The 70,416-nt window shown below is 42.1% G+C and overlaps 4 protein-coding genes, 1 long non-coding RNA gene and 4 other non-coding genes across 10 annotated transcripts; 2 read left to right on the forward strand and 7 right to left on the reverse strand.

Moving 5' to 3' along the window:
* Positions 1-13,244: 13,244 nt before the first annotated feature.
* LOC118556345 (eukaryotic initiation factor 4A-II) lies at positions 13,245-18,764 on the reverse strand. Of its 2 annotated transcripts, XM_036133304.1 has the most exons (11): positions 18,678-18,764; positions 17,288-17,345; positions 17,050-17,182; positions 16,660-16,799; positions 16,123-16,291; positions 15,921-16,030; positions 15,200-15,343; positions 14,695-14,832; positions 14,520-14,609; positions 14,180-14,259; positions 13,245-13,880 (listed from the first exon to the last, which is right to left on the reverse strand). In XM_036133304.1, the coding sequence occupies exons 1-11, from the start codon at positions 18,704-18,706 to the stop codon at positions 13,736-13,738; spliced, it is 1,236 nt and encodes a 411-aa protein (XP_035989197.1). In that variant the 5' UTR covers positions 18,707-18,764; the 3' UTR covers positions 13,245-13,735. The 2 variants fall into 2 exon arrangements, with proteins under 2 accessions (XP_035989197.1, XP_035989198.1); XM_036133305.1 differs by lacking the exon at positions 18,678-18,764 and having other exon boundaries at positions 16,660-16,728.
* On the reverse strand, positions 14,955-15,138 carry LOC118561304. The gene has a single exon (XR_004929934.1). It is a non-coding gene; the product is annotated as a small nucleolar RNA SNORA81 (small nucleolar RNA).
* On the reverse strand, positions 15,413-15,592 carry LOC118561305. Its single transcript, XR_004929935.1, has one exon. It is a non-coding gene; the product is annotated as a small nucleolar RNA SNORA81 (small nucleolar RNA).
* LOC118561306 lies at positions 16,369-16,441 on the reverse strand. The gene has a single exon (XR_004929936.1). It is a non-coding gene; the product is annotated as a small nucleolar RNA SNORD2 (small nucleolar RNA).
* On the reverse strand, positions 16,934-17,009 carry LOC118561308. Its single transcript, XR_004929937.1, has one exon. It is a non-coding gene; the product is annotated as a small nucleolar RNA SNORD2 (small nucleolar RNA).
* A 3,566-nt stretch (positions 18,765-22,330) lies between the features above and the next one.
* On the reverse strand, positions 22,331-23,313 carry setd9 (SET domain containing 9). The gene has a single exon (XM_012860944.3). It carries the CDS (start codon positions 23,217-23,219, stop codon positions 22,386-22,388), a length of 834 nt encoding a protein of 277 aa, XP_012716398.2. The 5' UTR covers positions 23,220-23,313; the 3' UTR covers positions 22,331-22,385.
* Positions 23,314-23,740: 427 nt separating this feature from the next.
* Positions 23,741-30,941, forward strand: dcun1d1 (DCN1, defective in cullin neddylation 1, domain containing 1 (S. cerevisiae)). The gene is made up of 7 exons (XM_012861077.3): positions 23,741-23,843; positions 25,612-25,825; positions 27,820-27,988; positions 28,118-28,248; positions 28,323-28,405; positions 30,205-30,301; positions 30,390-30,941. The coding sequence occupies exons 1-7, from the start codon at positions 23,841-23,843 to the stop codon at positions 30,464-30,466; spliced, it is 774 nt and encodes a 257-aa protein (XP_012716531.1). The 5' UTR covers positions 23,741-23,840; the 3' UTR covers positions 30,467-30,941.
* Positions 30,942-32,262: 1,321 nt separating this feature from the next.
* Positions 32,263-48,324, forward strand: ccdc39 (coiled-coil domain containing 39). The gene is made up of 20 exons (XM_012861084.3): positions 32,263-32,547; positions 34,166-34,285; positions 36,025-36,171; positions 36,252-36,410; positions 36,485-36,577; positions 37,542-37,670; positions 37,784-37,975; positions 38,059-38,162; positions 38,481-38,613; positions 39,440-39,634; positions 39,764-39,928; positions 40,015-40,152; positions 41,165-41,373; positions 42,303-42,420; positions 42,532-42,691; positions 42,821-42,927; positions 44,454-44,594; positions 46,631-46,810; positions 46,915-47,003; positions 48,026-48,324. The coding sequence occupies exons 1-20, from the start codon at positions 32,293-32,295 to the stop codon at positions 48,204-48,206; spliced, it is 3,015 nt and encodes a 1,004-aa protein (XP_012716538.2). The 5' UTR covers positions 32,263-32,292; the 3' UTR covers positions 48,207-48,324.
* Positions 48,325-66,668: 18,344 nt separating this feature from the next.
* On the reverse strand, positions 66,669-67,971 carry LOC118561303. The gene is made up of 2 exons (XR_004929933.1): positions 67,294-67,971; positions 66,669-66,787 (listed from the first exon to the last, which is right to left on the reverse strand). It is a non-coding gene; the product is annotated as an uncharacterized LOC118561303 (long non-coding RNA).
* Between the last annotated feature and the right edge of the window lie 2,445 nt (positions 67,972-70,416).

Consider the following 70,416-nt stretch of genomic DNA (forward strand, 5'->3'; position numbering starts at 1 on the left):
TCTGTTTGATTTAAATAGTACAAAAAATAGTTCCATTTTTATTTTATTTTTAATTTATAAATAAATGTGCCGACGGCTGCCCCTTTTTTGGTTTGAGCACATGCCCCCAAAAATGTTTGTGCTTGTGCCTGTCTATGCATGACATTTTCAGATTTAGATCTGGGAACCAAAAGGACATTATTCTCCTGGAAAAAAGCCCTTTGTGAGAAGTGGTGTTAGGAACGGCAGCGCTGGGAAAAGAAAGACCCAGTGATCACAGCACAGGTGAGGGGCCACTGACAGCATTAGCCAGAAAGACAATAACACAAAGGCCAGATTTATATATAGGTATTAAACCTTTAATTAGCTGATCAACAGCTTCTTCGGATTTGAATGGAGTTTGAAATTATGTGCCTTCTGGGTTTTTTCTCTTGCTCCTGTTTCTTCTTTCTTGCAAGTTTAAGGTCTACTTCCAACCTGGTTATAATCCAACAGCAGAAAAATGTAAAAACTTGTGATTCTTTCAATTTTTTCAGGAGTGTAGTAACATTTAATTAACAGCTACATAAAAAATGTCACTAGCGGTGTGAAGTAGCTTTTCCTCTTTCTTTGGGGGGGGGAAGGCATCACTAACAGCTAATTTTCCTTCCTATATGTGTAAAGCGGTAGATTAACAGTTAATGGAACATACTTTTACCTAAAGGAAAACAACAAAACATTAAATGAAGGGATTTCAACACTAGGGAATGAAAAGATGACAGAAAAGAAATCAGGTGAACAAAATCATCAGTTATTTGTGTTTTTCATTTTCCAGCTGTCCCTTTCTGCATTGGGTGTAACTAGTGACCGCCAGTTTCTGCTGAAAGCTGTGCTATGTAGCCGATCCGAGTCCGACACACTGAAGTCCGTCTTTCCACGTCTGGATAGGGGAGCTTCAGAAAACATTGTCCAACATGGTTCAGTTTTTTTAACGCATTGTTTAATTACAGAACCTAAATGGGAAGCATGAAGTCAGTCAAGGTTGATTGGATGATGGATGGAGCTACAGAAAAGGAAAACTGTTTTTGATTTAGTTTTGGGTAACCATCACCTTCCAGCAGAACAACAGCCCTAAACATACAGCCGGGTCAGTGGATGCTGAGGCAGATTGTACGCAATGGTTGCTAACTTTCTGCTGAGTCAGTGCCTACAAACTTCGTTTTTCAGGGGGTGGGCTCGGTCAATTAGCTCCAGTAAAAACAACTCCATCCTTCCGCATCCCAGGAAGCGACTGCTCCAGTGTACGAAGATGGTCCATAAACACATGGATGAGTGAGTTTGGAGTGGGTTCTGTCCCCAATTCTACAAATGTAGGAATTGTAATATAGGATGGTCTTTAGCGACTGGAGTACATCAGGTGCAGAAGGAGATATACAGAAGCAGGAAATGGGGTGGTCCACAGTTTTCAGTTATTATGCCGATTTACAAAAAGTGCATGTCCCAAAAGTGCAAGTGCAATGGAGGATGGTGGAGCCGTGTGTCTTCTCCAGCAGCAGAACAGCAACTGATGAACCAGCTGTCTTAAATACTGTCTCACTAACTGGCTAAAACCATTAAAACTCTACCAGGGGTGTAAATATTAAGATGAGTACATAAAACTATCTAAAACCCTCCATAAACCATAACCACAACCATAAACAATATAAAACACCAAGCTACCACTAAACAGCTCACCTTGGCTCCCTTATACATTTCCCTGCCTTGGTCCAGCCCAGAACCGTCTTAAGACGGTAATTTCTGAACGGGCCTGTTTTATGTGATGGACCTGGACACAAGGACAAGGAAATACAAAGACAAAACATCATTCACTGAAACACTTTAGGATGCAATAAAACACACACACTAAGGGCTAAATGAAAATATTGACTTTGTTGGCACTCTAATTTCTGTCACCCTTCTTCTCCAGGGCCCAACCACTCTACTAAAGAGCTGCAGTGCACTGGATCTAAAATCAGGAAAAAGAAAGACATACTCAAACACTTATAAAATCAACCGGGTAGCAGATTTTTTGTTAATGTGCAAATATGCTTCTTACTAGTGCTGTGGGCTATCTAAAGAGCTAAATATGTAAATTAAAGTGCTCAAGTGAAAAGTTAAAGGTGTGTTTACTAAGAACGTAACAAACAACTGTTTGTTACAGAAATGAATTAGCAGCAACTTTGAGTCAGGCCTTCTGTCCAACACCAGTGGTCTGACCTCACAAATGCACTTCTTGAAGAGTGGACATAAATCCTTAAAAACACTCCTAAACCTTGTAGAAAGACTCCTAGAATAGCTGCAACTGTTATACCAGCAAAGATTGGACCAACATCATATTCAACCTTTTGGATTTACAATTCAGCTCAATTGAAAATACTTTATTAATCCCAAAGAGAAATGACTGCTGGTATTAACTCTGGTCAGGAAGGATCTCCTGAAGCTGTTGGTAAATCTGTTTACATTTTTACTGTATTTTCACTGAAAATGTCCTTTAACCACAGCTGGGAAAGTTTTAATGTAAAAGCGGATTTTATTTTTTAAAGTGTGGCAAGTTCTGCTTTCTTTCTGTCTGTCAGAACCTCTTTCAAAAGTTCCCATCACATAATCATAGTTATTCCAAACACTTGTGGCGTAACAGCATGAACACCCTGCTCTGTTTACAGCTCCGGTACGTACTAGCAGTAAGTCACCGCCATCACCTTGTGAACATTTACAGTGAACACCACACCTCAGTTTAGCACGATTCTTATTGATCCCCAGCTGGGTGTTGGCTTTCTTAGAAAAAAAAATCATTCTTCTTCAAAAACTGTCATTTTGCTCCAAGTTCAAATCCCTGCTGTCTACTCAGCACCTGTCGCTCACATGTTTATTTTTGGTTCCTCATCATGTAACACGATACCGCCTGGATTAACTGTACGGCGAGCAGCTCCTCTGGTTTCTGAGCAGTGCTTCCCGTTAGGACACAGCTATCGGCCTCCATCTGCTCTGCTGGGTTTCATGGCGCCCCAGACATTTGGTTTGAAGGTGAGGTGGCTTATAAACCAAGATGAACATCAATTAATGAAATGTCTTTTTAAAGGCGTAGAAATTAGTGGCTGATGGATCCCCCGACATGCTGCAACCCTGCAACGGATTAACCTACAGGTTTAAAAAAAAAAAAAACAATGGAAGTTTGAACCAGTCGAAACGTCTTCAGATCCAGAATAAACTCATCAAGTCAAAGGTTTTTAAATGTAAAGAAGCAGGGGATAAAATTAAAGCAATAGATGATGGGTAGAGGTCCTGGATGTCCCCTAACATGGTTCATTAGAAGTTAATGTGAAAACAGGGGTAAAATGGTTTCTTTCAGAAAACAAGGCTTTGTTGAGCCCAAAGCCAGTTATCTAACGTCAAAGCACACAAAATGGAGCAAGAATCACAATCATACAAAAGTAAAGACACATTTTCCGTGGTCAAAAGTGAGGCAGAATTCTCCAAAAGGCCCTCAGTCAGCTTTTTAAGTGTTATGTAACTGTTTCAAGATTTTCTCTGAGTTCCTTTTGTCTGTTCTGACTGTAAAGAAAAACTATCAGGATCAATAACAAGAAATGTTTTGCCCTCGTCCTTGTCATGCTAAAAAGCACACATTATATAAAATCCCCAAGAAATTCCAATCTGTGCTCCCGGCTGTTGCTCTTCTAAATGTCTGTGAAAAGTTTCATCGTCCACCCATCAGGCCCACGATGGGTGGACGTAAATCTCTGACCATCACTGTATGGTAAAACTGTCTGTGGAGAAACAGACAGTTTTTTATTTTTTACATTCCAGAAACCTCGGTTACAAAACAAAAGCAAAGGCAGCATAAGTGCGTCAGCAGGAGGAAACAGATGTGCGTACAGACAGGAAATATAAAGGGGCTGCTTTGTAACTGTAGAACATTTTTGAGAGGAAGGAAATAAGAAGTTCATTTGATAACTCATCATGGTTAGATGATGTGAGGTGTTTAACTTTTTGCTTTGCTTGTATAATTTTTCCAGGTTTTGTATAAGTCAGGCTTTCTGTTTAAAAGGCCCACTGAGTCTGGGATATTTAAATTAATGAAGTTTAAATTAATAAAGATGGATCTCTCAGTGTTTGGTTTTAGTCTTTCCCCCTTTTTTTTAAACTTCCCTTTCACAAACTGTCTATTTTCCCTGACCAGCTGGTTCGTTTATCCTAAATCACTGATGAACTGTCCTCAAATTGTCAAAGGCAGACTGCATGACTTGCTGCATGCGCAGTTTGGGGCAAAGCGCAGCCCTACACCTTTCACGGCCTGCTCTGATCGGTTCATTTTTTGCAAATGTTGCAGATGCATCGACTGGGCTGCCCTTAGTGGGAGTGTGACGTTTTAAACTTTGATGTCAGTGATGAGAGAGCTGTCCCATTTTTTTTTTTTTTTTGCAGACGACACTCCAGCCCCGAGCAGCGGCACCGATGACGGCCTGACAATAAATCATACCAAAACATTTCCTTTTTAGCGCAATTAAGATTTCTATTTGCTAAATGCCAACATTTTGAAAGAGATCATTTCTTACAACATCCAGGATTTTTCACCATGTGATAACCTTTAGGGAACAAGAAGGTCTTGCGTTGTATAGTTGTTCTGAATTAACAGAACAGGTTGCAGATTTCACACCAGAACCCGTTCAGCTCCCAGTCATCTGAACCTGGACACGGTATGACAGCTGGACGTTCCCAAGCTGTTTATATTTGTCACACAGCTGAGCCCAAAGCTATTCATACCTCCGGCAGATGTAGATTCAAAATAGTTTTCATTCAGCCAAGAAGTGTGCTTGGCATTTGAAATGAGACATGCTTCTCTTGAAAGGTAATAACACGTTAAATGAGTAACAACTTTGAAAAAGAAAACGAGTGCTTTTATTTGCGTTCTATAAGAAACTGGCAGGTGGAAAGTTCTTGATACTCTTCTCAGTAATCATTAGAAAAATCTTTACTGATGTAAAAGCAATCAAACCCTTCTGATAATAGCTAAGCAGCTTGAAATGTTTCCTCTAGGATTTAATGATTCCTCTTTGGTGATGAGTCTTTGAGGTTGGAGGGCCTCCGTGCCATCACCCTAAATTTAGAGGATCACTTGAAAACTTGATTTCAATTCAATTCAATTCAATTCATTTTTATTTATGTAGTGCCAATTCATGAAACATGTCATCTCAAGGCACTTTACAAAGTCAAATTCAATCATATTATACAGATTGGTCAAAAATGTCCTATATAAGGAAACCAGTTGATTGCATCAAAGTCCCGACAAGCAGCATTCACTCCTGGGGAACCGTAGAGCCACAGGGAGAGTCGTCTGTATTGTCGATGGCTTTGCAGCAATCCCTCATAGTGAGCAAGCATGAAGCGACAGTGGAGAGGAAAACTCCCCATTAACGGGAAGGAAAACCTCCAGCAGAACCGGGCTCAGTGTGAACGGTCATCTGCCTCGACCGACTGGGGTTACAGAAGACAGAGCAGAGACACAACAAGAGAAACAAAAAAGCACAGAAGTACACATTGATCCAGTAATCTGTTCTACATTAGATGGTAGTAGCGGGTGATCTGTCTTCCCTGGATGATGTCATCTGATGTGATTTCTTCTGATTTTCCCATATGTCACAGCAGCGAGGAGTGTTTGCGGTGTTGTCTTAAAATCTGTCCACAGCCGTGCCTGCATGTTACTCACATTGTGACTTCATCAAACCAGAAGCTTAGAAAGTGGGGATATCCCCAGTGTTTAAAAACACAGTAAACTTAATGTACATGTGCTTCTCAATTTAAAAAAAAAATGACATAAAAAATTCTCTATCATGTCACATTATTTTGACATTTGGCAAATATAAATAATTTTGGTAATCCTAACTGACCTAAAACAGTTTTTAAAACAGTTTTGCCTGAAGTAATGTCAGATGGAAAGAAAAGCTGATTAATTGTATATGGGGTAAATTAATATCTGGTTTCAACTGTATTTCTGACTTGCGGTCTGACAAGCTAAACTTTCCTCATCCTCCTGGATTTTTGTCTCATTCTGTTTTTATGGGGGCATCCTCTAAAGAAAACAGAACAACCTATGCTTTCCAGTTGTGAAGATTAACTACATTTTTCTCACCCCCATTAGGTTCCCGGTAATCAGTCATGAAATTCAGCTATCTTCTCAATCAGACAAAGACCACAGATGGATCCTTGTACTTGTAAACTCATACATTTATAGCTCTAGTAAAAAAAAAAAAAATTGCTGAGGATATTTCCCTCTACAGGGGGAGGATTTTTTCTTCCTCTGTCTTTTTCGCCTCAGCTGGCAATCTGTCTCCATCTAACCATTTTTCGCGCATCTTCTTCTCTCACACCAACTACCTTCTTGTCCTATTTCACTTTATCCATAAGAGAGGGATACCCTGTTTCAGTCAGTCACAGAGAATCCAAATACATTGCATTCAGTTATTGTACAGTGGGGGAAAAAACAGAAAATGACGGAATGGAAAAAAAAATAACAAGAGATAAGAAAGAACCAGAGTGTGTACAGAGAGGAGAGGAGATGAAAGACTGAAACACTGAGAAGCAACCAAAAGTTTCCAGACCACTAAAGTGTTCATGTTTGCTTTCACTGGGTAGAGAACGTGTCTTGATGCATTTACCCCAAAACGCATGTGCTTCAGTGGGAGTGGCTTTGCTCAAAACACTGTTATAACACTTATAACAAAAGGCTTTTGCTCTATGTGGTCTTTTTTTTTTTTACACTTTTGAGCCACTGGTCCTTTAAACATCTCTGGAATATCTCAGGAAAAATGTGTGTGGTGTGGCTCCATGATGAGACATCAGATGCTGTAAAGGCTAAACATTAACAGGCTAAAAGAGCTGTTAAATCTCATCTCACCATATCCATCGTTTCGCTTTAATGCAGTTGTGTCATAAAGGGCCTGCACTTTAATGGGAGGCTACTCATGAAACACCCACAACCACATTATTGTGTTGTTGTTGGGAGTTCATTCATAGTTGTCGTTCAGCTGTTTGCTTGCTCTGTTTAGCTCTCTGAAAACTGCAGGATCGATCCAAATACTCTGAAATAACTTGTTTGAGAGCAGGTGGAAAGAACGTGGCAGTAAGACGAAACCAATAGGTGCATCTCAGTTAATGTAAGCCATCAAAAGTGAATTTATGTAAGCAATTTAACAAAAAAGTGAAACATTTTTTTTAGTATTATAGTTGTTACACATGTTTACTATTGAAAAGATGAGTAGGCCACAAAAGAGAATGGCTAAAGATGGCGGCTGTTCTAGGAATGCTGTATTCGAAGCGGATTTATGGGAAGTTGAAGCCATCAAACACGTGAGATGTGGGCTAGATTGAGGTTTTAAATTACTGGAAAAAGAGAACATATGCAAATTTATTGACATCCACCTGAATTTATGTGTGTATATGTGGGAATATGAACCTTCTTGTAAGCAAATAACGTCTAAAAGAGTTTTTTTTTTTAACTTCTCCCAGGAAGTTTGGATGGTGCTGAAACCTTCAGGGTAAAACAGAGGATCTCGTGTGCTGATGGCCCACTTTTCCCTGTCATAGTTATAAGACCCATTCAAGCGACAACTCCCTGTAGTTTTACCTTCTGTTTTCTTGGGGTTGCAGCATCCGAGTCAATGGCTTCAAGTGGATAAGATAGAATACTCCGACAGAGTACTCAGAGCATCTAAATCTTTTAAATTTGTAACAATATATTGTGAAATGCTTTCCAGGCTCCTTTAAAACATTGAAATAGCCCTTTAATTTTGTATTTAGTCAGGAACAGAAGCGTGAAATGACTCACAGAACCCCTCATGCATTTGTAAACTGATTTGTGCTAAAAATGGGAGTTTGTCCTCGCTGGTCATTCATGCACACAATTTAAAGACAATTACACAATTAATGTGTAACTTGTTGTATAAAAAATAGTTTTCATAACTTCTTGACATCTGTCTTTCATATTATATATATATATATATATATATATATATATATATATATATATATATATATATATAGTGCTATTTACTATTATAATAATTATTTTAATGATGAAAATTATTATTATTATTATTATTATTATTATTATTATTATTATTATTATTATTATATACTGCTACTAGTATCATCTAAAATCTTAAATTAAATCTTATTTATTTACATTGTGTTTTAAGGGTTTGTGTACCATGTTGTGTTATTTATGTTTATTTTCTCTCCCTGAGTATTATATTCTATTAGATGTTCATTGATTCATTCACTGATTCAGTGATAAAAAAAAAGGCATCTATAAATATGAATCATGTTTTTCACAACCAGGTTTACAGTTTACTCATCAAGTCTGACATTTGCACACATGCTGTACATCGAGTGGATTTTCTGCCAACACACCACAGGGGGGCGCCTATTCCCACGTATTGACCACAAACTAAATGATTAAAGATAACTGGTACAGGACACAGATGACAGATAACCTTTTTGTTGTTTTGGACTTGTGAGACGCCCCCTCATGCTGTGGCGCTATTGACAAAAAGCCACTTCCCGCTTCCAGAAGCCACTACAGTAGGGGTGACCGACTTGGTGCCCGCAGTCACCAGGCAGGCAGCCCCCAAGGACCACATGGGCGCCCTCAAGCCGGTTCTAAAACTAGCACAACCCTCCAGTGAGCTGCATCTAAAAGGTTATTTTAGTCTGTTGCTCTACTTTTGTAATCACATGTGCATTTATAAATAGATTGAAAAATGACACCTAAAAAAAAAAGCATTGCAAATCTGTTTATTGCTGAGCGCTGGCTCTTCTAGTTCAAAGGTCAGTGCTGGTAGCCCTTCGTGTGACACAGTGCTGATGAAGTAGGTCTCGGTTTCAAAAAGCTTGGTGACCCCTGCACTACAGGGTATACTGTTGTGTTTTACAGGTAGGGGTTTAATTTGTGAAATGCTTGTGTCACCAACCACCAGGCAACCTGACCGGATCACTTGAACCTTAGTGAATAATAGTGAGCCACAGGCTCAGCAGAGTCTTCTGGCTCAGATACTATGTCAGCTGCAGCTTTCTTTAAAAGAAATTACAACAAATGAGCCGGTTTGGAATAATCCCATTATAACCTTCATACAAAACTAGAGTTGTAGAACGTGTCATTGCATTTAGATGAACAAAGCCAGTTATTTGCAACACTAACATCTGATTAGAGTTTTATAAGATTTTCTGTGGGTATTTTCCATCGATCTTTCATTTCAACTATCTATTTTTTTATCAGTCCATACAGTCTGGGTTTTAAATTTTGACTAATGTAGAAAAGTGCAACAGCTGTATAATTAACTTTAACTTTGATACATAGAGAAGTCAGGAAAGTCGGTAATGTTGATGTGAAAGTTGTGGAAGAACCGCGTACCATTGTACCAAACAAAAACCTTGGTAAAGCCGCCACAAGGACATTTTCCCTCTTTGGTCCCGTTCAGGACTGTTGGTGCCGTCAGACTAAATCCTCACTGCCATCTCACCACCATGTGGAATTTCATACCCATTAACCAGGCTGGAGCAGCTCCTCACTCTGGATTATCAGACCATATCTCTGTGGTCCCGATCCCTGCCTACAAACCCCTGATCTCCAGAACCAGACCCGTTGTCAGAACCATTCAGGTTTGGACTGAAGATGTCTGCTAAGTTTTAAAGGAGTGTTTTGAAAACAAAGGAATATACATAATCGGATGCTTTCCTACCCACAAAGACCATCAGAACATTTCCTCACCAGAAACCATGGGTGGACAGCACAGTGTGGTCCCTGCTGAAGGCCTGGGATGCAGCGTACAGATCAGGGGACAGACGGGCCTCCAGCAGGGCTGGAAGTGAGATGGGAAATGGCATCCAGAAGGCAAAGCACAGATACAAGCAGCACATTGAGGACCACTTCAACAGTAACAACTCATGTGACATGTGGAGAGGCATCAGGACCATCACAGATTACAAGCACAGCGACCAGCAGCCCAGCCATAACCCAGCTCTCCCTGACACCTTAAACAGCTTCTTCGCTCGCTTCCACTCTCCAAGCTGCAGAAGGTCAGAATCACCTAATCTGGATGGCATTAAACTGGCCTCTGGTAGTAAAATAAAAAACCTTGGTGTTATTTTTGACCGGGACGTGTCATTTAAATTCCATGTTAAACAGGTTTTCAGGGTTTCCTTTTCTCTCTCCTCTGGAATAAAAGTTAATTGCATTGAAATTGTTTGCTAAATTTGAAATGTTCAAGTTAAAAAAAATGCAATTTACCTGAATGTTCAAAGACTCCCTGAGGGACTAAAAATGTGTAATAAGTGTAATAATTTATCAGATGAAGAACCTGTGGAACCAGCAGCATGTAAACATTTAACGGACTGTGACCTGGGCTGGTGGTTTATTTGATCCTCAGCAGGAGGTGATGGCCCTCAGCTTTGGGGAAGAAGTTTTTTAATTTCTGTTCCTGAATTATTTACCTAATGGGAGACAAACGGTGCACTGCCAGGGTCGGTGGCATCTGTGGCAATACGTTTGGCCATCTTCTGGACTCGTGCTGCACAAACCATGTATTCCCCTGTGCTGGTCTTACCCCCCGTGTTAAATCCTTCCTCCCTTGTGCCGTGCAGCTTTCATACCGTATTGTTACGTTGAGACAAGATGCTTTAAATTATGGCTGTATAAAGGTTTATGAGCAGCTGAGTAGAAAGTCCAGTTTGATTCAGTTTCCTAGGAAAGACGAGCCGTTGTTGGACTTTCTTCACCAGGTGGGAGGTGTTCACAGTCCACGAGAGGACATGTGAATGGCCTGTTGGTGAGGAAGTCACTGATCAGGGAGCAGAGAGGTGCTGTTAATCCCAGGTTAATCTCAGGGAGCACGGTGCTGAATGCTGAGCTAAGTCCATGAATAGCTTTATAACATAGGTGATGGAATGCTGCAGATCAGTCAGCACTGAGAGAAGTGCCAGCGAGACGGTATCATCCCTAGAGTGATTCTCCCTGTAGGCGAACTGCTGGCTGTCCAGGCCAGCAGGGATGGCGTCTTTGATGCGTTTCATAAGGATGATCTCAAAGCACTTCATGATGACATGGATCAGAGCAACAGGGTGGTAATCTTTGAGGCAGGTGATGGGTGTTTTCTTAGGAACGGGCACAATGATGGAGGAGTTCAGACCGGCAGGGACCATGGAGAGCTGCAGGGAGAGGTTAAAGATGTTCAGAAAAACCCTGTGAGTTGGTCAGCACAGGATTTTAGCATCCAACCTGTCACCATGTCTGGACCTGCAGCCTTTTTGGTGTTGACCTTCCTTAAGGTGGACGTCACTTGGTGCAGCAACAGGAGGAGGGGCTGATGGTGTTCCTCTGGCTAAGGAAGATGTTCAATTTCATTTGTATAGCGCTAATTCACAATACACATCACCTTAAGGCACTTTTTAAAGTCAAATTCAGTCACATCATCCAGACAGATTGGAAAAAAAGTTTCCTATCTAACCCAGTAGATTGCATCAAGTCTCTCCAAAGCAGCATTCATTCCTCCTAAAAGAGCTTAGAGCCACAGGGGCAGTTGTCTGTATTGTCGATGGCTTTGCAGCAATCCCTCATAGTGAGCAAGCATGAAGAGACAGAGGAAAACTCCCCTTTAACAGGGAGGAGAAGCTCCAGCAGAACCAGGCTCAGTATGAACGCTCATCTGCCTCGACCGACTGGGGGTTACAGAAGACAGAGCAGAGACACAACAAGCATAGAAGGACAACCTAATCCAGGAATCCTATATAGTACAAGCAGATGATCCGTCTCCCTGGATGATGTCACAGTTAACAGAACGCCAGACCAGGTGAACCTACGGTGAAGAGAAAAAAGAGAGAACAAAATGTTGAAAGCTTAAACAACAAACTGCAAATTGGAGAACAGCAAGAGGCTCTGATGTCCTCCAGCAACCAAAGCCTATAGCAGCATAACTACAGAGATAGCTCAGGGTAACATGAGCCAACCTGATAGCTAAAGGATCTGCCTCCCATTCTCCTTTTAGAGACTCTATAGGAACCACCAGCAGACCTGCAGTCTGAGAGCGAAGTGCTCTGTTAGGAACATACGGGGTAATCAGAGCTCTGATATATGATGGAGCTTGATTATTAAGGGCTTTATATGCAAGAAGGAGAATTTTAAATTCTTTTCTCGGTTTAACAGGAAGCCAATAAAGGGAAACTAAAATAGAAATCGGCCCAATATATATATATATATATATATATATTTTTTTTTTTTTACTTCTGAAGGAATGTTTGATACATTCACACAATTGCAGTCAGTATTGTATATCGTTCTTTAAATTAGCTACCAGTCTTTTTTGATTTGGAACGTTTACACTTTATCAGATGCTTAGGGCTACCTGCACACTTTTAGTTTCTCGGCAAATGCGATTTGGCACATTCAACTTGAACACTTTACTTTTATCTGAATATGCCTTAACAATTGCACAATATATTTACTCTGTCTGTTCAGCTTAACTTTAAATGTAGCTTTTCTCCAGTGCTTTCACATTTTTGTGGGTCTTTTCAATGAATTATTCAATGTTTGCCTGGACTTCTTTGTGTTGTGTGTTCTGAGCCGTCTCAAGACATTTAGTTGAGGCTTTTTACCAAAAAAAAAAAAATTTCATTAAAAAGATTAAAAGCTAAGAGCTCAAGAACAGAGACATCTTATTGTAGTAGAACTTTACAAGAAACTGCTCAAATACAGAATGTTCATTAACTAGCAGTGTTGGCCATTTATGGCAAAGCAGACAGCCAGGATACTGCCTTTCAGATCCTGCATGTAGTTAATTTCACTTGCCTGTAGAGAGAGCTGTGTACACATTTATCAACACTGCACCCAATCAGACAAGTTTCTATATTGAATTTAAAGGCCAATACTTCATCGTTTATTATATTATGAGGCAGTCTCTTGCTGCTCTGGAACTGCAGGTTCCTAATCACTACGCCATTCGCATGAACAAAACGTCTCATGTTTAGACGGTGCTAGAATCACCCATGCATGTTGAGAATCAATACGGTTATTTTTTCTGGGGGAAAAAAAACTGACAATGACAGCACCAAATATTTACTTACAGCAATTTGTTTATTAAGACATTCATACAATTGAGGAGAGGAGGGAGTCTGAAAAGGAGTGAAAATGGTAATATACTCTGTTAAGGGTAAAACCACATCAGCAAATATGGCCAACCACGGAGGAACTAATAGCATTGTGGGATTAAAAAATATATATATGGTACATTTAAATTAAAACATTCACAAAAGAAACAAAAGCAAGTGAATCTACAGTATAACATGACAAGTGCCTCTATTAAGCAGGCTCACAAGACATCGCACATATGTTAGCATAACATAATTTGCAGACTTTATACAGCACTTATACCTTTTAGTCCACAAGTAGGTTACTAAATGGTGGAGAACATCGAATACACGCACCTTATTTAAACATGAAAAGAAATACCTGATAAGGACCCTCATGTTTACACACCCCATGGCTTTGTAGCTCCAACCAGCCGACCGACGAGGTTAGAATCTACCGCTGTGCAGGAGGGACGAACATAGAAGTCACCTCGCTTTTAACGCATACCAAAAATCTGATCCAAGGTTTAGCATTGAGAAGTTTTTTCCCCCTCGAATAATATAAGCACAATGCAAGTGAACGACCGCTATCACTGCGTAAAAAAGAAACAAATCTCCGGGCCTAAATCAGGTCAGCCACATTCATAGGCATCTCCTCCACGGTTGTATTGTAAAATGTCTCGATGTCCCGAAGGATCCTCTTGTCCTCCTCAGTGACAAAGTTGATAGCAACTCCTTTTCTGCCAAAGCGACCACCGCGACCGATCCTGCAGGAGGACAAGGAGCCGTTAGTCCACGGCTCATGATCTAGATCAGAGCTGTTCAGCCCCGGTCCTCAGGACCTGCCGTCCTGCAGGTTAGAGATGTCTCTGCTCCACCAGACCTGAATCATGACCTCCTCAGCAGCCACCAGGGGCAGCAGAGGCCTGTTGATCAGCCAGTCATTTAAAGCAGGCATGTGGAGGCAGGGACACCTAAAACATGCAGGACAGGGGGTCCTGAGGACCAGGGTTAAAGACCCCTGGTCTGGACGTTTTGATGGAGCGCTTCATTTGCTTCAACTCACCTATGAATGTAATTCTCACGATTCGTAGGAAGGTCGTAGTTGATGACCAGAGAAACCTGCTGTACATCAATCCCACGAGCCTGGAGGGACAGAAAAGCATCTCAGACATGCTCCAAACCTAACAGAACAACTGTGACATGAGTGAATCAGCACATGGATTAATAATGTCGCCCGTGTTTAGATAGAAGATTCCTACATTAGAAGAACCCACTGTGGAGAACGAGCCTTTATCTCCCAAATGCTTTGCCTGCTTGGCCATTTTTAGACTGCTGCAGCATTTGAAACAATTTGGGTTACATTGCAGATTAATAATTACAAGATTTCCATTCTTGATACCAACCAGAAGATCAGTTGTGATCAACACTCTGCTGGAGCCAGATCGAAACTCTCGCATAATCACGTCCCGCTCTTTCTGGTCCATGTCCCCATGCTGTGAATTTAAAGACCACGTCAGCTGAGAGTCAGACCTTAAGGAACATAAAGACTTGCTTTAGAAACACCAGAGCCGATCATACCAGAGCAGATACTGTGAAGTCTCTAGCGTGCATCTTCTCAGTCAACCAGTCGACTTTTCTCCTGGTGTTGAGGAAGATCACAGCCTGGGTGATTGTCAGAGTTTCATACAGGTCACACAGAGTGTCCAGCTTCCATTCCTGGAGACAGACCAGAACTATGAATTACCCTGACAAGTCACAGCCCAAGCCTGCAGTAATATGGAGAGAGAAAAAAAACAAATCAAATAACATCTGGCTGAAACCAGAAGCAGCAACACAAGATGTGTAACACAGGGTCTTGAGACAAAGGACAGCGGACATTAAGAAAGAGGTCCCTCCTAGGCTCATTGTCGACCCTGTGCTTTTGATCTTCTTCCCTGGTGTACCCATGCTTACACGGCCACATGAGCCAAACCTGGCAGGCTTGGCTCCTGCAGTTTTAGCAGGGTGCTTTGGAGGGAAGAGATTTATTCATGTGGATGAAGGACGCATGTTGCCATGTTCAGCGTGAAACAAGCAGACCAACCTCTCTCTCCACATTAATGTAGAACTGCTTGATACCCTCCAGGGTAAGCTCCTCCTTCTTCACCAAGATGCGAACAGGGTCTCGCATGAATTTCTTCGTCACCTCCAATACGTCGGCAGGCATGGTGGCTGAGAGCAAGACCACCTGAGAAGGGGGAGAAGCGTTAGAAAAGGCCGACCAGCGGAGCATTTACAGCAGCTAACATGCTGATTCAGGTGTGGCACTTCACCTTGAGACAACAGCCAATGAACATTAAGAAAGAGGTTCGACTGCATCTCATTTCCGGTGCAGTGCACGATCATCTCCTTCTGCGTAATACTCTGCTGGCATTGTTGCATGAAACAGAACATCTGGATCACACAACTATAGCAGATTTCTGGAGATGCAGAAGGCTGAATATCCAGGAATGCTGCACACATTCCAATATTTCCCCAAACTGGGTTTTCATTTTCAATCCTTTTTTAGCCAATTACTGAAGCATAAAAATTAATTTATGGCTAATATTTTTCACTGATCGTGGTAAGTATGACATTCCCAAAAGAAAAGATGGAAGGAAGCAAGACAAGGAAAGTTAAAAACAGAAAACTGGATATGAAATGAATCACAAAACAGAGATCATGGAGAATCAAAGATGGATAAATGAAGGAGCGTGGACAGAGAGACAGATCATGGAAAAACAAAGACGACTATGAGACTGCAGGACAAAGTCTGGAACACATACCTGAATGTTTGTGCTCAGCTTCTGGAAGATCTCATAGATCTGATCCTTAAACCCCCGACTCAACATCTCATCGGCTTCATCAAGAACAAACATCTTGATCCATTTTGGAGCTAAATGATACAGATAATGAAAATAAAGTTTTCATGGGCTCAATTAGAACCTAGAATAAAAAAAGCTTTTTCTACCAACTAATATCGCATACACAGATGTCTCCTGTTCAGCATGTCGTACACGCGGCCCGGCGTGCCCACCACTATGTGAGGAGCCTCGGCCTGGAGCTTCTGAATCTCACTGCGGAGGTTGGTACCCCCGATGCAAGCATGGCAGGTTGCCCCCATGTAGTCACCAAGAGCCAGAATGACCTTCTGGATCTATGGAGAGAAGAGAGGGGCACAGGTTCAGGGCGGCTGAGTGAAGACATGCAAACTAACGAGTACAGGAATCTGTTGAGTGATCAGCAAAGTACAAGGAACTCTCCATTTCAAGTCAGTCCCGAAAGATGGTATACCATCATATCACTCAGTGTTGCAGACAAACAGAATTCAATCAGCCAAATAATGCTTCAGGCCGATGCAGCCATGGACAGAGACTGCACCAGCCACAAAAACTTTTAAAATATTATTCAGAAATGTGCGACAAATCTTTAAAAAGAAGGTACCTTCGCATCTGAACAGTGTCCTCAGTATGCTGCCTAGGTCTGAGACACTGCTGAGGTCACATGACCTCAGGAACAGCGTACCTGCTGAGCCAGCTCTCTGGTAGGAGCCAAAACCAGAGCCTGAGTCTCCTTCTGCTCAATGTCCAGCTGCTGCAAGATAGAGATGGCAAACGTGGCTGTCTTGCCAGTTCCTGACTGGGCTTGGGCAATGACATCGTAGCCTAACAGTGAGGAAACACATTTCATATTCCTTCACATAAAGCTCTAACAGAACACACAAGGCATGGCTTAATATTGCTGGGTAATCTGTGTGCCTCTTGGCAGCCATTCCATTTAAAACAAGCGGAGGACTATTGAGTGATCAGTAAAAAAATAAAAGTATCCCCATATGCTGGGTAAGTCCCGAAAGATGGTAAAGCATCATTTCACTCAGTCCCCAAAACAATCCCCTTCTCGTCTCGATGCCTGTACCTTTGATGCACGGGATGATGGCCCTCTGCTGAATGGCAGACGGCTTTTCAAAACCATAAGCGTATATTCCCCTGAGAAGAGACTCCTTCAGGTTCATATCATCAAAATTGTCTGTGATCTCATTCCAGTTGCTCTGTGTCGGCAAGAGAGAACAAAACCAATTGAGAGCGATGATGACCCAAATCACTGCATGCCCCATATTTGCAGCCGATTGGACCAAACTGAGTGTTGGACTTACCTCGATGACACCATCAGGCTCCATTCCTTCTGGCCCCCCATGGTCTCTATCTCTTGAGCTGTTGGGACAGGGGATCAGATAAATGCCTTGCCATCACATAACTTGGGTAGACATCCTATCACGCATTTGCTAACGTTGTTTTCCTCCACATTAACCGCCCTTTTTACCCCTTGCCTCTCCGTTTTGGCTCAGTGAGTTCAATGATAGCATGTGTCGAGTTCAAGGGGGCTAGTATGCGTCAGTTTCTAGAACGTATTTGGATTTTTATATAAAACCAGTACACTTTAAAATGCTGCACCTGCAAATATCACATAAATAAATATATTTATGTACTTTTATTAGAAATACACTAGACTTTTCCTGGGCCATACAGATCTCCAGTTTTTAGAGGCCTGATCTACACGGTCTGACCAATCCTGTAGTTTTCCCCCAAACCAATAATGTTAAAATGTGCCAGGCCTCAATAATTTAGTAGTTTTCAACCAAACGGAAAATCGTCTTCCATCTATATACCGTGATCTACATTTTGTGCAACAAGCAAAAACGTCCGTATCCACTACACACATTTAAACGGAATATTTCAAGAAATACGATAACGGTTTACGCCAGAGTCACGCAGCTTTCACTACAACCTGGGAGAACTGCTGATGCATCGCCGTCCCGTTTCATCCACTACCTGGATCCTACGCCCTGGGACAGAGGAAGGGGCCGCCATCGGACTCGGCTACATCACACGTGTAGTGAGCGTGCCCGCAGCGCCCCGGGTCACGCCCCGCGTGTCTCCTTACAACAGCCCGGAGCCGCGGCGGGCGCACGTGTCAAATTCCACGAGCCGGCCCCTCAACCGCCGGCCCCTGCGAAGCACCGTCGATTATATAACCCTGGTGGCGGGTTCGCTACGGTTCGCGTTAACTGCGGTTAAAGTGTAACAACCCCGGTTCGGGTGTGTTCTGCTTACTGTAACATGGAGTGCCTGCCTCACTGATGGTCAATATGTCGGAGAAGTGGGCCTGTACTGGCACTGGTGGCTTCCGCCCTAAACTAGGCCCAGAAGCACCCTGGCCCAACGGTTCCCCTGGCAAGAGCCGACCAATTTTAATTAAAATAAAACTTATTTTAAGCCCAGATGAGTGTCGACGAAGTTTAACGTTAATAGAACTCATAACGACTAGTCTTAAATAATGCACCATAACGGTAATTTACAGCCATGGCGCTTTGGTGCGGCTAACTGCTACGCTAGCAAGCAAAATCACTCCGACAGCAGTTAGGCCTAACTAACTCGATATAAACTAATTCGCGGTCATAAAACTCACTAGACAGTCCAGGTCGTCTAGGTACAATCAAATATTAGGTATTGACTTGGAAAATGAACCAAATTTGAGCTTATTACCTGTTGTAATCAGCAGAATCGCTAGACATGATCCGTTCACAACTTCAGCATGCGACTGAAAAGATCGCTGATGGCGACGCCAACTGCTTTTATGCGGCTGGACTATGTTGCCTGACGTTTGTTATTCTCAGTTTTATTTTAAAAGCACTACCATTTAACATAAATATTTCATTTACCACGGTTAATGGTATATAATAGCAATATATGAAAATTAATGCTTTATTAAGCGATACTTTATTATAAAATGATCGGACTACATTTCCCAGCGGAGGGATAATGCAGTAATAGGTAGTGCATCGACTGCTACAGCGTCTCTGACAGGTCAAAACTCGGCCTGACAAGGTTGCGCAAGAACTTTAAGGCTCGTTCTCGGTAACTGGTAAAAGAGTTAAGTAAAGCCATGAAAATGCTTTTGCATCAGAATAGCCATGTTGTCGTGATATATTTGTTGGACTTTGAAAAGACAGACTGTGCGGCAGTAACGCAACTTCTTCATAGCTAAGTTCTGTAATGTCCAGTGTTGTACATATTGTTTCGTTGTAAAGAGTCATGCGTATGTCGTATGACCGAAAATTGTCAGAAAACCTGATTGTCCAGAGAAACCAGTCCCTATTCACTGTAGCGCTCTTATAAGCCATGCAATCCTTCTTCCATTCTTAAATTCACAAATTCTTTTTTTTTTTTTTTTACCTTCTTGCTCTGTCTGAACGTCCCAGTGATCCTCACTGGCCATTAAATGTGTTGTTCCATAGGATAATGTCTGCACGTTTTAAATCTTAATTTCAGTATTTCAACACAGTAGAATGAACAACATTTTAGCAAAGGCTACTTTCAATAAAAGCTTAGTGGTTGTGTTCTTATAGTCTGTCTAAAACACTGGTGTTTAAAACACTGGTGTTTTGACAAAAAGATGCTTTATGCAGATTTTATCATAAACAAATAAACTCCTCAATACGATTCTCTTTCATATGCGCTTGCAGTCAGAAGTTAAAATCTCTCATCATTAGTGTGATTGTCATATTATTATTTTTTAACAATGTTTTACTTTTGGAACGATTACACAACGCACCACTGTAGAGATTCTTAAAAAGAAGAATTTGGTTCTTGCCAATTTGACCTTGTAGATTTACTCTCTTAAAATATGGCATAATCCCCACTAATTCTTGGACTGAAGTTGTAAGACAAACCACAATGGTTTGTGCAGCTTCCAAAAAACAATTTTGATGTGTGTTTGGTATTGTTGTCTTGTTGACACTGGACACCCAGCTGTGTTCAACTTACCTACTTTGATTTCCACTTCTAGCTGAATGGTTCCTGGATTGCTTCCAAACATCATTACCAATTTCCTTTCATATGAGGTTGACAGTTTGGGTCTTACTCCAGTCAAAGTTTGAGCTGTCTAGCCACAATGACAAGAAAATAGTTTGGAGGAGTCAAGGCGATGCTTTTAAATCTAATAGTTCTTAACCATCGGCCAGTATGGTGTAGGTAGAATCAAGCTGTGGGGGTGTGCATTGCCTTTGGTACAGGTGCATCACACAAATTAGATGGAAAAAATGAAGATGGGCACCTTCATCCAACCCAATCTTGGACTAGATTAGATTAGATTAGATTAGATAGAACTTTATTGATCTCACAATGGAGAAATTCACTTGTGACATCGGCTATTATAAGCAACAGAAGGTCCACAAAGGAGGAAAAGGTGCATGAAGTGTAGTGCATCCAGATATATACAGTGGATGGGAAAAATAAAGAAGAAAAGATTTAAGGTGACTTATATACATTAAAGATTTAAGGTATTTTATGAACATTCAAGTGGTGGCATAGAAATCAGTCCTATAACATATTTTTATCAGAGGTTTCTGGTTTGTTAAATAAATAAATAAAATAAGTCTGTCACTAAAGGAGCTGCTCAGCTCCTCTACAGTCTGGTGCAGGGGGTGAAAGGTGTCTGATGGATGTGAACTTGGACAACACCCTCCTCTCAGCCACTTCCTCCACAGAGTCCAGAGTACAGCCCAGGACAGAAGTGGCCTTCCTCACAAGCTTATTCAGCCTCTTTCTGTCCCGCTCTGTGCTGCCAGGAGCCCAGCAGACGACACCGTAGAGGAGGGCTGAGGCTACCACAGAGTCATAAAAGGTTTTTAGCAGAGGCCTGCTCACTCCAAAGGACCTCAGCCTCCTCAGGAGGTGGAGGCGGCTCTGGCCCTTCTTGAACAGAGCTTCAGTGTTGTGAGTCCAGTCCAGTTTATTGTTGATGTGAACACCCAGGTATTTGAAACTCTCCACAGTTTCTATGTCCTGCACCCTGGATGTTCACAGGTGAGTGAGGTGGGGATCTTCTCCTGAAGTCGATCACTAGATGGGGGTTGGTGACCTAGTGGTCAGAGCTAGGTACTTGCATCTTGGAGAGGCCACAAGTTCCCAGGTTCAAATCCCACACTCTGCCACTCTGGGTCCCTTTCTGCACAGAGAGGATGCCTCTGAGAATACCGCTGGAGAAGAGGCATTTGTGAACAACAAATTTTAAAGCGATCATTGAGGTAGGGGCCTATAAGCCTGAACAAGTTGTTAATATGGATGAGACAGGGGGGGTCTTTGGCTCTTCACAACCACTAATGAGCATTTTTCTTTTGGATAAACTTTACATACAGAAGCCCACTCTCACAAACACCTACAGGTGCTTGGATCCAGGTATTTACAGACTCACTTCCATACAAAAAAAACCCTATTATTATCTTCAGCTGTCACTTTATACATGTCGTATTAATTAATACTTCAGTGATGGTATCAAGGCGCTACTTTATTGTCTCTGTGATACTTTTTCTGTTGTTCTCTTTACATCTCTCTTTGCAGGTTAAGAAGCAGACTGGTGTTTTATCATTCTCTCTCTTTCATCTCCTCTTTCTTTCACATTTTCTCCTTTTTTCCCCCCTTTATTTCTCTTTTCTACTGCAGTGTAGTGTCCATATAACATGAAGTATTCCCTGCATAAATTATAATAAAGCTATTTACATGTATAAATCAAGCGGAGCACTATGGCGAAAGCGGTACGGCTCCACTTGTGAAAGTAAAATATTTTGGGCTGTTTTTGGTATTAGGACAACAATTCTTATTGCTACATTGCCAGACAGGACACTATTAAAAAAAAAAAAAGGGAAAAAAAAGAAAAACCTGGGCTCTAATAACACCTGAGGAGGGCCACAAACTGATCGACTCCATGCCACACAATATTCTGAGATACTGAATTTGGGGCTTTCATTAGTTGTCAGTTATAATCATCAAAACTGAAATAAATATACGCTGGAAATACATCAGTCTGTGTGTAATGAATGAATATGATATACAAGTTTCACTTCTGGAATGGAATTATTGAAAAAAATAAACTTTTTCATGATATTATATGACCAGCACCCGTATATATGTGGAGCCTGTAGGCGTAAACGTGACCAGTGTGGATTAGATTCAAGGTTGTGCAAGCAATTCTCTCTTCTAGAAATATTACAGATATTGTGATAGTCAAGCCCACTATGAGTGTCTGTAGAATTTCTGACCATATCAGTACAACATACTCTGTGTACCAGGCATGTACCACCAAAATATGAATATTGTGTAAAAACAAATGTTTAGAAGAATGAAGTGTCGAAGGCGTGTTTGATTTGCTTTTTTTACTCTTTATTTGTTTTTCAGAAAGGAAGCTGAAGTATTTCACCGCACAATGGTGTAGTAGTTGGAGAAAAGCTCCTCCCCTGCTCGTATGTCTCTGAGCGACACAAGGACAACACATCGTAGAGGTCTCTGAGTACACGGGCTGTAGTTGACATTTGGGAGATACTGGCGAAGTTCGATGGGAAAGCTGTCTGGGACGTCGTACTCCTGGTAGCAGACATTTGCAGGCCTTTCATTGGAGCAGTTGTTGACATACTGGCCCACAGCCAGTGGATTCTGTGGACTGTCTGTCAGCCAGCTGGTGTCACTTGTCAGATAGGGACCCATTCTATCCCTACCACTGCATGACCGGAACACCATTCTGGAGATGCCTTTGTCATTCCCATCAACTAGGACCCCATCAATGCACCTGAATACAAAGGGGTTTCTGATGGACTGAAGGAGGATGGGCTCGTAGGGCTGGTAAACTGTACCGGGATACATGGCAACTGTGGCTCCTTCGGGTACAAATCCCCTGGTGACAAACACACCGGTTCCAGCAAAGGGTAAAGAACTGGGCCTCCTCTCGACACAGAACCCCAGAGACTGAAAGACGACATCTCTTTCGATCTGATCTTGATCACGTGGTAACCGGGACAAGAAGTTCGTGTGGACTCCAGGGAGCAAGCCCCCTCTGCTCCTGAGGAGGGCTCTGAAGAGCATTAGTAGGGTCTGTGCGACCTGCTCATCTTGGATCACTTTATCCTCCGTGCGATCGGTCACCTGGCGCAGGGTCTTCTCATTCTTAGACAGGTTAAAAACAACCCAGGGCACGAAGCGGTGTCTGTAAGATCGCCACTTCTCCTGAAACCTCCGGAGAGCCGCTGTAAACATCCAGAGACTCGCAACACCAGGAAGCAGATTGCGCTGCGTTCAGGTTGTCTCGGAAGGGAAGAGGGAATGGCGTCACACCCGGCAAAGTACATTGTGGCCACTGATCGGAAAACCAGTGTTACCGACGTATGTGATACGTCGCGATATAAGTCGAATATGTAAACAAAACTGTCAGAAGGGCAACTACATTGTATATACACAGCAGCCATATTAAACGCGGAGCTGCGCGGACACATTCGACTTTCCATTCGAAGCGTTTTGTCGTGTTTCAATGCTTCTCTCTTTCTTGCTAGAAACAATATTTTCCGAGTATACATTAAACGCAGCATTACTTTTCCAAGATCTGACATCACTTCCGCTAAGTTTTGCCACAGTTAAGGTTTTGTGTTTTATCATAAAACTAAACACAAATATTTATATGTCTGAATTGAACAGCTATTTTAAATCTTACAGTATTAAAAATATATATACAAAATATTTAAAAAAACAGTTTTGACCACTCAGGTTGGGTTTTAACTTTTATTTTGAAGAGTAACATTGCAACCGGAAAAAGGCTTGCGGTTTCGCTAAAAACTCGGATGCTAGCTGGATGGAAGCGAAGTAAGTCTGTCCGAGACAAACATGGTAAGGAAGCGCTGTCTTTCTCTGGCCCCCAGTTATAATGCTGGCAGTTTTTGTGTAGATAAATCGTCTTTGTGGTTTCAGTGTTTCAAAGTCTCTCTTTTTAAAAGAGCGAAAAGAAATGTAGCTCGCCCTGTATTTAGCCCTATGAGCTAAATACTCATCGAACTCACCGTTCGATGAGTATTTAGCTAGCTTGCTCAGTCAAAGGAAACTCTTGTCTCTGCTGCGATACCAGTCCTACATTCCCGTGTCCTGGCCTTTATCAGCAGGCTAGTTGTTCAGCAACAGGAATGATGAGTTGGCTGGTGTATTATAGTACATTTTAAGTGGTTTATTTGAGTCCTTCTTGGTGCTTCTCATTTCATCTAGCCGTTTTTGATGTTTCATTGTTGTTTATGTAGCTTGCTGTTGAGCACCGAATGTACCTTAATATTTGGTGATATAACACAGGTTATATAGCTGATCGCTATCACTGAAGTCAGCTGTCCCAACCACTTCCACGGCACAGGTGTACAAAAACAAGCACCTCGCTCATGGTGGCCGACTAAGGAGCATTGTAATAAATAATAGGATCGGATGCCGCCGGTGCAATAAAGGCTTTGTTGACAATATCTTGCTACTAAACATTCCACTGTGAACTTTTAGTCATAGATCAGTGACGTGCAAGCAATTTGAAACAATTCAGCCATGGAATAATGAAGCTGCTGGACTTCTGTCCCAATCATGTATATTTGTCATTGCAGCTTTTGTACATACCGATGAAACGTGTCCTCTGCATTTAAGCTGTCCCTTTAAAGAGCAATGTGCTATCTGCCACTGTGTGCCACCCAGGGAGCATTTTGGGTCTGAAGACTTGCTCAAGGACTTATAATTTGCAGTCTGTGGGATTGGAACCAGGGAACATGCAATCTTCTTCGCTCTGCTCTAACCACTTGGCCACCACTACGCCAAGTGCGTTGCATTCCCATCAAGTGCATTGCAGTGGTGTAAAGCATGCTGCCTCTGGACTCTTGAGCAGTGGCAGATCTCTCTTCCCTTGGATCTGGTGGATCTAGTGATCCAAAGGATTATAGGAGGAAGGATTCTGTGCCCGTATTCACAAAGAATGCCAAGACTAAGACTAACTCTTAGTGACATTATTTTAGGAAAAATCTTAGAATTTCCTGAATACTAAGATTATTCTTACAATTTGACCTTGGGACGATAGAAAAGTTATTCACAACGTGTCTTGTGCCTTAAGAGAGCCCCTAAAATGAAAAAAATAAAAAATAAAAAAAATAAACAATGTTAGGAGTATTGAGGAGGACTTTTAGTGAGACTAAGAGTGTCTTAAGCAGGAAGATAGTGGAAACAGAGCTGATTGGCTGATCCACCATCTAAACAATGGAGGAAATGAGCACATAAGCTTCTATAACAATCATACAATCATTAATATGTAGATAAGGTACATTTTATCATCCTCTTAAATGAGCCAAAAATGATATGCATAATTAGTCATATAATTGTAATATTCATTAGTTAACATGACATAAAAAGTTATGATTCAATGTTGTGCGACTATTTCAATAATTTATCAATAATTACTTAACTGACTTAAATTATTTTTAAGAATTCAATTTAAGAATGCATATTCCATAAATTGCCTATGTATCTGTTTTATTTAACAGGGTTTTTCTTTTTAAGTGTGGTATTTGTGGACCCCTCATGTTGTCTCTCAACGTGGACTTTGGTGACATCTGTATTTATCGTGTGCATTTCGTTCTCACAGAACAAGCTGAAGTCCTCCCAGAAGGATAAAGTTCGTCAGTTTATAATTTTCACCCAATGTAACGAGAAGACTGCGGTGAGCTGCTTGTCTCAGAATGACTGGAAGCTCGATGTTGCCACAGACAAGTTTTTCCAGAATCCTGAGCTCTATGTGTCAAACATCAAGGGAGGCTTAGACAAGAAGAAGCTGGAGCAGCTGTACAACAGATACAGAGGTGAGAAAAAATCCCATTGGTAACAAAAGAAAGGAATTGCATGTTCATTTAGCTGTTTTATTGAAGCTCACATGAACAGCCCTCATGGATCGTATGATGATGTTTTCATTCTGCTGAGAAAAAGCCAAAGAAACGTAGCCTACCTGCACAGACACTGCAGTCACTGATATCAGGTCTGGACATTCAGTGTTGGCTCCTTACCAAAAGAGGAAATTCATTGAATTTCTTTATTTTATTTTGTCCACCATGGGGGAAATTTAATTTCAGTGCAGCCTATCAACGGGAGACTGTGGCCGCAGCTTTGCCAGGCGCCGCCTTCGTGTGGATTGTAGAAGGGGCTGGTCCCCCTTCCAAGGCTACTGAGCCTCCAGCTGCTGAAGAGTAGAGAGCATATAGGAGTCTTTGGTCATATTCCACAGTAAAGTCCTCTCGGTTTAAAGCTCGTAGTCAACACTGATATTCCTCTGCAATCCTTCTGGGTTTTGGAAAATCAATGGGAAAAACTCCCTTCTTATGGTAACGATCATCATATCGTGATTCTCTCCGACAAACGCCACAGCCGTGTTTTGTTGTTGCCATAACGTCTGTTAAGGTGATATTCAGGACACATCTAGCCACTATTTGACTCAAACAAGTAAACTATTTATGCGTTCCTGCTCTGTTTGTAAGACCACAAGACGGCTGTGATGCATGTGTCATTTGACATCATTTGAGGAATGCCCTATTGTTTCCAATTTAAGACAATGATTCTGCCGCCGTGCTCTGTTTGGAGTCACGGTCAGTGCTTTAAGGAAAAAAATGACTTGTTCAGAGCGTTTGGAGAACTTGATGTTTTACTCTTTGACTGAAACAAAGCTGATTTTGTTTGGTGCTGAACACCTTTCAGGCCCCTTGCTCTGCTCTCCCGCTGCTCCTGTTTCAGCTCCAGAGGCCTTACCTCTGTCCCGCTGATCCTCCCCTGAAGCGGGATAACGTTTTTTGGGTCCTGGTCAGACGGAAGTACCGCGGCCAGTGACCGTGATCCAGCCGTGGCTCCTGGACTCCTCTCTGAAGGATCTGGCGTCCATCGGCTTTCCACATTAAATATAGCCCTGTGACTCACCCGGGAAAATTAAGGTCCGCCCTGTTGAGTTGACAGGCAAGCGGATAGAAGCTCCTCCTGTTTGAAGATGCGGTGAAGCGACTGAAGCCTTGTCCCTGTTGGCCACGCCAAATTGTAGGCGAAATGTCAAGCGAGCAAAAGCACACGAATGACGGGGAAAATTAGCTGGAACCTTGTTAGGGTTCCTATATCCCTAAAAGGGAAGGTGTTCCTGTCCACTGTCGCCTCAAACTTTCTCATTCTAGATTACAGCAGTTTTCATAGTTTCTCTAGACAACTTTTAATTATTTGGTCCAAATCTGATTTTCATGTAAGATTTCATCTGGATTAGAATTTTTTTAAGTTTGGTGTTTATGTTGGAAAATAAAAATGACTGTGATTGAAATAAATGTAATAATGTTTGATTTAAGTTACTTGGTCTCTGTGTAAAGATTAATAAAAGTATTTTTGTATCTACGAACAAAAAGGACTGGACTGGATAGAATTGGTCCAAAACTTTATTCTGCAAAGTTAGAAAAGCTCTGATTCTCTAAGCCTTTTTTAAAAGCTGCAACAATGTCCTGTTGTTGTTGTTGTTGCAATCACTTTTATTGGAAATAAAAAGATCACTTACTAAAAGCTGGATTACCTCTTTTCAGCCAAGATATACAAAGGCAGAAAGTATGGAGCATTTCTGTCACGTTATATTTTAACAGCCGTGTGAACATTGCTTAAGTTCAATGATTGCAGATGTTTTATTAGACACTGAATGTTGATCAAGTGTGATTTTCATTTAAAAAAGAAATCCAAGCAATAATATATATAGGACTATTTATTGTAGCGATCATCAGGTTAAGTAACATGGAGTTCTTTTGCTCTGAAGTAATTTCAGCTCTTTTTGCCTTTTTTTTAGAACCTCAAGATCACAACAAAATAGGCGTTGATGGGATCCAGCAGTTCTGCGATGACCTGGGTCTGAATCCGGCCAGCGTCAGCGTCCTCCTCATAGCGTGGAAGTTCAGGGCGGCCACACAGTGTGAATTTTCCAAACAGGAGTTTATTGATGGCATGGCGGGGCTTGGGTGAGAGTGTATTGTTTGATAAATGAACAGAAGTCTTTGCTACAACTGTTTTTCATGTTCTGAGCTTTGATGAAAGCCAGGTTTTTGTGCAGCAGACCGTGGAAACGGGTCCTTTTTGTGCTTTCATAGGTGTGACAGCATCGACAAGCTTAAATCGCAGCTGCCAAAGATGGAGCAGGAATTAAAGGACCAAGGAAAATTTAAAGGCTTTTACCAGTTTACATTTGATTTTGCGAAGAATCCCGGTCAGAAGGGTTTGGGTAAGAATCGTTTTCTCTCCCGCCTGTTTGCAGTCTTCTGTGTGTTGAGACTGACCTGCTGGTTTTCATTGCAGATCTAGAAATGGCTATTGCATACTGGAATTTAGTCCTGGCTGGGAGGTTCAAGTTCTTGGATCTGTGGAACCAGTTTTTACTTGTAAGTAGATGCATCTCTCTTGCATTGATCTCTGAAGATGAAGAAGAGCACAAAATATTGAAAAACCGAGTGCAGAGCTGAAGAGGCCTTGGACTGGACCTAAACATACTGTTTGGTTATGGTTTGGTTACAGGGTGTGCTTTAAAATGTCATGAGCATTGAACATATTTATATATTTGCAGTACTTTGATCAAATCTATTGGGATTTTATGCAATAGAGCACCACAGGATAATCTGTATATTATGGCTTGCGTATGTATTCTGCTCCCTTTACCCAAATGCTGACAGCATTCTCATTGGTTATGTGTGTAATTTAATCTCAGTATAAATCCCTCTGTTCTGTTTCTGGACTCAGAGGTGTGTTGGACAACATTAGAGGACAAACAGGATGAGGAAGACCAAGGAACTCCTCAGACAGGCCAGGGAGGAAGTTGTGGGGGGAGTTTAAACCAGAGTTAACCAAAATCCAAAACTTTGACCACCTGAGAGAACGGTTCAATCCACCATCCAAACGTGGGAAACGTACAGCTCAGCTTTAAGCCTTGAATAAAACAAACCAGTCATGTATGCAGCAGATCAGTAGGTGAAGGTGCAGGGTTGTCGAGGCTTGCACTTTGTCCCGTTTCTCTATTCACACAACTGCCAACTGGCCTAAACATGATCATCTTCCCAAACTGAAAAGGCAGGCGAAGAGAGCATTAATCAGAGAACTAGACAACAGCCCCGTGGTTACTCTGGAGGAGCTGCAGAGATCCATAGCTCATGGGGGATTAATGGTAGGCTCCATAAATCTGGATTAAATCTGGTAAGTGATTAAAAGAAAGCTGCTGTTATAATAAATATGTAGGGGGTCCAGTTTGCCACAAGTGGGAGACATGGCACGTGGAAGAAGGTCCCTGGGATCAAGGGACCAAGGTTGTACTTTTTGGCCTCCATCCAACATGGATAAGGAACACTGCAAATGGCCTGAACACACCGTGCACTTGCTGAAACCTGATGGTGGCAGTGTCATGCTGTGGGTGGGGTTTTCCACTGCAGGGGTTTTAGTTTCCTAAAGATCAAAGCTCGTAAAGACATACCCCTAACAACCTGGTGCTGCTACTGCGTGCCACACTTTTCAGATTTTTAATATAAGAAATGAAAACCCCATTCCTTCACACAGTTATACACTACACTGTGTTGATCTGGTATATACAATCCCAATAAAAGACATTGAAATGTGTCCCTGTAATTAGAGAAAAAAGTTCATAGGGTGTAAATACTGAATCTCCTCTCTTTTTCATAATTTAAATTTAGGGAAATTTTTCTGCCACAGCAGCTACTAGAGATCCTTTAGTTGTCTACTAGGAATGCCCCATACATCATCTTTATCATTATCGGCCGATGCTAGCTGTTTTTCTTCTTTTTTTTTTTTTCGGTCTAGACGTCTGCTGATAAGTAGAACTGGGCCAATATTAATAGCCGGCATTTATTTCTATCTTAATGCTGATTGTGCATGTTTACCGGTGGGGGGAGGGGTTGGCCATGTTGTAGTTGTTTAGATGTGTGATAAGGCACGGTTCCACTGGCGCTCCCGTTTTTTCCCCCGCCCTACTCGGCTTCTCCCCACACCAGTTACTTTCGCCCGCTATAGTGATTCGACCGGCTTAGAAAGGCCTGGAAGAGGGACCCGCCTGAAGTTTCTCTAGTGTTAAAATGAAAATTCACAAAAACAAGATATAAAATCAAAATGGAATAAGTTTAGAATACTTTAGATTAACTTTCTCCATATTTGCTAATATTGTCTGATTTGATTACAGAAGCACCACAAGAAATCTATTCCCAAGGACACTTGGAATCTGTTACTAGACTTCAGCAAAATGATCACAGACGACATGTCAAATTATGATGAAGAAGGTCAGTAATCTGCTCAATGCTCTGCTTATGAAATTCTTCAACCGCTGTGCAAAGTTACACATTCTGCTTTGTTTTTTTCCATTAACAGGAGCCTGGCCTGTCCTTATTGATGACTTTGTAGAATTTGCACGGCCACACATTGGGACCAAAAGCACGGCAGTTTAAGGGTTTCTGAGGGAAGAGTTTTGCAAAGCACAACACATTGACTGGATGTCTGGTAAAGCGCTCCGAGCAGTGGTTGTGATGCCTTTTCAACACTCAGGACTAAAGTGTTTTACACATCAGAGACTTCATATAAATGTGTTTGTGTGTTCTGGTTGACTGGATTTAAGACTTCACCTTAAGTACTGATCTTTTATATGCGTTCAAGCCAACTGGAGAAGAGTCGCCATCTTGACCCGTTTGTTCCCTGGTAATGGTCGTCTTTAAAGGCATGTGGACGTACTCCAAAATTGTACTGTAAATTGCTAGCGTTTTAAAAGGGATATTGTATTTTATTACCAATGTGCATTTCTTATTTTGTTTTTGTGTTCTGATGCATCTGTGTGTCAGTCCAGTTTGAAGCACTGGAAATTTTAAGCACAGTGCTGTTTAAACAGAATTGTTAAAGGAAAAATAAAGTTTCCATTTGCTGTCTTTTCTTTGGCCTCCTTGTTTTTTTAAAAAAAAATCTATTTCAGTAACAACCTATAGACATAACTTATTACAGTTTCAAATTCAGAAAATTGTATGCTAGTTCTTTTTTCCTTCGTTGAAATATTCTTGAAATATGAATAATACATTAGTGACAATGGCAATTAGCTCTGCAGACAGTCTTGTAAAATAAAAAAATCCTTTCTGATATGAAACTGTGGCATGCCAAAAGTGTTGCATTGTTATAGTTTATTCCCCCCTACAGCTTCAATTAAGGTAAATTTCAGTTAAATATGTTTAATTGCATGTCTTTAATAGTTGGCAATTTGCCAATAATTAGTCATACATTTTAGATGTTCAATTATCAAATTAATCCAGGATTGAATTGTTTTATCTCTGCTTCTGTGTGCCATAAAATAATGGTAATGGCAATGTTGCTTAGAAATAGACCCTAAAGGGTAACCTTGAAGTCAGGAACAGTGGTGGCCCCGCCCATTGGCCATTGATGAGGGTCAAATAATTCACGAGGTGGTACTTCACACCTGTGAAATTATTGAGTAAAAAATGAAGCAATAGCATGTTATCAAAGACTTACAATTTACTAACAATGTAACATTACATTCCCGGTTTTCATTTTAATTAATCTGGGACGCATTTATGTAATTTTACAATTTATTAATTGAATGGAATCCATTTTTAGAGCAGAATTTCATTAATTGACAGACCAGTATTATGGGGCAGTGATGGCCTAGTGATTAGGACACTTGCGTCCTGGGAAGCTGCACGTTCCCGGTTTAAATCCCACAAACTGCCGCTCTGAGTCCCTAAGCAAAAATTTGCCCTGGGTTTTCCTTTACCTGCACTCCACTGCTCCCCGAGGGATGGGTTAAATGCAGAGCAGAGGACACATTTCATAAGAATTTACAAAGTTGCAATGACAAATTATTATATGTTCTGTTTTGCGTGTCATTATAATCTAATCAGGAATCATCAACAATAGTTTTATGATCGATCTATTGATTTTTGCCACTGCTTTCATTTTGGTTTGCGATATATTTAATCATTTGTATAATAGGGTATCAACTTGTTATATTTGTTTAATTATATTCAGGGTCAAGTAATTATTTTTTAACACTATCATTGTCTTTTTACTAGCATAAGTTGACTTTTTCATTTATGTTTTTTTTTACTCACGTAATGTCCCTTTTGCTCAACATTATGATTTAATGTAACTTTTTATCTGTGGTTAATCAGTGACGCCTTTGAGTAATCATTTCATTGTTTATTGTATCATTGCGCTAGCCTACGTTGAGCTCAGGTGCGGCATCGCTCCTGGTCGCGCGCGCAGCCCTCTTGTGATGAACCGCGCGCGGTTGCCACGGGCGACCGCTAACAATCGGTACGAACGAGAAAAGCGATATCCCTGCTCTTGTTTGCGGACATTTCGGAGTTTTTTTCCCTCTTCTCTTCTTTATCAAGGCAGGAAAATGGCAAGCGTTAACACCACTGGGTGCGACGACTCTGCGTTAGACGGCATACTGTTTGAAATCGGCTGGGATAAGCGCTTCTCCCTGCCCGAGCTGAGCGCAGCTAACAAAGCTCTGCTGGAGGAGGTAAGGCAGCCCAGCAGCTTTCGTTCATGTTGCAGTTCAGTACTTTTTTTTTTTTTAAGTTAATCACAGATCTCTGACGCGTGGCCAACTGTAAGTGTTCGGTTAAAAATGTAGCAAAAATAACAGGCATCATTAGGCAACATGAAACTTTGTAGCAGAACACATCATCTGATGAAGTTTCTTAAAGACGCCAAACTTGTGACTCATATAAAACATCTTTCAGTTATCTGAAGCTTGATCTCAGAAATAAACTCACATCTTGTCAAACACTGTGATTTAGACTAATCTATATTTTCATTTCTAATCTGTATTTAATATTCTGACTTTGGATGTTTTGTTTCCTGGTCATTTTTGTGTTTGTGTTCTTCTTAATGTGACTGTCAGATCTCAGTATAGGCTCACAGTTGCACCATACTCTTTCTATTTTTGGTTGACAGCTTAATCAGAGCTCTGTCCGATGTTGAATGGTTGGGATATTATTTTCCAACCTAACAATGCTTTGAGCTTCAAGACAACTGTCTCCCTGACCGGTCCGCCGTATCCTTGGTCTCCATGATGCCATCATATGCCTTCCACCTTAGACCTTTGCACTGAGTTGTTTTGGTCTCTCGTACTAAATCCGAGTGTAAAAACCTTAAATGTTGTGGCTGTAATTAGTGTTGCACCGATACCGATACCAGTATGGGACAAGGCCCCGATCCAGCACTAAAATGGTGGTATTGGTATCGGCACTTGAACGCAGCCTTCTCTCTCCCGACTAGTATTATACTTGTTATATAAGTTCATGAAAGCTGCACTATTTTGGCATTTGAGAGCCAAAAAAGAGATTATTCAATTATTAATGTAATTTTACTGTCTTACTGTTGCACTACTATTATACATGTTATAATTTCACAAATGTTGCACTATTTTGGCCTTTGAGAGCCAAAAGTTTATTTAACTATTGTCACCCATTCCAGGTAGGCAGTAAAAAGTTCTACTACCCTAAGTAGTAAGCAGTTCTCCATATATATACACACACATCAATTTCAAACAGATGGTATCGGTATCGGCCAATACTGCACAGCCAGATATCGGGTATCAGTATCGGGGCCAAAAAATGGCATCGGCGCAACACAAGCTGTAATGTGGCAACCTGTGAAGAAAGTTCCAGGGGTCCTAGCACCCCTCCACACCTGGAGAAAACAGACAACAGGATCAGGAAGGGCTTTTCCTCCATTCTCAGTAGATTTACAACGATTAGAAGCACCAGCCTTACATGCTGTAGGAGGTAGGATTAGGAACGTGTGTCTGAGGTGACAGGAAACTGTCCCGTTGCCTGAGACGCATGGGAAATTCTTCTGGTTCTGAACGGTAAAACGGTAAAAGTTCTGATACGGTAAAACAGATTGGCCTTAAATATTATCTTAAGTTACTACTGCAAAAAGTTTAGGTTTCAACACAAAAAGAAACAAACTTTGTGCCAAACAAAGTGGCGGTACCGTCTGTGGAAAAGCTCCATGCGTGCGTGGAGCGGGTGGATGATCCAGATGTAGTTTATGAAACAAAGTTGTGGTTTCACTTTCATGTTTGCACTCATGTCATTGATGTGTCGATGTCACGACTCTGTCAACGACAGGTTTATAAAGCAGAGATGGAGCTTCTGCAGGAGGACAACCAAATCAAGATAGTTGCAGACAGGAAGCAGTCGATGGCTGAATACCTGCAAAGTGCTAAGCTAGAGCTGGTCAACACTGAGGTGAGTGAGCTGGAACCAACTTCCTGTCAGCTATGCTCCAGAACTGTGGCTTTCGGAACTGCACACATTAACATGATTTATGATATAAAGACTGAGAAATATAAATCTGAGAAATATTCTGCGCTTTTCAACTTAAAAACTGATTCATACATTCAGCCGGTTCCTGTAGCTGTGCTGGCCGGCGCACTGATACAGCACTTTGTTGAAGCATCTTGTGATCCAGCTGTCAGTCTGCTGGAGCTGCTTGTTGCTGTCACCTCTGTTCAGATTAAGCTGAAATAGGGTGCAGTCAGGAAAAGGAGAAACCGTTTCTGTTTACTGAATGATATACACAATGGCACACTGAATATGGTCAGCAAGAACTGGGGAAAAATACGGGACAACAGCAACACTACAAACAACCCTGATGATGAGACTCAACGTGTCAGAGAGGCTGCCAAGGAGTCAACAGCGTCGCTGAAGGAGTTGCTGCTGTTTCCAACCAGTTCTGCAAGACTATTACTTCCTGTGTTCTCTAGAGGGCTCTATAATCCTTTTCTTCCAAAGAAAACAACTCGTCTTCCAAATCGTTTTATGGTCTGGTGAAACTAAACATGAACATTTGGTCCATAATTCCAAAAGTGAACCATGGACAATCACTGTGGGTGTGCTGTTACTATAGTTCTGACTGAACCAGGTTTTTTTTTTGTTTTTTTACAGTGGGTGTTGTTATGAATGGTTATTTAGTCTGTCAGATTTGGCAAAAAATGTCATTTGTCTGAAGATTATGTTTTTTTACGCATCACAGGAAGTCCATGCTTACACCCAAATGAACAAATAAATAATTTTAAGAGGGAGGACAAATTCAAAAATGACCTGCAGCCAGAGTTCAAAGCGTACTGTATAGCTCCTTGCTCCTTGACATTTCATGAGGTCAACAGTTAAAACTCTATTGTGATGAGGAAGGGAGCTTCAGACAGCCTTTAACTGTGACGTTGAAACGTACACGGATGATTCTAGTTAAATCCAGGCTTACAGTCTTCTGAAAATGAACCACAATGTGCACACTCTCCTCTCTCCGGACATTTTTATTCATCTCCGTGAGATGGGCTGTGCTTATACGTCATGTCACACAAAGGATTGTGGGATTCTTTAGCGGCGGTAAGGGACATTGCGATGTTCCTATGCTAAAGGAGCTGTGAGAGGAAGCATAGAGGCTCCTTTTCCTACCTCCTTCTCTACTCACTGCACTATTCAGACGGCAGTTATTATGGCGACCGCTGATGCACTTCCGCATTTTGAGTCCTTACATAAAAAACGTTTTCGTATGCAGCCTAAATTTGACAGATAAACATTCAAAGTCACCTGTAGGGGACAGTGGACGAGATGACCTCCAAGTCTGATAAATTTGGATAGATCTGTAAGGCAGAGTGGGCAAATATTAAGTAGATCTGGGATCCTGGCAGCCTCCAACAACAGATGGCATGATGAAACTGAATCATCATGATCTTCACCAAAGTGTTAGTGTTGACAAAATCAGTTATTGACCTTAATAAATAAATTTTTGTTAGTTATTTTTTGCTTTTTTCTTCCAAATATTGTTATTTTGTTGAATTGCAAAGGATATATGGCACTTTATGTGGGCCAAAGGTTCTGAAATGATCTATCATGGACACACATTTTATTTGTCTTTCAGTTGCACGGGACTTCAGATATGGATCCGAGATGAGTTGTTATATTTTCTGTCTGATTGCACACAGGCTCTGTGGAAGGCAAATGAAAAAGAGATCGAGGTGACGAAGCACCTGACGGCCCTGGCAGAGCGAGAGTCGGGTCGACTCGCCCAGCTGGCAGCTCAGACTGAAGCAGAGCTCAGGTCTTCAGAAGAGAGGATCGACTTGTTAGAGGTCTGGAACCTACAGAAGAGAAACTCCTGCAGTGGCGTCACCGAGATAAGCTCACCTTATCATTCTGTCTGCATCTTCAGAAGAACTTGTTAAAGGCAAATCAGAAGCTTGAGGAGTTCCGGATTCAGATGGACTGGGACCAGCAGACGATGGACGACTTCTTAGAGGAGTCGGCTCAAAAGGATGACGACTTGATGGCCATCATCAAATACGCCCAACAGGATGAGCAGACGATCAAGGTTAATAAGTGACGTTTACATTTAGCATCAGCCATCTCCTTCTCAGCTAACAGCCGTCTGTGTGTCTCATGTAGGCCCTCACCCTGGCTATAGAGAAGAAGTCCGTGGAGGCCAATGAAAAGCGCAAAGCACTCGACAAAGAGTTAACCGAGACCCGGTCTGCACAGGTAATATAAGGACACTGCTGGTTGTAAAGTGACTTTCTGTCTGTCCGCATCGGGTTTGCATGTTCTTCATAGTAGGTACACCTGGTCTGGCGTTCTGTTAACTGTGACATCATTCAGAGAAGACAGATCACCCGCTACTACCATCTAATGTAGAACAGATTACTGGATCAATGTGTGCTTCTGTGCTTTTTTGTCTGTCTTGTTGTGTCTCTGCTCTGTCTTCTGTAACCCCCAGTGGGTCGAGGCAGATGACCGTTCATACTGAGCCCGGTTCTGCCGGAGGTTTTCTTTCCCGTTAATGGGGAGTTTTTCTTCCCACTGTTGCTTCATGCTTGCTCAGTATGAGGGATTGCTGCAAAGCCATGGACAATGCAGACGACTCTCCCTGTAGCTCTACGCTTCTCCAGGAGTGAATGCTGCTTGTCGGGACTTTGATGCTATCAACTGGTTTCCTTATATAGGACATTTTTGACCAATCTGTATAATCTGACCCAATCTGTATAATATGATTGAACCTGACTTTGTAAAGTGCCTTGAGATGACATGTTTCATGAAGTGGCGCTATATAAATAGTATTGAATTGAATCTTCTCCCCGTGCACGTGCTCTCGCTGGGTACTCAGGCTTCCTCCCACCATTCAAAACCAGGACTAACTTGCTGTTAGGTGTGAATGTGTGTGCATGGCTGTTTGTATTGTGTGTGTCTGTGCAGCCCTGTGATGGACAGGCTACCTGTCCAGGGTGTAGCTCTTTAGGGGTTAGCAGGTTTAGGCGGGGTTTATGTGTAGAATGTGGTATTGATGTGGTTTAGTAGACTAAACTATTGTGTTGCCTCTTTAGCTTGGGAGTTCATTGGCGTCAAGTGAGCCCAAACGTTCAATTAAGCTGATTGAAATGCCCAGACATTAGGGGAACTTCTTTATCATATGTATAATGCAGATTTTTGAATTTTGCTGTTCATGCAGTTAGCTTTGGACAAGACTTTGGAGAATATACAACAAGCTCGCTCAGAGATCCAGCAGCTCTTCCATCAATGTGAAAACACCATCACGCAGAAAAAGCAACTAGACTCCGATATGCAACGATGTGCCTGGGTAAGGTGTCCGTCCTTCAACTCTTGCTGATAAAATCTACCCCAACTTAACAGAATTTCTATACTAAAATAGTTTTTTGGAGCTAAAAGGGTCTACTTCTGCTTTCCTTTCAGAATCTTGCTCAGGGCAAGCAGCAAATCAGGGAGAGGAACGCCAGCATTGCTGAAATGAAGCACATGCTGGATGCTCAGAGGAACAACAACTCAGAGCTTCAGAGGAACATCGCTGCAAAAAAGAAGCAGGCGGCCATGTTACGGCAGGACCTGAAGAAGCAGGAGGAAAACCTGGCCAGCATGCAGGATGAGGTCCCTTTCTCAAAGTGTACAGAACTTATCTTCATATCTTCAGAGAACGGCTGTGTAATCTCGTTGCTTTTACTTTCTTGCAGCTTGATGGTTACAAAACCACGCTGGACAGACACAGGTCTGATGTGAGGTCTGTGACATCCCAAATATCCAGAATGAAGAAAGACATCGAGCGCAACAACCAAAAGTCAGTGAAATAAGAACACATCTCTGAGTCGAAGTCATTGCATTACTGCTTAGGCTGTGTGTGTGTGTACTTGTACTTGCAGCTGAGTATGAACATTTTTTGCTTATTTTACTAGTAAAGTGAGGGCTTTTTTGTAAAGTGAGAACCTTTTTTGATCTTCACTTTTTTCTGGGGGAGGGGTTAGGTTTAGCATTACGGTGTCAATTAGGTTTAGGTATATACAGGTAAAGGCCAAGGTTAGGGTCAGAGTGAGGCCATAGAAAGGGTTGAAAATGAAAGGAAGTCAACGGGAGTGAAACATGGATGTGTGTGTTATAGATTGGAGGAGGCAGAGGCCTACAATGCTGCACTGAAAGAGAAGCTGAGAGCGGTGACCCAGAGTGCTCTCAGTGAGGAGGGGAGAGCTGCTCAGATGGAGCAGATCCTTAAGGAAACTGACCAGGCCATCAAGGTGAGCTGCTCAACTACGCTGACTCATGAATAGAACACACACAAGAGGTTCACCAGGCAGCTTCCTTCCTTCCTTCCTTCACCCACCCACTCACCCATCCTTCCTTCCTTCCTTCCTTCCTTCCTTCCTTCCTTCACCCACCCACTCACCCATCCTTCCTTCCTTCCTTCCTTCCTTTCTTCCTTCCTTCCTTCACCCACCCACTCACCCATCCTTCCTTCCTTCCTTCCTTCCTTCCTTCCTTCCTTCCTTCCTTCCTTCCTTCCTTCCTTCCTTCCTTCCTTCCTTCCTTCCTTCCTTCCTTCCTTCCTTCCTTCCTTCCTTCCTTCCTTCCTTCCTTCCTTCCTTCCTTCCTTCCTTCCTTCCTTTCCTTCCTTCCTCCACCCTCCTTTCCAAGCCAGACCTGCCTTGCCGGCACACGCAGCCAGCAGCCAGCCCGCCTGCCGTTCCTTGCGAGGGTCCCATCCAGCCCCGTCCGGCAGGCCGGCCTTCAACCCTTGCCTGCCCCATCCATCGCTGCCCGGATCCTTCTCTCCCTTCCTTCCCCTTCCTCATCCCATCATCCTTTCCATCCTCCATCCATCCTTCCACCTTCCCCGTCCTCCTTCCTTCCTTCCTCCTTCCTTCCTTCCTTCCTTCCTTCCTTCCTTCCTTCCTTCCTTCCTTCCTTCCTTCCTTCCTTCCTTCCTTCCTTCCTTAAAAGAGGCTTACAGACTGTAGCCTGCTTCACATCTGTCAGAACCAGGGTCCAGATGAGCAGAGGCTTTCTATCAGAGCAGTGAGCCGTGCTTCTTCTGTGTAACCTTGTGCTTGATGCTTTTTACAGAAGTTGGAAGACCAGCAGCATGACCTCATGGAGGATCTGTTCCGCCAGAAACACAATTTCCAACTTGTCAAAACAAAGGAGAAGAACCTTTTGGCCCAGATTTCAAAGAATAAATTCACCATTACCAGCTTGCTGAGCCAGCTCACAAAGCTGGAGAAAGAACTGATCAGACAGCAGATGATCATGAACAGCCAGGCACGTTTAACAACTATAAGTATACGCACAAATGGGACATTTTGCATTTAAACTATTCAGCTTTTCCCAGTGGGTTGCGGCACTCTGCAACATATTTAAATGTCATTTTCTCCTTTCTGCGTTGTCTAGGACTCTAAGATAATTATGCTTCAAAGCAAATTAGCTCGGCTGCAGGGTGAAATTCACTCAGATGAAAAAGAGACGTTGGAGAAGAAACTTGCTCAGTGGACTGAAGATCTGGAGGAAAGGAAACAGATAGCCAGAAGCCTCAAGAATGCCCTTATGGAGTGTGAGGTCTGCATGAAACATTTTCTCAGATTTTCTTTTAAAGATCCAGGGAAATAATTCCATTTCACATGATGCCTGTGTGTCTTTGGCAGGTGGACATCCGCTGTTCGAGGAAAGAGATGGAGAAGTCAGTGGCCCAGAAGAAAGAGCTGACTGACATGGTAGACTGCTTGGCGCTGCTTTGTAGCAACAAAGAAAAGGAGTTGAAGAAGCTCAGACTAAAGAAACAGGTGAGTATGGTGGCCTTACACATAACTGAGTAATCGTATTAATTATTTAAAGAGGGAACAGCAACCCCAAATTCTCAGTGTTAAAAGTATGTTAAAAAACATGTAACATATTTTCTTGTAAAACCTGTAGCTGCTGGTGTGCTTTTTATTCCATCACAACCAAGTGTTTCAGAGTAACAGGATTTTATACTGTTCAGATCAATGCATATTCAGGAGTCAGAGTGGCCTAGTCAAAGTTCAGACCTTAATTCAGCTGAGAATCTGCAACAAGACTTGAAACTTGTTCACCAGAGATGTTTTCCATCCAGTCTGACTGAATTTGCATAGAAGAATGGACAAAACAGATGTGCAAACCTGATAGAGAGAGCTTAAAAAATTAAAAACAATTACCGGTAAAAAGAAGAGAAAAACTACAGAAGTAAACAAATAAAAACTAAAAGAGTTTTCAGATTTCTTTTAGCAGTGATTCAATTTATTTATTTATTCTATTTCACAGTTATTCACTGCTTTGTGTTGGTCTATCACATAAAATCCAAATAAGATTGGATCAGTGTCAGTAACGTTAAAAAATGGGAATATTTTTGCAGGGAACTGTAGCAGTAGTGAATGCATTTTTAAAAGGTTGTAAAACAACTTAAAGGCTTTTGATGTGAGCACAATCAGCAGAAAATGTTTTAGTTGACTCTAAAGCATGAAAATATGCAAAACTCAGACAGCCATATAACATTGTATGCACATTAATGCCCATTGTATGCATTCATTTTACTTACTAGGACCATTAAGTCCGTGCATATATGGTCATAAATGATTTATGTCTGATGTCTTCCAAAGCCACTGGGTTCTTTCTTTTGTCTGTGAATTTACATTTCTTACTGCAATATTTTAGAGTGAACAAAAATGGTGGTTGAAATATCTTCTAAATGCAACGTGCGGCTAATGGTGTAAACATACCTGTGTCAGATTCCCATGATGCCTAAAACACCTGTTGTGTCATTCGTATATTTGCCACCAGGATGCCATAGTGGAGAACAACCTCTTGAAGGTGGAGGTGAAGCGTGTCAGGGACCTTGTCTATTTAGAAGCAGACAGCATGCTGTCGCTGGAGATGAGAAGGTTAGAGCTGCAGAAAGCCATGAAAAAGAGGGAGGATGAGATCAAAGTTTACTCAGAAATGCTCCGACAGCAGCTCAAGCTCACTGAGCAGGACCGGCAGAGTCTGAGGTAAGACAGCCTGAAGCTCAAATGCTGTTCCTTCAACTACCCTTCAAGGTGTTTTTTTTTTTTACTAATGTTTTATTCATGTTATATTGACGACATATTAGCCTCTTTCTATAAGAGGAATCAAGAATATTTTTTGTCACTGCGGTGAAATTTCTCTTGGCCACTCCGGTCCACATCACACATAATGAGGCAAAAACTGACAAACACAGGCAAAGAACAAGGTTGACATTTTTTTTTAGTGTTCAGGAGAGTCACAGATAACAGATAATGAGGTAGTACAGTGCTTATTGAACAATGATGAGGCTTCATTTACAGCAATGTGCATTTAGATATTCAGAGATGATAGTGTGCAGTAGGCAGTAACATTTAGGTGATTGTAACGTATTAGTATCAGTGGGGTTATTTTAAAGCGTTGGACTGCAGTCTCCCATCAGGGGGCGATTGCCCTCACAGCTCTTGGGAAGAAGCTGTTTCTAAACTTATTTGTTTTGGCTTTGAGGCTTCTGAAGTGTTTACCTGATAGGAAAGGGGCAAACAGCGCATTGCCTGGGTGGGTGGGATCAGTGGAGATGTGTTTGGATAGATTCTGCATAGATTGAGTTTAGATCCTGCAGACGGCATCCCACAATCCCCTGCACTGTTTTCACCATCCGGGCTAGGTCCTTCCTCTCCTGGACTGTGCAGCTCCCATACCATACAGTTATGCTGATGCATAAAACACTCTCTATGGTAGCTCTATAGATGTTCTTTAGCAGTTTAGTGGGAAGTCCAGTCTTTTTCAGTTTGCTGAGGAAGAAGAGCCTTCTTCACCAGGTGGGAGGTGTTTGCAGTCCAGGAGAGGTCAGAGGAGATGTGAATGCCCAGGAACCTAATGCTAAAACACACTTTCAAGAAATAATTGCTTAATTTGTCCCTCTTTTCTTTGTCAGCATTGAATTCAATGAAAAACTGTCCAAAATTGAGACGATGAAGAAACGATTTGAGATCATGGAACAGTCGATGGCTGGTCCTGAGGGGGAGAAATCCCAGGTGTACTTAATCACTAAGGTGGGAAACTTTGACACATGCGGAGCTATATGGAGCACGGAGAGATCATGTTGCCGTTGTTGCAACCCGCCAAACATCGTTGAATCATGCAGCGTGTTTTTTTCCCACCAGGCTGCACAAGACAAGGAGGAACTTAGACGGAAAGGAGATGAATTAGACGCTAAAGTCCGCAAGATGGAGCTTGAAACTAAAGCTCTGGAGAACACCATCCAGCTGTTTACCGATCGCTCCTCTTTGTTTTGCAACTCCCTCAGCAAAGTGAACAAATCCAGTACGTATGGTTGACAAGTCTTTAAACAGAAACACAGTTCAGTGTTTACGAGTTTCCAGATGAAATCTATGCGATTGCTGAGTAACCTCATCATTTAGTTGAACCTAACACTGACTATGTTTGTTTAAGGTCCAGAGTACCAGGAAAAAGTAAAGCTGGAGGAACATCTGAAGGCCACTGAGGAGACGCTGAAGTTCAAGAAACAACAAGTGCTGGAGCTACGCCAGGACATACAGGTTCTTTAGACTATTAGATACGCCCGTTATGTTTAAGGCAACAAGCAGGTGGATGCTCCTTCTGAAAATAACAAAGTTAAAATGTCTACATCAGTTCAACAGCAGCAGAAATATTACTCATTACAATGTGTCATTTATTTTAAGAAGGGAGCGATCTTTCATCTTGTTCGAATATTGGCCTGTGATATTCTTTTAGTTTATGTGTTGAATATTTCAGGATTATGTTTCAGACGCCTCCCATTCGAAATGTCTTGACGGTTCATATTTTCTGCCTTCTTTGAATTACATGACAGGATTATTTGGGGTTTATTTTGAATCCAAACCTAGTTGCTCCTGTTGAACAGCAATGTTAACCAAGCTATACCTTCTAATTCTTTAAAATTGTAACATTCTAAAGGGTTGGTTCAGATCTTAGACAGGGCGTTCTGTGAAGTTATTCTCTGTATTGGTTCTCCTACCTGTATTTGCAAAATGAAGCTCTGGTTGAATCTTGAAGCTCGGCATTTCATACCTAACCCCTGTTCACTCAATCAGAAAATCTTTGTATAAGTATAAAGAAAGAAAGAAAAAAAAAGAAAATCTTTGTATAAGTATAAAGAAAGAAAAAAAAAAGAAAAGAAAAAAAAAAAAGAAAATCTTTGTATAGAACCAGAGAGAGCTACTGGTGTATAAATTCATTAAGTCATGGTACGCGACTAGCTTCCTTTAAAGATCATCTTTAAACTTCTCCACAACCTCCTCCCTCACTTTCCTGCTGTATTCCTTGGTCTTTGTGATACTTTTGTTCCAATAATCTCTCTAAGAAACCTCTGAGGTATTTACAGAACAGCTGGATTTAAACTCAGGTGAAACCCAAACACATAGATGGCAGATTTACAAATGAGGTTACTTATGCCGGCATTTGTGGACACTAGATTTTATTCAGGGACATCAGAGAGACGGCCCTGAAAATAAAAAAATGTTTTTCTGATTTGCATATGTGCAACGTTTTTTCCCCACTTCACAATCTTTCTCTGCTTTGTGTTTTTCTATCATATAAAATCCCAACTATGACACGCTGAAGTCTTTGATTGTGCAATGACAAAATGGGAAATTTCAAAGTTTGCAAGCTTCTTTGTCTTCTTAACAAATAAGCTTACACAGATGCGACCAACCCAGCCGACCGAGGACAAGAGCAGTCTCCTACATGAATGAGTGATTATAGAGATGGAGCAGCCTACATTTTCATTCAACCAAATCCCACTGTTAACTTCATTAATTTAAGCTTCTATTAAATGTAAATCCAGCTAGAAGTCTAAAAATCCCGTCATCCGTGCGTTCTCTTATTCTTTGCCCTCATTTTCTGTTTATTGAAGTAACTGTAACTACATTGCAGAGTCCCACTGAGAGTATCATGATCACAACAATCCGGCTCTGGGAGCTGCGTGTGAAACCTATCTTGTGTGAATCTCTGTATCTGTGAAAGCCCCCCTGCCTTTTTTTATGTGTGTTTATGTGCACGTCTGTGCACTGACCTCCATTTCCAGGACATGAACGACACCTGGGAGAGACTGCTGCAAGAGGAGAGGGACAAGACAGATAAGATCCACCACAAACAGACTCTCATTGCTAAACTGGACAAAGAAGCAGCTTCTATGCAGGAGAAAATTGGCAGAGCAACAAAGCAGGTTGGATGAGAAGTGCTGCTGCTTTATTAAACACATTTCACAAGTAATTGTACAGGCAGAAAGAACGGAAGAAGAGGCAGGTCTCCAAATGTGTGTTATAAAGGTCAATGTGAGTACAAAATAATGACTTATTACGCATTAATGAAAGCCTCATATGGAAGCCTCCATGTTTCCTTCAGCTATTTCATTTAGCCTCACTCCTTAGGCTTACTGGGGTATATATGCACGGCGCAGGAAGATTTAAGGGACACTTTTTAACCAGAAATTAATGTCTAGTCTGTTAAACCTGTTGATCTGGTCAGTCCAGTGGTAGAGGAGGTTTTTCCATCGGTGTCAGTTGTTCTGGTGTTTATGAAATTAACAACAGGTGCAGTCCAACCTCACCAGGATGGCACAAGCGATCGGCAGGAGGTATGCTGTGTCTCCCAGCACACTCTCAAAATCATAGTGGAGATTCCAGGTGACAGGCAGGTACTCTAGGTGGACACGGCCTCGGTTGTAACATAACCCATCAGCAGGTCCGGGATCTGCTCCTTTGTGTGAGAAGGGACAGGATGAGTACTGCCAGAACCCTACAAAGTGACCTCCAGTGAGCCCCTGCCGTGAATGTCTCTGACCAAACCATTAGAAATTGTCCTCATGAGGGTGGTCTAAGCCCTCTAGTTGGCCCTGTCCTCACTGCCTGAAACCTGGAGCTTGCCTGGAGCTTGAATGGCATTAGCCTGAAAACACAACAATTGCCAGGTTTAGCACTGGAGCCTTGTTATTTTCCCAGATGAGTGCTGGTTCACTCTGAGCTCGTGTGACGGATGTGAAAGGGTCTGAAGCTGTACGTTGTGCTGCCTGTAACATTGTTCATCATGGTTGGTTTGGTGGTTGGTCAGTGTTGGTCTGGGGAGGCCTATCCATGGAGGGACGCACTGACCCTTGTACAGGATAAACAACGGCACCATGACTGACCTCAGGTGTCGGGATGAGAGCCTTAGACCCGTTGTTAGACGCAGTGCGTCCTGGGTTCCTCCTGGTGCAGGATGATGCCTGACCACGTGGCAAGAGGATGCAGGAAGTTCCTCGAGGATGAAGACTTCCTGCTATTGACTGGCCTCCATGCTGTCCTGACCAAAATCCTACAGATTGGATCCAGCTTCACCAGGTTGCACCTCAGACGGCCCAGGAGCTCAGAGATGCCCTGGTTAGGATCTGCAAGGAGATACCTCAGTCAGGACATCATCTGTCATCTCATGAGGAGCATGCCCTCATGCCCATGCAAGCAGGAGGAGGCTATGAATGGGTCATTATCTATTGAGGACAAGAGATGCCAGAGTTTAATGCATAAATCAGTACATTAGAACAAAATAAAAAGTTATGGTGACTGAAAACCAAGTGGGTCAAGCTTGATGAATCCAATTGGGCTTCTTATTGGTTCCTTGCTGCTTAGAAGTTGCACCATCCTGATAATCAGACATTTTTGTTGTGTCCCATTAGGAAGCTGTTCAGAAAAATAGATCCTCCTTTTGTTCAAGCCTAACGGTTTATGTTTACATTAAAGAGGCAGTTCCAGAACAAACTAGGGAGTGTTATTGTAGGCCAGTACAATTGACAGTTTAATAAAAAGGAAAGATCATGTCTTGTTGTGTCTGCGTGTTGTGTGTATTTATAAGGCCAGTGTCTGCCTCATCAAAATGTCATTATAGTAACACGTAATAAAAATAAAGCTTCTTGATTCTTAGAATAGAACGGATAGGCACCAGCAACCCCCGTGACCCCATGAGGGATTAAGCGGATCAGAAAATGGATGGATGGATGGATTCTTAGAATAAGAGATACTATGAGCTGCAAGCATTTTGGGGGAAAAACGAGAATTTGTTCATTTCAAAAGTTTACCGAGTTCTAAATTAGCAGATTAAAATCAGAATCATGCTGAAGATGTTCTGCTAAAGTCTTGGTCAGCGTTTTAAACTGTTCACATGAATCAGATCTTTTAGGTTTATAAGCTATCTGGTGTATTAATGGTTCTTTGTCCAACTGTTCTATAGTTCACCAAACTGACCAAAGAGATTCGCGCAGGAAAAAACACCAACACTGAGACTGTTGAGGAGCAAGACATCAAACTGAAAGAGTTAAAGGAATTCAACAAAACTATCAACAAGATGGTGAAGAAGGCCATGGAAGATGATCCTGAGCTGAGACTGGTGCTGGAGCCATGCTTTCAGGAGGTACAGCTACACTTGCTCTGTATTTGCTAGGATGACTTATGAAGCATTTCAGTTGTTCAATAGGACTGTTAACGTTTACTCTTCCTCTCTGTTGCTTCTCTCAGGCCAGTCTGCTCCCCCCATCTCCTTCCTCCACCATCAGCAGCCAGCGCAGCTCCAAGATGAGCTCGTGCCGCAGCTCCATGTCTCTCAGGTCACAAGACTCCCAACTAAATCTCTGCTTTGTGTTGCAGATGTTTGAAATAAAATGAGTGCAGGCTTGCATTCAAATGCTGTCAGAGCCGTTGGCCTAATCAGGAAAATTGTCATTTATACTAGTTTACGTCTAATTACTATGAAGTTTGTTTTTTGGTTTTTACTGTTCTTTTTCAGATGACAATGACGAAACAATAAACCACGTGAAATTAGAAAGCAACAATTAGGTGCACAAGTTAGGATTTATTTTATTCTTTTCTCGTCCATTCTGAGAACCCCCCACAAAATAAAAATAGAAAGTTATTTACCAAGTTGTAGTCAAACCCCACAGTTTCTTTAGTAATGGCCTATCTGCTGGTTTCATTCTGGCTAAATGGCCACTGCTCTTATCAGAGCTCATTTAAATGGGCTTCTGGCAAAGAGCCCAATTTCTTAGTTTAGGCTAACTATATGAAGAACAAATACCGCCAAATAAATGTAATTATAAATCCACAGCTAGATTGCTTAGACTTGGATTTAAACAGCTGGAAGCTCCAACTGTAAAATGTGTCAAAAATATGTGTTCAAATTGTTCTGGAGTGGATAAAACCGGCTAACTTTAAGCATCTGTGTCCTTAATATAAACCCTATTGAAAATCTATGGACTGAACTTGAAAGCCTGTGCTGTGGCATGAAACCGAACAAATTTAAATAAACTAGCATGTAAGGAGTGGTCAAATATCCAGGCAGAATTATCCCACTATGAGGCAACCAAGTATTAGCTCAGAGTTATTGTACATCCAAGCCTGTGTGTTGGATTTTGACCATGCAATAAAAAAAATCCTAAGAAATAAAACATTTTGCACCCAGTTTTATCATTAAGCTTTATTTAGGGTTTATCTTGTTTCAACTGCCCACTGTGGAAATAGCTTCAAAGAAAAAGCCTAGACTTAGAGATCCAAATTATTTTGATATTCATGCCTTGATGAGCAGATGTGCCATTCTGACCAGCTCTGTAACTCTGTATCTTCTCCTCTCCAGGTCTCCTGTATCCTCAGCTGGCAGCAGCCCTCGAGGATCTTCATTTTCCTCTCCTCGGGTGACAACTGTGAACCTGGACTTGGATCTGAGCGGTGCCTGTCCTCCTCGCTCTCCGCCTAAATGCCCCAGCTCTGCAAGCAGCTCTGGCAGCAACAGCAGCAAAAAGACAAAGAAGCCCTAGTGGGCTGGTCCTCTGATCTCTTACTTCTCACCAGGTCCTTACAGATGTGCAGAAAGAATAATTACACACTTCTTACTATGGGCTGAGCATAATCTAATTTTAGCTGAACTCACACAGAATAGATGTGACATGACTAAACGTTCAGGCAACGTTCTAGAGTTTAATATTTTAGCTGATGTTTTTAAATATGTAACTTTGTTTTGCCCAGTTTTTGTTGCTGTATGTCTCTAAGTCATGATCAATTAACTCCCTCAAATACACATCAATAAAAATAAAAAGATAAATATGTTTTTTTTTAACGATTTTTAATGTATAGTGCTAAAAATTATTTTAGCTTATTTGGAGAGTCATATTGTTCTAAGTTTCCCAACATTGAGAACTGACGCAATGAAAAAGGAAGATAAATTCTTTGCCTTGTGGTGAATCATCTTGAAAAATTATTTTATGCATCTTGGTTACATATTTCTTTATGTTGTTCTCCTTTAACCAGAATTTAAGTTGGATTTTATGGCTTTTTGGGTCATCTAATTTACTTTTTACCACTTTGCATTTGCCTTTTGCCTTTTTTGTTGTTGCTGTACAGTTTCAGCTATTACCATTAATAAATAAGCAGAATAAATTGATACACAGAATAAAAAAACACTAAGCTTCCTCACCTTTTTGAAAGTTTTCCTGCTGTTGACAAAACTTGTCAGTCTTTCAGTACCATCTCCTATTCTCCATCAACTTGAGGAGTGGTAGATATTACAGTTTTTATTGGTTGCTTTGACACAGCAGTCAACTCAAAACCCACATTTTTCAAAACAGTTAACGCAGAGGTCTAAACAGTGGCACCAATGGTCAAAATTAAACATTTTGTTTGCAAAAGGCTCCAACTCTGCCAAAACATTTAACATATGATCCAAAAGCACATTTTGCCTTCAAACAACACAACTTGCACACAAATGTTTGAGCCCTTCCAATCATTCGTTACACAAGAGGCAACAAAATACAACACACCACACTCAATGTGAATCAGTGCAGCATTGCTGGTCATTGTAGCCAAAGACTGTACGCAGCTTACATGGCAGTGTCATTTGTAATCAAATTTGCCTTTTTTGCAAAAAATGGATCCAGAAGCAAATATGTTGTGATGTAAATTTTATTGATTCTTCATTCTTTTTTTCCAGATAAACAAATGAAATATTCCAAAAAATGAAAGATTTCAACAGAAAATACTAGGGCTATTTTTTCCTTCTAGTCTATTCTGTCCTGACGAATAGGCCACATGGCCTCATCTATGGCACATTCAATATTTTCCCTTGTGATGCACCTAGGGAAAAATCTTCCATGCCTGATCCATCCTTGACATGCCTCTGCATCTACACCCTGTGCAGCAGCAGTCATTGCATTGAGCAAGGGCATCTGCTCATAGGTGCGGTGATCATATACCTTCCATCTTCATGCACTGAAGAATTCCTCTATAGGAATAGATAGAGATGTATATACTGTATAGCAGCAATACCTGCTGTCCCGTCGAAAAACTCTTACCGTGGATGCAACCGTGTTTCTATTGAGAAAAGTTTGGACTCTTTGTCCCGCACCTCTAAGTGAAAGGCCATGATTTACCACATGATCAATCATAGTTGCCCAAATTTCATCTGTAACTTCAGCCCTTCCAGCTACCCTGCCACCTCATACACGGACTCCTCTTCCTCATAATCTTCTTCCCCTGACCCATCTACCTCTTACTCTGACTCTCATCTGCCTTACATTGACCATTCATGCTTGCAAAGAACAACACACAACATGGCACCTTTTACGTAAAGCCTGCAAACTGATTGCAAATTGAAAAATTGTGTAAAGAGGTGTCAATCAGGTGCTTCAGTGATTTCATTCTGAGCAAGAAGTTTCTAAGAGCTTGGAACATATGGTTTCTGTTTTGCTACCGCAGCTAAAGCAATGAAGTTTGGACTGCATGAATGACATCTGCGTTAACTGTTTTGCAAAAGGGTGGGGAAAATGAGTCAAACCAATGAAAATGGGTTAACTCATTTGCAAGAGGTGTCTTTTGCTCTGCAGAGATGGTGATGCTGAAAACTGAGAGGTTGCCAGTTTCTTTAAACAGGTCAAAGCAACCAATAAAAACTGTAAATAGGAGGGGCCCCAAGATAGAACCTCGTTACTTATTGACACAAAGAAGTCAATGTCCTTCAAGAAAGACTTAAACCAGTCAAACACTGTACCAGAAAGACAGACCCATGGTCAACAGTGTTGAATGCTGTGTTGAGGTACACTGTGGTTCTTTCAGTCTACATTCATGGAGCTGTCATTGAACACCTGGACAAGAGTCTTTTACCTGTAGGGTCCGGGGAGAGATTTTGGTCAGTTCACCTATTTGCCAATTTTTATCACCATTCGGTACTTACCCATTGTCATTTTGTACTCGCGTCTTCCATTGTGTGTGCTTCTGTGCTTTTTATCTCTCTTGTTGTGTCTCTGCTCTGTCTTCTCTAACCCCCAGTCGGTCGAGGCAGATGACCGTTCACACTGAGTCCGGTTCTGCCGGAGATTTTCCTTCCCGTTAAAGGGGACTTTTCCTCTCCACTGTCGCTTCATGCTTGCTCAGTATGAGGGATTGCTGCAAAGCCATGGACAATGCAGACGACTCTCCCTGTGGCTCTACACTTCCCCAGTAGTGAATGTTGCTTGTCAAGATGCAATCATCTGGGTTCCCTTATATAAGAAATTTTTGACCAATCTGTATAATCTGATCTCAACAAAAAACAACAATTTAAAAAAGAAAGGTTGCAAGTCCTGCAAACAAATGAAAAAATCATATAATGACAGTACAGAGAGGCTTAAAAAGAGTCAAACTTACAACCCGAACGAGCCACTCGGCAAAGATTCTAGATTCATCACACAAAATGTATTAACAACAAATGTTTACTTGCCAAAGTAAAAGTTAGTACACCACATTTGGCTGAAATCAGTTTAGTGAGAGCCAGCTTCTGTACCGATCCGTTGTGGTGAAGAGAGAGCTGAGCCAAAAGGTGAAGCTCTCGATTTACCGGTCGATCTACGTTCCTACCCTCATCTATGGTCACGAGCTTTGGGTCGTGACCGAAAGAACGAGATCCCGGATACAAGCGGCTGAAATGAGTTTTCTCCGTAGTGTGTCTGGGCTCTCCCTTAGAGATAGGGGGAGGAGCTCAGTCATCCGGGGAGGACTCAGAGTAGAGCCACTGCTCCTCCACGTCGAGAGGAGCCAGTTGAGGTGGCTCGGGCATCTGGTCAGGATGCCTCCTGGACGCCTCCCTGGTGAGGTGTTCCGGGCACGTCCCACCGGGAGGAGGCCCAGGGGAAGACCCAGGACACGCTGGAGGGACTATGTCTCTCGGCTGGCCTGGGAACGCCTTGGGATTCCTCCTGAGGAGCTGGCCCAAGTGGCTGGGGAGAGGGACGTCTGGGCCTCCCTACTGAAGCTGCTGCCCCCGCGACCCGACCCCGGATAAGCGGAAGAAGACGGACGGACGGACGGACAGTTTAGTGAGAGACATTTTTGTAACTGTCTACGAATGAGATGCTTGAGGGTTTCCTGCATGCAGCCAGTTCCAGCCACAGAGCATCTCAATCAGATCAACATCTGAGTTTAGACTACTAGGCCCAGGACTTTACATTTCTAAGTTCTCACACAGTCCCTGGTGAATTTCCTGTATGTTCTGGATCAAAGTTGTATAGCAAAGCTGTGCCTGATTTTGAAATTTTTACAGATGGTCTCCATTCAATTCAATTCAATTACATTTTATTTTATTTATATAGTGCTAATTCAAGAAACATGTCATCTCAACGCTCTTTCAAAGTCAATTTCAATCAGATTATACAGATTGGTAAAAAAAAAAAAGCCTATCTAAGGAAATCTAGTTGATTGCATCAAAGTCTTGACAAGCAGAATTCACTCCTCCTGAAGAAGTATAGAGCCACAAGGTCAGTCGTCTGCATTGTTGATGGCTTTGTAGCAATCCCTCATACTGAGCAAGCATGAAGCGACAGTGGAAAGAAAAACTTCCCTTTAACGGGAAGGAAAACCTCCGGCAGAACCAGGCTCAGTATGAACAGAAGACAGAGCAGAGACACAACAAGACAGACAAAAAGCACAGAAGCACACATTGATCCAGAAATCTGTTCTATATTAGATGGTAATAGCGTGTGCTCTGTCTTCCCTGGATGATGTCACAGCTAACAGAACGCTGACATTACCCTGGATACCGTGGCTCTTGATACATCACAAAGACTTGCTGTCTTGGTCACAGATGTGCCAGCAAGACGTGCACCAACAATTTGTCCTTTTTTGAACTCTGGTATGTCACCCATAATGTTGTGTGCATTGCAATATTTTGAGCAAAACTGTGCTCTTACCCTGCTAATTGGACCTTCACACTCTGCTCTTATTGGTTGAATGTGCAATTAATGAAGATTGACCACCAGGCTGGTCCAATGTAGCCATGAAACCTCCCACACTAAAATGAGACGTGTTTCAGTTTCATTGTCCAACCCCTGTAGAGCTTTAAGACCTCTTTACATCCTTTTAAAGCTTTATAAGCTGCTAATTCTTTTACTTTTTTGTGAAGACCTCAGATGTTCACTGTCTCTCCTACAGTTAGGCGCTCCAAACTAAGTGTCTGAGGTTTAAACAGTGCAGTGATGTTCTTCTCATGCTGACCAGATCTGACTCAGCTATGGGCACTTTGAGTTAATTTTGAGGGTGTCCTAATTAAGTCCCCACTAGAAATGTATTTTCTTTATTCTTTATTTCTTTATTTATAATTGTTTTTTGTTTCATTTGGTTATGTTACTTTTTAGTATTCCTAAAATTGATATTATAGGTTCATATCTTCAAATAAGTAAGAAGACTTGTAAAGGGTTGGCCGATCTTTCCATGTAACTGTATGCATCATACACTGTGTCTGAAATGGTCCAATGGGTAGGGACTCTTCAGCCAAAGCGAAAGTGTGTCAGCGGTTGCGATGATAAGTGTCGGAATAGTGCTGTCAGTAAAGGAAGAGGTAGCAAATGTAGCCTGTATGCTTCCTATCATAGCTCCTTTAGCATAGGAAGCTCATGATGTTCACTACTGGTGTAAAGCAGCTATAAGTACTCCCACAATCTTTTGCGTGACATGATTTATAAGCACACCTCACGGAAATTAACAAACGAACGTGCGCTTTGTGCTTCATTTTCGGAAAGTTGTAGACCAGGATTTGACTAGAAACTTCCAAGTGTGTTTCCATCGTCGGGGTTAAAGGCGGTTCAAAATCAGCACAGCAGTCCGAAGCTCCATTCCTCCCCACGATAGGATTCTTACGTTGACCCAATTAAAAGCTCAAGGAACAGGGCACCACTGTTAAATATTATATGAAACTACAGATACTATAATGGGAACGTTTTGGATGGAGCCCCAAGTCAAAGGCTCACATTAGAATAATGCAGTTTAGTGGGAGCATTAGCTGTACTTTTTCAGGTCATTGTTTAACTTTATGGATTTTAACTCTTAATAATAAACGTAAGGACTTGTCGGCTTTAAAAGTATTAATGTCATTTTGCCAGTATGACTCCATCGAAATAGAGCTGATCTCATTTGTTGTTTAACTGTCTTTGTGCTCGTTCTGATGATTCTTCATGGAATATCTTCATTGTTGCTTGTGAGCCACGCCCTCTTGCAAAGGTTCAGTGTTCCTGCACACAGCCAACAACAGCCAGACGTTCAGCAGGGCCCAGAGGATCCCTTTTCCTCTGAATGGAGTCAAACCTCAGCATGTTGCCTTTGCTCCTGTTTGTCAGCTGTTTGGCCTCATGTGGTGCACAGACAGGTGAGTACGCCAGCTGTGATGAACGCAAATAGCTTGTATCTGGGGTTTGTAGCAGGTGGATGTGTATGTCTCCAAAGGCTCCTTTCCTTCGCCTCTGGATGGGACTGTTTCTTCAACCACGACCCCTACAAGGTCAATTCAAGCCACACCAGTCCTGCCTGCTGCGAATTCAACGGACAGGGGTAAGATGGATTTTACAGTAAACACAGACAAGAATTCTTCATTTACAACATGTTTGTTTTGTTTTTATTGCAGTGATAATATTCTTTCAAACAGCCATCAAGTCCCACCATGAGATGAATGAGACTTTACTTGCTCAAGTCATGAAGTCGGTAAGTAATTCATCTTCTTTAAAAAAAAAAACACACACAACAAAAAAAAACAATCCAGGTAGGACTTAAATCCAAACATATTGTGTTTTCCAGCTTGAGGGACTCATCCAGGGAAATCAACCACACACCAAGTTTAGCCTGACGCTGAAGAACATGACCAGAGTCTGAAACTGCTCCTTTTTTTCCAGATTGCTCTATTTTATATATAAAATAAACGAAATAAACAATTTGTAGCCCCGCTGTCAAAGCTGAGCATACAGCATTTCTGCCTGACGATCGTTTATTCACCTATAATTAAGTCTGTCACCTTTCAGCTGTAAAACTGATCACTTCAAATTAAATAAAAGTTTATCTCTGGACTTTATCGTTGTACCACCAACAAAAAATGGAACAAAGGCTGAACTGTTCATACAAAACTGATTACCTACCATCTCGTTCCTCATTCAGCTCAGATCTACATTACACTGTGGAGTTGAAGGAAAGCGAGTTATGGGGTGACCAGCTTTTAACATCAACAGACTGATCCTTTTGCCCATTCTTCTTAAAATAGCTCAAGTTAAGTCAGGCTGGACAAGCACTGCTTGTGAACGTACATTTTTTAACGTGAACATGAACGTACATCATGTGTCTGGATTTAAGTCTGGACTTTGACTGGGCCATTCCAACGCATGACTATCATGTTTAATCTTGTTGCTCTGCTGGAAGGTGATCCTCTGTGAGATTTCAGTTTGACCGGTGTCTCTGTCCCTGCTGAAGACAAGCCTTCCCGCTGCATGATGCTGCCACCGCTGTTAGATATTATATGAAACTACAGAGCTGCTGAAAGCAGTCACTGGGAAGATAACAGATGATTCAGAGAAATTATGGACGTCAGAGAAGTGACACTTAGATTGGACAAAATGGACTGATTAAAGAAATTGGGTGAGCCTGGTCACCTCCAGAATCTGGGGAGACATTCTTCTGCAATGTCACACTAGGAATGCGTATGTCATATGGGAACACTCACTTGCATGGGAGTGTACATTCTCGGTTCTATAAAATGCTAATGTTCCCTTTGTTCTGGGCTGTCAACCCCATTTTTCCTTTGTCCTGCAGCGTGATCAATAAAAGAGCCCATTACTGAGCTGTACCATTTCTTTAGCTTGTTTAGATTACATGTGTTAAATGATAGTTTCAAGAGTCATTTCTTACTAAAGAAGTCAAAAATAAAAGAAGACCGCTCCTCCAGGGAAAAGGACCGAGAGGACTGCCAACAGGGGGCGGTAGTCATTAACACCAATATGTTTCATGATGGGTATGGTGTGTTCAGGCCCATATTCAGTGTTTTGCTGTTAAATCAATTAAATGTTTGTCTCATCAGACCAGAGCCCCATTTTGCCACATGTTTGCTGTGTCCGCTACATGGCTTACAAAAAAACTTTCATAGTTCTGTCTTCCACCCGACCAACCAATCAGTCATGTCTTGGTAGGTCTGCAGGGATGCCATGGTTTCTATTTTTTCTCTCACCACTTCAATAGCAGATCAATATTTTTCAGCGTGTGGCCCTCATCAGGTTTATTACAAAACGCCAAATGGTTTGTGTTTAAAGAAGAAAAGTATATGCAAAAGAAAAAAAAAAACCTCAGATGATTCAATTAGATGTTCACACATCAACAGGCTGACCAATGAACATTCAAGATGATGCCGCTAGCTGACTTTTTGAACCAGAGCCCAAACAGGCTCTGGGCTGACCCACTTGGATGAAAGTCACCATGTTGTTTTCCAACCTAATGCAGGTTTAAAATTCTTCCCAACTCCATCCCAATCTTATCTTCTGCATTCCTTTAGTTCTGACACTACAGTTCTTCCTGTGTCATGGAAGTATGAGTATCAGCCTCAACGTGCCAGACAGAAAGTAGGTCATCAGCACGACTTTGCACAACTTTGCAGGACATTTGACCATTTGAATCAGGTGTGTTGCACCTGGGACACGTCCATGAGTTGCAGGACATCGTCCTCCAGGACTGGAGTTTTAAAGAAGTTCTTTAACAAAGCACCAAAGCCATTACAGAACAGCCACATTCATACAGAAATTCAGCTACACACAGGCATAACTTTTAAGAATCTGTTGGACTGAAAATAATTGCTCATTTCTCTGAAAAACACATCATCTTCACAAATATGCATAACTTATAGTTGACATAATTTTGTTTATAAATACACTGAAGGTTGTGGTCGGAATGTTCATTGGGTATGAATCCTTATGCAGTCAAGTTTAAAAGACGGGCAGAGCACTCAGGGACCCAGAGTGAGAAGCTGATACTGAAAGAGGAGCTGAACAAGCAAGGTGAATGCCCCAGATAGTGGAGGTTCATGTAGTATCAGTTTTCCTCCTGTGACTCTGTATCATCTGACAGAGAACCTTGCGGCAGTAGAAACCCCCCCAGAGGTCCACCAGCAGTCTGGTTATGTTATTTTAGGACTCCTGCCTTTGTTTAGGACTTGGCTGCCATCTGGGGATGACCAGGGTACAGATTGTACTTAGTGCAATCTATTGTAGTGTCCCAACTGCACCAGCAGCACATCCAGTTGCTCGTTCTCCATCCTGTTTCTCCAGAGTCCGGATGAGTGGCAGGATACAGATCTGGGTCCATCCAAATACCCTTGTTGGGTAGGGAAGTGTGTCAGCTGTCCGAATAGTGCAGTCAGTAAGGAAGGAGGTAGGAAAAGGAGCCTGTATGCTTTCTCTCACAACTAATTTAGCATAGGAACCTCACAAGGTCCCTTACCAGAGCTAAAGAGCTATAAGGAATCCCACAATCCTTTCCGTGCCATGACATATGAGCACAGCCCACCTCACATAAATCAATAGAATTGGCCGGAGAGAAGAGAGTGTGCTCTTTGCTCTTGTTCTGTAGGCATTTGCATCGTCCATGTCCATTTCTGTCACATAATGACGTCTGAGTTAAAGGTTGTCCGAAATCGATACAGCAGTCCGAAGCTCCTTTCCTCCCCATGATAATGTTGTTACTGTTGACCCCATGAAAGGTCAAGGAACAGAAGCTATAATTAAAGGTATCTGGATGGAGCCACAGTTTCTGAGCCTTTATCTGTTTGACCTGTGCTGTCTTCTTTCTGCCACCCACTGGACCGGAGTACTGCAGTTTCCCTCACAACTTCCTTATACGTCATTGGGCTGTTTTACATGAATTACCCCTAGCAAATGGAAATGCATCAAACTTAAAAGCCCCAGGATTAGGTTTACTCTGGGAAACCAAATCCTGGGGCTTGCATTGGAAAACGGGCTATGATGATCCAATAGAGGTTTGGCCCATTCCTCCAGCTTTACATGCATACAGTTCTTTGCCCTGTCCACACATTTCTTTGGGACTAAGATCAGGGCCTTGTGTCTGGTTCACCATTTGGCACACCTGTGCAGCTCCGCCCCGTTCTCATCAGCCTTCACCTCTCAGACCAGTCACTAGTACCAGATTATTACGAGCCACCGGTCAGTTTAATCCAGTGTTCTGTATCCCGCCTGCCTGTTTCTAACCTATTTCTGCCTCCTGACCCTCTGAGCCTGCCTAACCCCTGTCAGACCCGACTGTTTGAGCTTCCTGGATATCTGACCTGTTTCTGTGCCCTGATTCTGCCCCCAGATTCTGATTTGCATTGTCTCTGGATTTCTGATCACCTGGCTCTGACCCTGGACCTGCTCTTGGATTTCGGACTCCGGTTATTCCCCCTGACCATCCTGCCTGACTCTGCTATCACGGTTCTGACCCTGTGCCTGTTTTTCAACCACCGAGCTCCTGCTAGTCCCAGGAGTACAATCCTTCAAGTTTCCCTGATCGGACTCTGGATCACATTGGGCTTCACCAGCGACATTCACACACCAGCAGGCCTCTTTCTGGTCACTAACCTGCTGTCTCCACTTCCAGTGGTTCCTATCCCAGATGCCAGTGATCCACCCCGACCTGCAGACAGTCTTTTTATACTATCTGATCTTGTCTGGCTGAATTCTGGGTCCTCTGTTTTCAGTCATTACACCAAGACATTGACTCTGTTGTCCTTCAGTCACTAGTCATTTTATGACTAATTTGGCGTTATGCTTCAGTTATCTGTAAATTGTACCCAAGGTTGAACCAGGAGGACGTCACACTGTAGCAGAGATATGGAGGTGTTGCTTTAAAATACATCCACAGAATATTAACCTCCTAATTTGCTCAGAAGCTTACAAATTGTCGTTTAGGGAAATTGTGGCTTAACAATCATGGCCAATGTAAACTACTGACTTTTAGAAATCAAGAAAAAACAGTCTTCAATTATACTGGCATTCAGCAAACAGAAATCATTTTATTTATCCTTTCTGACTTAAAACTATATCTGGTTTCAACTGTATCTAGCCTGAGATTTTAGCTGCACTTCCACTTTTAAATATTTGCTCTCAGCACAGGCCCAGAGTAAACCTGCTCCTCCTCACGTTCCAGCGTGTTAGAACCATCAGCCTTTTTATCTGGCTTTGACAATCTTTCTCAGTCTTATATAAACCAAAAGTACTGTGAGCGAACAGAAAGCTTTTCTTTCAGCAGAATTTCAGGCTCTGCGTGTCAAAAGCTGTTGGACCTCGGCTTCCTCGTTATCCCAGCATCAGTCAACAGGCCATTCAGGAGCTCAGCTGGCTGTCCGTTTATTTCTGCCACTGTGAAACAAGGATTTTTATGGGGGAGATAACTGATTGCCAACCGTGATTTGAACTGACGAGATTAGTTCAACAACGCGTTGCAAAAAGAAATTTCAGCGGTGTGACGAAGGCATAATGTGAACATGTACACTGACTGGGTTGTCTCCTGGAGGTAAACGGATGCAGCCTAAAGAAACATCATGTGTCTGATAAATAAATACGTCACTGTCATGGATTCTACGCTGCCTTTTGCTGCCTGACAGGAAGGACTGCCTGGAGTCAGGAAAGTAAAGATGTTTTGGGGCGCCAGGAGCTGTGCTTCTCATTCTGAATTGATGTTCAAAGAGAAAAAGCACATTTTTCAAGTATTCATACTTCTAGGTCCCCCTCCCCTCCCCCATTTTGTCGATTTTACAACCACAATCGTCCCAGGTTTTTTGCACTTGCATTCAGCCTCCTTACTCTGATGTTTCTAAATCATCTCCAGTGCTAAGATGGTTGGGGCTAAATGCAGGACAATCCTGGAGGAAAAGCTGTTGGAGGCGGTGAAAGACTTGAAGTTGTGACCTTCCTGCAGGACAACACCTGCTATTTATTTTATTGCTAAGTCGTTTAATAAATTAACTTATGAATATATGTTTTCTTGAACCTGGCAATGTCGTCTCCTTCTACGAGCACTGGCACTAACGTATAGATGCAGACGTACAGGATCTACCACTGGACGGCTGTTTTTTCCCTTTAAATGGCAACAGTTATGGGTTGTGCTCTTAAGTCTTAGATCTGGTGCAGTGGACGGAGGAAGTGGTCCTGTTGATAAGCCAGTTTGGGCCAGACATGAGCCGTTGGACAGATTGGTTCACATTTGCCTCCGGACACTTCAGCACACAGAGGGCTTTGGCCAAATCTGCAAGATGTCACAATGCAGTAAATAAGGCCAAAGCTTCAGCCCTCAGCTATGAGGTGTCTTTACTGAAGTGTTGTTTGCCCTTGACCAACATTTCTGTGCTGCAGCGACACAGTGCTGAGCACATTACCCTTTCTTGCATAAATCTGCTCTGATGGTTGCAGTTTTTTTTCTGCTGTTGTCTTCTGGATTAACAACATTAGCAGCCCTTCACACCATTTGGCTGTGAAAAGTTCCCCATGAAGGATGAATTAGTTACCGCTGAAGTCACCAGGGATGTGCGGTGTTCCCACGTGTTTTCTCACGCTCGATGAAAGCCATGTCAGTGCCGGGGCACCGTCCCCGCTTCCAGTTGTCCGTTTGACACAGGAGCTGCTCCTATCGGCCTCCAGATCCACCTGATCCTCTGAAGACGAGCGGCACATCGGCCACGGGACCTCACCATGGACTCCAGACTCATCTTCTTTTTCACCTCAGCCCTCATTGCGGGGGCAGCGTTGGCCGCCTCGCTGTCTGGCAGCACTGCACAGTGCAAAATCAAATGGTGATGCTGATCTTTTTCAATTTCTGCACGTTTCTGATATAAAGGCTTGTTGAACCTAATTCTTCTGTGCAGGACATGTGCAGCTTACTGAAATCCAAAACTGTCTGATGTGAAAATGATGCTTTTATGTTCAAATGTGTTAGCCGCGTTGCTCATCAAGTCTTTTAGAGCTTTTAAGGAGAAGCTGGTGATGACTTTTAATTTCGTTGAGAAAGCGTTGACACTGGCTCATTCTCTGAGTTAACTTCCTGGAACGCAGAGCTCATCTTTTTATGCTGTTAATGTACTTTTTTTGGTAGCTGTTCTTGAATCCCAGCGTGCAGGTTAACGTTTCAAGCCCTCACTGCTCTGCAGGTTGTTTGGCATCGATTGCGGGGACGTCAGTGGGAAGCTGGTGAACCAGATCCAGGCCTGGCAGGTGAAGGAAAGCTGTGTGGAAACAGGAGAGAAGTGCTCCTACGAGGTCAGAGCATTCACACGTAGCATGTTGCTCAATCGTCACTGATCAGGTGGAGTTTTTTCTTTTTCAATGAGGGGATCGACACTGTTTAGAATGATCCAGATAATGATCTGAGCGATCCGCTTTCATTAGTCAGAACCATCAGGAAAAAAACTAGGTTGCGAGATTACAATGGCTGCAACTCTGTGGGCACACCTGTCATTGGGCTGTCGGAAGGTTGTAGGTTTGATTCCAACTTCCACTGAGCCCCAGGTTCCTGCCAACACTGTGCATCACTGTGTAAAAGGGTGAATGTTGTGGTGAATGTGACTTGCAGTGTAAAAGTGCTTTAAGTGGCCAATAGAACCAAAGAAGTTCTCAATATGTTCAGAGCATCAGCCAATCAATCTGTCACAATAAGAGATGAATGAGAAAATACTTTTTTTCTGAAACTGTATCATTCAGCGCTTCATGTTTTATTGTTTCTGTTGATGATGCATTCAAAGGCTCTTGGAGAACCACGTAGGGGCGGTTCTGTGGCTTCAACCTTTTTATTTATTTCATTTTTACATTCCTTTCATTTTTACGTTTCTAATCAACACTCAGAAGCAATGCAAATTTTAATGCTTTTATCAGCAAATGCAAATGACCAGTCCTGACTGATAGGGATCCATTCTGGTCTGATCTCATGTCTGTTGACCTTCGTTTCTCTATCTACTTTTTCAGAATTGATCTGTGGTTCTCAGTGGGGTTTAGGTCTGGACAGATTTCTTACCACAGATCTAAATCATTCTACTCCTGCAGCCAATTTGTCCTCACTTTGCCTTTTCCGTAACACAGGTCTGCATTAGGCGGGAAAATCAATAGATCTTTACCAAACTGTGGCTGAAATTTGGAAGAAGATGCTCTCCCAGAAGCAACCGGTGGTACATACGCACTATAAAGCCCTAAAAAGCATGAAATACCAATTACTTACTTAAATTATTTATAAAGCACTTTAAAACAAGCATGACTGCAACAAAGTGCTGCACATATAGAAGATGAAACATTTAAAGCATAAAACAAGGAGAAAAATAAAATATCTGAATATACAGTTAAAAACAAAAGTAAAATCAATAAAACAATAAAACAGAGTAAAAACAAAAAGTTTCATGCTGTGTTGAAAGCTAAGGAATAAAAATGCATTTTTAAAAGTGTTTTTAAAGTGGTGGTGAAGTGGCTTGTCTCATTTTGAGGGGAACATCATTCCGTTAATATTCCGTGATCCAAACCACTCCACTTTCACATTTCAGTAAAATACTAAAATAAATTTTTTTTTTAAGGGAATTCCATAAAACAGCATGAAAATAAATGCAACATTATTCATGTAATCCTGAAAGATATCAAGTGGGTGACTGTGGCTTGATGGGAAGGTTGTGGGTACAATTCCACGGTGCTGCGTGGGTTAAATGCTGCGCTTCAGAGACAAGGTAGCTACGCTCAGACAAATTCTTGGGAGGTTGAGATTCATTACGTGAAAATCACTGTGCACTAGTTTCTCCATTTTTGTCCTTCCTGCAGAATTTCAGCAGGACCTTGAAGTTTTTCTTCATTATAAGTGGCTTGTTTGCAAACTTCTGCCTCCTACCGCGAATAATCCCTGTGCTTTCTAAATAATTTATAGACAGCCTGAAGCTTTCGCCGCTGCAAGTGAACCTCCCCCTTTGAGGTACTTGATGATATGGAAAACGGTTTAATGATAGCAGCTTTCTGTACATGAGGAATGTTCTCAGTGAAACTGCTGCAAACACAAGAGGACCATCATTTCTTACCAGCCTGATAAGATGTGTTCAGTTTCAGATGGAGTCTCTCACAGCTCCACCGCTGATGATTTGATCGGGCTGAAATCAGATCACTTCACGACAGGATGAAATAAATCTGTGTTTGTTACAACTTTAGCTCTTTATTCTAATAAACTCTGAAAAAAACAACTAATATGTACAGGAGAACAATGTGAACTATCAGCCCAAACGTTGAACTGTGAACCGCCCTGGCGTTGCCTGTGGTTCTGAAAATGTGCAGAATGCTCCTGTCGGACGCGCCTGAATGTAACTTCTGTTGTCAGCTTGTTTCCTCAGCTCCTTATCTGATCAAGGCCACTCACACGTCCCCCAGAACCAAGAAGCTGAACAGCCTCCAGTTTCTTCTTGAGCAGTCCACCGTTTGCAAAGTGACTGTAAGTGGGACTTCTCTCCCCTCAGGCAGACAGACCGATGGTGAAAACCATCAAAGGTGTTTTTGGTGTAAGCTGAATTTATTTAAAAAGCATCGGCTGTTCAGAATCTGAAGGGACAGTTTGTTGGGAGGTTCTGTTAAACATCAACATCTTACCTGCAGTGGATAAATCTCCTGCTGTCTTCACCGTCACATCTTTAATGCAGTTGATTTTCAGCCAGACACAGAGTTATGTTTTAAAGAGTTTATTGAAGGGGTGAATAATGGCAGATGAAGCAGGCAAACAGTCAGTTTTGGCAGAGGAATCCTGCTAGAAAGTGCTGGTTTACCGGGATGAGCAGAGAACCAGGAGATGTAGGCGGTGACAGAACCAGCAGGCCGTATGGACCGGAGAACCACCAGAACGGGTGACCAAGCAGCAGAGACTCACAGAGGAACAGCTAGCATAGCAGCATGGAGACTCAGACAATCTCAGCTAGGACAGCTCAGCTGGCAGGGCACACAGGATCCAGTAGAGCAGGAAACAGACTGAACTGCAGCACACAGGTGACCTTACAGCTGGCAGGGCACACATGAGCAGGTAAAGCAAAGGCACACCACACGGAGTGAGCGATGAAGGTAGTGAACCATGAGGCGCAGGAAGAAGGGAGGGAGTGAGACGTTCTGGCAGAGAAGGGTAGGCAGAGGCAGGTAGGGTGGTGAACAGGTGAGCTGAGTGACTATTAGTGGGAACAGGTGCAGATAATCTAGAGAGGGATGGTGGCTGGAGGCAGACTGAGCTGCAAGGATAACTGCTGGTGGCTGAAATGGTGAATAAACGAACAGAAAAAGTCCTCAGGAGTGTAAAGTTAAACTAAACAGAACCGTAACTATGACATTCCCTCCTTATACAATCAGTTTGGTTCTAGAGTTTGTTTGGTTCCACAGTTTGGTTCCACCACTTCCCAGAGGTGGAAGTGGACTTCCCTCCCACCTCTGGGCGACAGTGGTGTAGGAGTTAGGGAATTCGTCCTGGGGGTTGCCGGCTTGATCCCCTGCTCTGACTGTCTCAGTCGTTGTACCCTTGGGCAAGACACTTCACCTGGACTGCCTGCTGGTGGAGGTCAGAGGGCCCAGTGGCGCCGATGTACGGCAGCCTCACCTCTGTCAGTCTGCTCCAGAGCAGCTGTGGCTACTAACATAGCTCACCACCGTCAGGGTGTGAATGACTGACTGTAGTGTAAAGCTCTTTAGGGTAGTTGGACTAGTTAAAGCGTTGTACAAGTACAGGTCATTTACCATTTTACCATTTCAGCTCCAATATCAAACATGTGGTTTATGCTACAGCTATTTCATGAGTATTTAAACAAAGTCTTGTTAGTGTTGGTTTGGGCATTTATTTATCCATGAGCCCATGGCTGCCGGAGTTTAAGAGGACCTGGAGAGACCCAAGCAGAAAGTGACAGCAGAAGCAGGCAGGCAGGAAGCAGCAGCAGCAGAACAGGGCATGCAGGGCACACAGCAGTTTATGTAATAACAGAAGCAAATTACCCAGATTATTAAGGTACGCTTGATTTATTCTGCAGCGTGTGTGAAAGGTCACATGTGATGCAGGAGCACGGCTCAAATTAACGACCTGAACTGACCGTCAGGATTCACCTCATTTGGTTCATGGTTGAGCAGGAGGTGTAATTACTTTATTTTTCTTTTTTACACAGGGACAGGTTGATTTAAATAGCTTTATTCATCTTGATAAATGAAATAATTGTTTGAAAATAGTTTTTTGTCACTTTTCATGTTATCTTGAGTGGCAAAAACCTTTTTCATCGCACTGCTGCAAATGAAGTAACTGGTTTATTTATCTGTTTTATTATTTTGCATAAATAACTGTTCAGTGCAAATGTGATGAATGTTTGCTTAAAGGTTCATAAGATTGCGTCAGCAGAAACTGCTCTGTTGTTTGCTTTTTTGGAGTTGTTTTAAGACAGTAGTTGGTTCCTCTGAACTTCTTCTAAATAAAGATGCCTAGATGGTTATCTGACGGGTAAGATATTGACTGCTTATAATGTTTCACAGAAACCCCACTTCAAACTTTCTAAATCCTTTTTAGGCCAATGTAATTGCTCCCAGGATAGGAAAAAATGGTGTTGCAGAAATTTGTAGCAACATTTAATAAAGTCATAAGTGTTAACTAGATTCTGATGTGGGAGATAAATAGACTGTAACCCTGTCTGATGTGGTAAATCTGAGGATGTTTTCACTCATCTAACTGTTTAAATACGCATAGACAGTTTTCCAGCTTTTCTTGCTGATATTCCATTTTGAAAAGTGGTGTTGGTCACTGTGACTGGTGGTAAATCGGCTGCTCCTGATGTTTTTGCTAAACAGGGTGAGGCGTCGTCCGAAGGCTCCAGAGACCAGGCTGACAACAGCACAAACTTCTGCAGCCTGCAGAACCTGATGAACGGTCAGAAGCATGCCTCTCTGGAGTGCAACAGGTCACATGTCTGCTTGTGTTCCCGCTTGCTTAGGGATCAGGTGAAAAATTTTGGATTTCTTTTCTGTTTCAGGAAGTAGACTGACTGATGCTGAGGGATACAAGCAGTTCAGCAACAAGTGGATCTGTCCTGGCTTTGACACTGCCAGCTGCAGCTGGGATTAGAGAGGAGGCCTGAGGTCCCACACTGATATAGCTGAGAAGGATCAGAAGTTTCTTGCACAACCACAAATGGGAAGGTTTTGGCTGTACATGAAAAGATAAACATTACTGTTTTTTTAAGGAAAATCCTTTCAGAAACATGGCGTCATCCTTCTGGAGGTTTTCACATATTTTAACGTCAGGAAAGCAAACTTTCTTGTTTTCATTTCAAGGATTTAATGTGACAGACCAGCACAAAGTGGTGCATAATGATAAAATGAAAATAAAAATGGTTATGATTTTTTTTTTACAATAAAAATCAAGAAGTGTGCATTTGTATTGAGCTTCCTGAGTGTATACTCTGTAAAAGCTTTGACTGCAGCTAAAGCTAAGTCTCAGAGACTACTGTTCTTGCCTTTTCTTCTTCGTAAAGTAGCTCAAGCTCAGTTTAGATAGAGAGCATCTGTTGACAGCAGTCTTGGTAACATTTTGGTCTTGACTTTGGTCCATTCTAACACATAGATATGCTTTGATCTAAACCCCTCCACTGTAGAACATCTAGATTTATACTTCATTACACCCAGGTAGACAATTTACTGATCAGGTAACTTCTGAAGAGAGCTGGCTGCAGTGGATTTTATTAGTTTCAGATTCAGGGTGGCTGATTGCTCATCCTTGACTTTAGTTTTAAATAAAATGGTCAAGTATGGATCCTCTTCCTTTTCACTTTACAACTATGCACTTGATCATGTTTGTCTATCACATAAAGCCCCAGTAAAATATATTAAGGACTGAGGCTGGAAAGTGGTAATATGTGGTATAAATACATTTCAAGGCAAAGCAAATCAAAGCATAAAAGCAACATGCAATAAATTTCTATTTCATTAATAATTGAAACATTTGTGGTGTTATTTTTCTCTTTATTCCGGTAATTTTGCTGTCCTGACACAGGCGGTACAGAACACTGACAAATCAGGTCAGCCATTAACTTATACCTAAACATACAGTGCAAAACATCCTAAATACTAGCCTCGTGAGACCATCCTGATCTCGCGAGCTTTCGAGGTTTCACTCGCAGATCAGTCTGGCTACTCTCCGTTAAAGAAAATTTGGAGCCGTTCACCAAACGAACGTCCAGTCAGCGTTGGCTTTGAGGCGGGTTGAGGTGTGACGCAACGAGAAGATCGACAGTTCAGTCTAAAGAACATGGCGGCTTCAGCCGATGAAACTAACGTTAGCGTGGCTATCGAGCAAGTTTTATCGGAATTACAGAGTATTTCTTTGCTGAGCTAACGAGCCTTTACCTGCAGCAGCAAGAGTAGCTTGGCTTGTGGATACGAGCGACAACGAAGCATGTTGACGAGTACGTCATATGCTTCGTTGATCTGATTGGTTTATTTGGCCTGTCTATCACCAACATAGGCCAATCAGCTAACCAGTATTTTCGCCCCTTCCCAAAATTACTTCAACGGAAGGTTTCCAGATGGATATGCGAAGCAAATCTATCTGGCGGAGTCAGGTTACCTAAATACAGTCAAAATAAGAAAGCAGACAGAGTCAATTTAAACAAATAGAAAAAAGATTCTTCCTTTTAATGACGAAATGTTACAGGATGCATTAGGTAACAAACCCAACTGAAAGCAGCACTGTTGTTTTGGAAGAATTTCAGCATGTGAAGGCAGATCAAGATCAAATATTAAGTCCTTCAATCCTTTGTTTGCTTTTGTTCTTAATATGTGGAGCAGGTAATCTGAAGTTCCACCTGCTTCCTAAATTAGATGGATTGTAATAGTTGTAAAATAGACAAACAGATTGGTTTTATTACCCAGGCTTTTACATTTAACCAGCGCCCTCTACAGGAATCCATGGTAATGTAGCTACTGATGCTTCTGGTGGTCCAGTCGAGCACATTCAGAGTCAATTTAATAATTCGCTGTTTCACATCATCCTTCTTCCACTTCAAACCAGTTAACAAACTGTTTTGTGCCATGTACCCATACCATTACATCAGTATATTTCTCTCTGAAGGCGAATATTTTGTTTTATAAACCAAAGATTTTAACAATGTTATTATCATAACATTGTTCAAATCAGACGTATAATTCGATTTAATTATGAATTATTCTTTGAAGATGCCTTATACATACTGTTTCCATTTATGTAGGTTCTGATTCATGTTTGGGCCATTAGACTCTTAAGTATTACGACAGCTTTTGACTCCTGGTGAAAAAAGTCTATCACCACCTTTTCTTATAGCACACTGTGAGTAGATTGAAGAAAAAAAATACGTTAAATCTTTGATTCTAAAAGCATATAGGAAACATCCCTGGAGATTAGACGCTAACGCATTGTCAATACCAAACACCCCCTCGAAGATGGGTCCATTTCCTACCCTGAAGAATGGGTATGAAATAACTACCAGTTGTGCAACGGCGAAGGAGCAAAATGACCCTTGTTCCCCTGCAGAGAGGAACATGCAGAGATGGGTCTGGAAATGGTGCGATGTGGGCGGAGCCTGCACCAGAGGGCAGAACTGAGGGCATCACAGCAGGAGGAAGGCTGCTGGAACCAGTGGGTGTGTGAGGACACCCACACAGGCTGTGCCATCCTGAACCACGCTGACTTCTGCTTGGATAATAGCGCGATTCAACCAACCAGACAAAGTTTTACCCCGTCAAACTCTGTTGTATGTTGGCAAAGCTGTCTAATCTGTCTGGTGACCTTCACCCACAGTTCTGACTGACTCAGATGAGCCGCTAGCAGGCGGCTACCGGCACATCGCTCCACTCAGGAGGAACAGCACTTATCGGCACTGGCTTCAGTTCAAGAAGTGTCAGCTCTTTTTAAACTAAATAATTTACATATCTGTCCTGGTCTGCATGTTTATTAAACTATATCCATCATCACACTTTCCTTCTGGGATAATTCAGATTCTTTTTAAAGGGAAGTCGCCAGCAGTAGTTCCCTTACCTTTAGTAAACAGATGTCAAATCTCAGTGAGTTTGTAGAAACTCAGCTATCAGAGCAGTAGAAGAGCTCAGACTCACCTTCCATTTAACTGATTTTTAACAAGTTGAAACAACCCAAATTGAAAATGCTCGTACATTTGGGAATAAGATGCTACATTAGTCGATATTAACATTGGTAATTTCACACAAGACACACAAGCCATTGATCAACAATCATTGACAAATGTTTGTGTAAATTTACTTCAATTCATTACTATAACCCTGATTCACAGGAAAACCACTACGACTCATTGGGCTAAAGTACACCGAGGCTGCCAGCTGTATGGACCCACTTCATCAGCGGAGACCCATCAGTCTGTTCCAGTTCCTCCCACAGAGGAGCAAATGTGTGGATTTTGCCACAGCAAGGAAGATGGTACAATCAACGGCTTATCTAGGCTTCTTTGGAAATGATCCAGACAGGAAAATGTCTCCCATACCATCACACTACCACCTGACATATTGTCTGGCCAAATGAGTCTCAACTTCAGTAGCATTCAGATGAAGAAGAATCAGAAGTTGATGTAAACAGCATGAAAGCATAGATCCAGCCTACCTTGTCTCCACTGTTCAGGCTGGTAGTGGTAGTGCGATGGTATGGGAGACATTTTCCTGCCACCCTTCAGTTTCCTTTTCACCAGCTGACCATTATTTAATCGCCACAGCCCGAGTATTGTTGGGGACCATCTGTGTCCCTTTATGACCACAGAGTACTATTTTCTCAGGGCTCCTTCCAACATGATGGATGCATGAGCTCTCAAACCTCAAATAATCTCCAACTGGTTTTTCCTGAACGTGGCAGTGAGTCCGTTGTCCTCCAGCGGCCTCCTCAGTCACCAGACCTCAGTCCAATAGAGGACTTTTGACTTGCAGCGGAAGAGGAGATTCACCTTATTGATGTCCAGACGGCACAGCAACTCAGTGATGCAGTGCTGCCGATATGAGCCGAACACCCCAGAATAACATTTCTCACATCTTGTTGAACCAAACTACGAGGAATTCATTCCTTTCCAACCTGCTATCACCAAGGTTTAGCCAATAGAGTGGCTGGTGATTGTTTCAAACTCACCGTAATATGATTTTTCTACTGCACATAAGGAAACTGTTACTCACAATGACTTCACAGGATCTCTATTTAAAAAAATCACAATCATCCCTCCAATCCTGTTTTTTTTTTTCAGGAAGTGTAAAAGTCGGGTAGCATTGGCGCAGAGATATGGTATCTGATCTAGACCTGGCAACTCCTTGCTAATTTAATCCTTTTCAAAGTTGAATGCCATCGGCGTCAAGGAACACTGGATTAAACCAACTATTTCACTGCGCCTTAAAATTATTTACGTATTAAGTTTTGTTTTAATATGTAAATAGATTGTTAAACTGTCCCTTAATGACTAAAATAACCCTATTTGATATGTTTCTGCCAGCATAAGCCTGGCAGATGTCTGAATTCTGTTCCTATCTCTTAGAAGCTTTTTAAAACATGTGCTTTGGCTATACATTTGTTTCAAATGTTGTCTTAAAATCCTCACAGAAGATATTCTCAGAACATAAAACAGGAAAAAAATCACCAGTTTGAAGGTGCACCTTCTCAGTGAGTCCTTTAAGATGTTAGCCCTTTTGCCATCTTGGCCTGAGAAAA

The sequence above is a fragment of the Fundulus heteroclitus genome, unplaced genomic scaffold (genome assembly GCF_011125445.2).
Source record: "Fundulus heteroclitus isolate FHET01 unplaced genomic scaffold, MU-UCD_Fhet_4.1 scaffold_605, whole genome shotgun sequence".
NCBI lineage: Eukaryota > Metazoa > Chordata > Actinopteri > Cyprinodontiformes > Fundulidae > Fundulus > Fundulus heteroclitus.

Bases quoted from the DNA above. Each gene is read 5' to 3' on its own strand.
- LOC118556345 (XM_036133304.1), bottom strand. From the start codon at position 18,706: ATGTCTAGCGATTCTGCTGATTACAACAG. The intron at 17,183-17,287 runs GTAAGTCCAACA...TTGCCGACACAG, and splicing joins AGCCTGATGGTGTCATCGAG to AGCAACTGGAATGAGATCAC. The intron at 16,292-16,659 runs GTACGCTGTTCC...TTCTCTCCATAG, and splicing joins CCAGAGAGCTGGCTCAGCAG to ATCCAGAAGGTCATTCTGGC.
- ccdc39 (XM_012861084.3), top strand. From the start codon at position 32,293: ATGAACCGCGCGCGGTTGCCACGGGCGACCGCTAACAATCGGTACGAA. The intron at 36,411-36,484 runs GTTAATAAGTGA...TGTCTCATGTAG, and splicing joins AGGATGAGCAGACGATCAAG to GCCCTCACCCTGGCTATAGA. The intron at 41,374-42,302 runs GTAAGACAGCCT...TTTCTTTGTCAG, and splicing joins CAGGACCGGCAGAGTCTGAG to CATTGAATTCAATGAAAAAC.
- dcun1d1 (XM_012861077.3), top strand. The intron at 25,826-27,819 runs GTGAGAAAAAAT...CCTTTTTTTTAG, and splicing joins GCTGTACAACAGATACAGAG to AACCTCAAGATCACAACAAA. The intron at 27,989-28,117 runs GTGAGAGTGTAT...GTGCTTTCATAG, and splicing joins GATGGCATGGCGGGGCTTGG to GTGTGACAGCATCGACAAGC.
- setd9 (XM_012860944.3), bottom strand. From the start codon at position 23,219: ATGTTTACAGCGGCTCTCCGGAGGTTTCAGGAGAAGTGGCGATCTTAC.